Here is a 72,089-nt window from a genome sequence, read left to right as displayed (position 1 = left end):
CACCATCCTACTCCCGACTACTGCAGGGGAAAACGACGTTAGCTACCTACTGAGCCGTGGTAAAAATTGCTTTTTCGAAGTGCGCGCCACACCGCGTAGTGTGAAGCAGTCGCCCTCCGTTTCTGGCGGTGGCGCCGCTGTGGCAGTCGCAGCTTTGGGGTGTTCCTCTGGTGGGAGAGGGGAAAGGTTGCCCGTTCACGTGCATTTAAGGGGCGCTAAGATCTCACCGGTCGGGCGCTCCCAACGCCTTCTCCAATTCCATCTTGACCAGTCACCGCTTGGTGCAACCAATGGTTGCTCAAGGTCAATCCCTCCAAAACCCAGGCGATCATTGTAGGCAAAACCACCCCTTCCTTCCGCCTCCTTGATTTCTATCTAACCATCTATGGCCATCCTATCGCCCACCCTTGGCGTCACCCTCGACCGTCGCCTCTCCTGGACTCCCCATCTCTGGACAATCCAAGCCAAGGCACGCTCCTGACTCCGTCTCCTCAAGCTCGTTTCCGGCCGTACGTGGGGTCTGGACCCCTCCACCATCCTCCACACCTATAAATCCTTCATCCGCCCTATCCTTTGTTATGCCCATCCAGCCTGGATCTCTGCCCCCCCTACCTTTTATAAACCCTCCAAATCTTTGAACACCATGCTCTCCGCCTCGCCTATCGCATCCGACTCCCCTCCCCCATGCGGATCCTGTACAATCTCATCCCCTTCCCCCACCTCCTCCTTTTCCTTGAAAGGATGCGGATCCTGTACACCTCCCGCAAACTCGATCCCCCTCACCTGCTTGTCTCACCCATCCTCTCCCACCCCCGCCCACTGCCGCGCCTGTATTCCCACGTCCCACCCGGTCTCCATCTCTCCACCCTCCTTACCCTCTCCCAAGGTGGCTTCCGCCAGCTCCCCCTTCCTGATGATGTCCGCCTCCCCTCCATCTACCCCTCCTATCAACTTTGATCCTCCCCCCCACTTCCTGTGTCCTTTCCTTTAGGCACCCTCCCTCCCTTCTCTTTCCTTTTCCCCCATCCCCCTTCCTCCGCCCCTCTTCCCCCGGGCTTCCCCTTCCCCTCCCCCTTCCTCCCTCCCCCTCTCTCCCCTGCCCATGGCATCTCTGCTCTTCCCTCTCCCTCTCCCACTCCCCTTCCTCCTCCTCCTCCTCCTCCTCCTCCTCCTCTCTTGGCAGGTCCCCGGACTCACACACGCTCAGTGAACATTCACGCGCTGGAGCTCATCGCCATCAGTGTCTCGTGTGTGTGCCTTCGTTTGTGTTTAGTGTTCTTTCGCCGTCACGCCACCAGTGTTCACGTGTGCCGTCGCCGTCATTCATGTCAACAGGTTTTAGTGTTTTTTCTTGTCCAGCGTGAATGGCTTCATGTATCTTGTTTTTGTGTCTACAGTTTTTACCCGCCATTGTTTGTATTATCTGTCACTCCTTTATGTCATTTATTGTACCACTCGCGTCTGAAGAGCAGCGTACTATGCTGCTGACAGCCCAACTTTGTACAAGGCGTTTAAAATAACAATAAAGGAAAAAAAACTCACCAGTCGGTCAGTCGGAGTCAGTCTGGGTCAGTCTCTCGTTCCCAGCTTGCTAGTCTGTCTGTCGTTCGGAGTGTTAGTATGTCTGTCGTTCGGACCAACCTTTAAAGTCGGCAAAATGACAGTCTTTCCACTCCGCCAGTAAGAGGACTCAGCGAGTGGTTGCTCTGTCGGGGCTTAGTTACTGCTTCGGAGTCTGCGCGTTACTCCGCCAGTCTGCTCGAGTTTGCTCAGACAATGGTAATTGGCGGTTGGATCGATCGGTTGGTCGGTCGCGCACTGATACACAAGATGACTTGTCCGTCTTTAGCGTCGGCGCATGTGAGGTCGCCACGTGAGTCCAGTGGGCCGCGGCGTATAGCGAGGGGTAGTGACTTTGCGGTCGACACGAGAGCAACAGGAGTCAACCTACGACATCAGTCTGGCCGGTGCGAGCTGCGGCGCCGTGGTGTAACTGGTTCTCCGAGCGCGTCTGGGACCCTTCAGTTACCATCTTGTGGAGCTTGGCTTGTTCCTTTCCGGGTGTATGGATGTCGGTTTGCCAGTGGACGTGTTTCCTCTGCATGGTTGGGTCCGAGCCAGTATTTCCGCCGTCGTGTGTCTGGAAGTGAGTGGGCGACGCACCATCCGTGCAGACGCGACGGAGCAGCAGTCGCGGACTGAACAGCGGTCAGTCGGTCGGTTGGTGCGGACCAGGAAAGACGGGAGATGGGCGCGCTTTCCTGCGTCCGTTGAAGCGGCAGGCAGCGGACGGTTCGGGAGAGCGATTTGGGGGTGCTGCGCCAGGTCTTCTCGAGAAATCGCAGTTTATTAGAAGTTAAGTGATTGGTGATATGATGTGTGATTTACTCTTGTTAAATCTTACTTGTTTTCTTGGTCAGTCTCTCGTCCCCAGCTTGCTCGTCTGTCTCTCGTCCGCATTTGTTAGGAAGTTTGTCTGTCGTTCGGAGCTGCCTATGGCATGTTAGTCGGATTTGGTGTGTTAACGAATTTATTGCTTGGAGTGTAACGGCCTCATTCCTGAAATATGTTTGATCTTGCCTATCATCTTGAAAGGCGGTATCTGTGTACTGTAGAGCATGTTAATTTGTTTGTCCAACCTTATATAATTTTACATAAGATTGCATTTCATGGGCTTTTATTTAAATGGTCATTTTAGTATATAAAGTTGCCACTCTTCCACCGTAAGACTTTTCTTAGAAGCTAAAATCAAGTTGCACCTTCGGTGGCAAGGTTAATATTTTAATTGTTAGTGTTTTGTGCCATTTCCATCCCTCCTACAGGGTGCATAGTTTGTGTGCTTGTGTGAATTGTTAAAACTTTTAGTTTAAAGTAATCTGGTGAGTTGCAGATTTGCACCAGTGTAGTCTTTCAGATGTTGTTGTGAGCGCTTGTAACTACGGCCGTGTCAAAAGGGAGCAGCAACGTTCTCAGCCCGAAAGCTCATACAGTCAGAGATTTGTTTCTTTCTGCCTCTGAATAAATTGTAACTTGATATTTAGAAGGTGCTTTCTTATTATAATTTTAAATCTGTTTCTTTTTAAAAAATGCTTTAGGCACCATTAATGTGAATAAATTACCATTTGTTAAAAAAGGAATTTGCTTATGATTTCATCAACTACTTCCACGCTGACATAGTGTGATTAAATGTGGTAATGTTCTTGATGAATCGCTAGTAAGTAGAATAAATTGTTAAGAATTTTTTTGAAACTAAATCAAGGGTTCACCTATTATAACTATTCTGGATGTAAGAGGTGTTAAAATTCAGTAAATGGCTCTCGGTTCTGCCACCAGACAACGTTTCGTGTGTCGGTAACATTTCCTCGAGACCAATGATCGACATCGCCAGGTAGTGACTAGCGGTTATTCCTCCACTGCGGAGTAAGGGTCACCCTTCTGGAAACACCCTCCTCTACATACTGTAAAGTAAGGGTGCAGAGGAGGCATGACTGCTGTACGCCCCTATGTACCCTCCACTTACCCTGTCCTCCGAAGTACCTTCCGCCACACACCGTTAGGTGATTAGCAAACCTGAGATGAAGGTCTTTCCCATCAGACGCGTAAGGAAGCCGTTGGGAACCGCCGAGTCCACAGACCCCGTGGCGGTCGGCGTCGAATGCAGGCTGCGCCATCGATCGGCGTCGTCCCCCTACAGTGCGACTGCCGGCAGAAAGGAGGCTGCCGAGAAAGCCGGGGGATGGCTCCGGATGGGGTTTCAAAATAAAACGGGTGCCGGAGCGCCGACACAGGGGGGACGCGCAGCAAATATTCCGAGGACCGCCGGAGCGCGGCGGGGAGGGGTGAGGAGGGGTGGGGGTGAGGAGCGAGGGGACACTCAGCGGAATGGACGAGCCAGCAGCCAGCGGCTGCAGCGCCCAGCCTCCTAGCGCGCATTCCCAGCACTACCAATTGAATTCCTACCCACACCTTGCACGTGCTTCGCCACCCTCTGCGCAGCAGCCCCTTCGTTTCTATAATTTGTGAATGGAGCAGGGAAGGAAGGGGACAGAAGAGTGTAAATGTTTGTTGTTATGGAAGTATGGGTGAGCGGTCCTCTGCAGGGGGGAGGGAGGGGGGGGGGGTGGATGTGTAGACGATGTAGCCAATCTGTTGCACAGACCCTTTCTCAACAATCATACACGAACGTAGCAGCAGTGCAGGCAGATAGTAGGTGGTGGACAGCAACGAGTCAGATGGTAGCCACACCTAGGCATGTGAGCCTAGCAGAACTACCCACATGATGAATACTGAACTGTAGGCTGTAGAGCGGTGGCAGGCAATGGCTGTTGCTGGGCTGTCTAGAACTTGTGGCTTTGCCTGGTCCGTGGAGGCAGTAAATGAGCATATGGCATTGATGGCTGGGAGGCCCCAGTCGGGGGAGTTCGGTCACCGTATTGCAAGTCCTCTTTAGTTGATGCCACATCCGCTACTTGCGAGTCAATGACGATGAAAATGATGATGGACACACAACACCCAGTCCCCTACCGAGAATCGAACCCGGGCCCCATGCGTGGTAGGCGGTAACGCTACCGCTACGCTGTAGAAGCGGACCATGGAGGCAGTGACAGGTGCTGATGGACCTGGACTCAGGCAGTCAAACGGTGATCGCTGCTTCATGGCCCACAGATAGTCAGCGTAGCGATGACTGGCATGGGCTGTACATCATATAGCCTCATCTGAGCCGATGACGAAGGGCTGGACCTGGGCGTTTAACTACTGTGGCCCAGTGCTGCGTGTGTGGGAGAGTTATGTTCCTGCATTGCCTGGAAACTTCTGGAGTGGAAGCCAATGTCCAGGGTCTGGCTTTTGTTAAAATGGTAGTTAGTCAAACTACCAAAGTATGCAAAGGCTGTTTCAATCCCACGTTGTTGGCAGAGTAGCACTGAAGTTACGGGAAGTGTCGGCAGTTCCTGAACTACAGTATCAGCAGGGACATTGTTTGGTAGGCTGAGTGTGGCTGCCACTTGGCAGCAATTCTGGGCTCCTTTCCATGCTGATACAACTACATGTCATTACAGGTGTAATGGTAGTGACGTTTACTGAAGTACACTTAACTATGAACTTATGGCATGGGTGGCTAGGAGGGCTTATAGTGACATCCAACCGCCGGCTAGGGTGGCCGAGCGGTTCTAGGAGCTACAGTCTGGAACCGCGCGACCCTACAGTCGCAGGTTCGATTCTTGCCTCGGGCATGGATGTGTGTGATGTCCTTAGGTTAGTTAGATTTAATTAGTTCTAAGTTCTAGGGGACTGATGACCTCAGAAGTTAAGTCCCATAGTGCTCAGACCCATTTGAACCGTCCTCTGGCACGCATCATAGGGTAAGTGTACTCTCCCCAGTATCCGAGTCTGATAATGCAGTGCCACTCCAACTAGAAGGTAGCCCAGTTCGAATTATGATGGTGGATGAAATTTTCACTGCCAGTATTTGGCAGCCAAGACAGGGCAATGATGGTGCCCTTAAGTCCATTATCACCAGTTTTTGAGACATTGCCCTGTATTAAATTCCAAACCACACTGCAGTGTCTCGCTGATAGTGATCCATCCACTGGATATGGACCTTCAGCTTGGTGGCCACCTTGGTACCATTCAGGAGTAGACTATTTGCCAGCACTGGTTTTCACCCTCTCCCTTCTCTCCTCATCGTCACCATAGGCCACAAACATCAATTATACACACAGCCATTGCATTGCATTGTCTTGTGTTTTAGAAATGCACATACGACCCAACTCTCGCATAAACGTAAGGAATGGGGCCAATGTGCATAGACGAAGAAGACCGCTTCTGACAGCCACTTTAAATCCGCGTGTGGAACATCCCAACAGAGAACGCCATATGACAAAATGAAATTTTCACTCTGAAGCAGAGAGTGCTCTGATATAAAGAGTGCAAATTTCATTCTGCAGACGTACCCCAGGCTGTGGCTAAACCATGTCTTCACAATATCTTTCCTTCCAGGGGTGTTTGCAAATTTCGCAGGAGAGGTTCTGTGAAGTTTGGAAGGTGGGAGAGGAGATACTGGCCAAAGTAAGGCTATGAGAGCGGGTCGTGAGCTGTGCATGGGTGCTCAGTGAGTAGAACATTTTACCACAAAAGGCCAAGGGTCCGAGTTCGAGTCTCGGTCCGACGATTTTAATCTGCCAGGAAGTTTCGACCCCAAATGACGTTTACATTTACATAAGCGATGAAAGTTAGCCCCCCTACCACGCACTATGAGGTAAGAATGGGGAAGCAGACGGACAGTAACACCCACCGAAGTAGGCTCCACCTGACAACGTAAGGTAAACGTAGGAAGGAGGAAGGATAGTGATGGAACCCAGAAGTGCAGACCATAAAGTACTTACGGGGAGGAGGAATCAGGTACAGAGATCTCCCGCGTTCCGTCCCTTCTCCCGAAATTCTATCCGCCAAGCATCTTCAGAGAAGGGCAGGGAGATAGCATGGTTACGGTAACAAAGCCCCCTCCCCCCTCCTCCATCCGTGCTAACCCTTGTCACGCACTGTAAGGGAAGGATTGGGAAGAAAAAATGATGATACCCATATAGAACCTTCTGCCTCGCATTGTAAGACAAGGGTCCACGGTAGGAATTATAATAAAATCACATGATCTACGATCTGCCATACCCTGTAAGGTAAGGCTAGAGAAGAGGGAATGATAGTGATATAGAGCCTTCCCTCCCCCCCACTTCCTGAAGCACCATCCGCCACACATTATAAGTTACGGACGGGGTGGAGGTTGTGATATCCCCTCCATAGTACCCTCCACATGCACTGTAACGTAAGGGTGGAGAGTAGTAATAACAGTGGTACTATAACACGAAACACCCTCACATCTTAAGGTAACGAAGACGAAGAGGAGGAGGAGGAGGAGGAGGAATGGTACTGATGCCTTTCCTTCCTCCTCTCTCCCGACGTACACTCTGCCACGGCGCAGCACTACGTATTGGATTCCTACCCACTGCCAACACTTTGGAAACGAGTGTCGAGAAGAGGGAAATAATCTGTGAAATGTCTAGGCTCTGGCCTAAACTTTTGGCTGCAACGAAGTCACTATTTCATGTGCAGGAATGGAGTGGAATTCTCTTGAAGTCAAGCCTGCGTTGTAGGACGAATGTTCAAAGACTTCCCAATTCTTGAATTTGCCGAGCAATCTAGGGCCCACTAAAGGCGTGATACCGGTTACAACTGTGTCGGTATTCATTCTCCAGCTATTGGACTTCATTTCAGTGGCACAATTTCATTCACAACGTTCATATAAGATTAATGCACATACATGACACTGGAGAGCTCTAAACTACATATAATATAATAATTTCTGTTTACTACACTCATGATATTGCTGTCCATCAATTAGCTGATTACTTGTTCCAAAATACAAGGTGGCTATAATGAAACTTCGCGACTTGAAAGGGTGCGCACGAAAAACAAGTAATCGTAGGACACTGAAATTTTTGTGGAAACATTCGTAAGGATAAGCGGAAGAGAAATATTGAATAAACCGTTGAAAGAAACACATTTTATTTTCCACTTTAGACAGTTCTGTGAATTATCTACCATGTTTAAGTTCCAGGTTGCAAAAGAGTTTGATGATCATCTGCATCCACGACAGCGCGGAGCTGCACTAGAGATACCATTTCACAAATCTTCACAGCAGTTTTCGAGAGACGACCATTGAATGTTCAACTGTCGCGACACAGCTTGAAGATCGCATATTGCGTCCAGCCTAACAGCAAGTCATGACACAAACATTACTGAGAAAGTAAATTCTGCACCGCACAGTCTGAACACCATTTCTATAAAGTTGGGTAATCATGCGGTAAATAATTTTTCGTCTACACCGACTCAGACTGCGAAAGTTTATTTAAAACCACTCTCCATTACATATTTCAACTCACTCAAGCTACAAGGTATATTTTGACTAATGAATTATGATTGTTCTTTGTCTTGAGAGTAGAGCGAGTAGGTGTTTCTGTAGGATTAGGAATATGACTATGACTATTCTTTATTAACAACGCATGTAGGTACTGAGAATGGGAGTTGTTTTTCCTTAACTATTATCAAATTCAAGGATTGTAAATATCAAGATCTGGCAGCAAGCGCTGTGCTCTGCCATTGGCTGACGTTGTGACGTCACCATGGAAGTGTCCGTCCTGATAGCTGAGTGGTGAGCGTGACGGATTGCCGTCCTATGGGCCCGGGTTCGATTCCCGCCTGGGTCGGGGATTTTCTCCGCTCAGGGTCTGGATATTGTGCTGTCGTTATCATCATTTCAACCCCATCCGGCGCGCAAGTCGCCCAATGTGGCGTCGAATGTGATAAGACCTGCACCAAGGCGACTGGACCTGCCCCGCATGGGGCCTCCCGGCTAATAACGCCAAACACTCATTTCCATTTACCATGGAAGTAGTCTCTCACAAGCAGATGACACGGCATGTGACTTTAAGTCGTTTTGGCGAAACATTTTGTTTATACCGGAATACCAGAATTTAGATGTCTAAGCTGCTTTTCTGCTGCTAAAATGTGTACACTTAAAACTGATAAGTTATGTTCTATCCTATTTATGCCTTCTCACTTAAGAATCGGTAAAATACTAGATCACACCACACTGACACAGACTTCAAATGCGAAACGTTGACTCAAATAAATCAGAAAGTATTAATTTAATAACATCAGAATAAATTTACGTAAGAGCATAACTGGTGTAAATTACAATTTTATGAATAAAAAAACATGTTTACTTACCATTTTCCTCTTCCGCGATGCTGCCAGGCAGTGTTGTAAATACGCAAAAGTATTCGTAATATCAATCTTGTGTAACGCCGTGACAAAATTCGGTAGATGTTTACAAAAACAAAATCACTACGCTCTGTATACAATGGTTCTGTCAAAAATATACGATCTACAAATATAGCTTTTATTTACAACACAGTTAGTCTATGTACTGAAATCATTATTGTGATGACATACGCTGTTTTCCCCCTTTTTCAAATGGTTCAAATGGCTCTGAGCACTATGGGACTCAACTTCTGAGGTCATTAGTCCCCTAGAACTTAGAACTAGTTAAACCTAACTAACCTAAGGACATCACACACATCCATGCCCGAGGCAGGATTCGAACCTGCGACCGTAGCGGTCTCGCGGTTCCAGACTGCAGCGCCTAGAACCGCACGGCCACTTCGGCCGGCTCCCCCTTTTTGTCGATTACTTGTCTCAGGTATTCTTGTTCTGTCTTTTAATGAAAGCCAGTACAAAAGGATAAAATTGCGAGTTCTAGCGTAAATTATAATTATCTCTTCGTGTATGTCGAGGAAACGCTCACCAAGTGTTGCACGCAACTTACTAGTGATGCCCCCTTCCTCTAGACAAATTGTCACTGCCATAAAATTGAGCAAAAGTCAGCTCGAATTGGTTTATTGTCTCAAGTCATATTTTTGAAGGCACAAGTAAACTTCCCCCAGAAATCAGACACAACCAGCTAATAGGTTCTTCTCCTGGTGTTGACAGTAACACTTCGGTAGGTGTGGCTAATGTTCTGCCGTACTGCCAGCAGCGATGAGCTATATATCGGGCAAAGTACTGAAATCCCTCCACGCTACAGTCCGAATCCATGGATTCGGAGGAATTCCCATAATTTGCTGCAGTCAGTTCTGCCCCTCAATTTCTGTCTGTCCTTCTGTCATTGACAGTGCGTCAGACATATCGGGAAGAATGCTTTTGAACACAGTTCCAGCCACAAATGCTCAAAAATGGTTCAAATGGCTCTGAGCACTATGGGACTTAACATCTGTGGTAATCAGTCCCCTAGAACTTAGAACTACTTAAACCTAACTAACCTAAGGACATCACACACATCCATGCCCGAGGCAGGATTCGAACCTGCGACCGTAGCGGTCACGCGGTTCCAGACTGAAGCGCCTAGAACCGCACGGCCACACCGGCCGGCTCACAAATGTTCCTTCTTCCCCAAGATCAACAAAAGAAGCGTCAGATGCAGGAATATCGAAGGCATTGGCATTTAACATAATAGCCTAATTATATTTTTTACATCTACTAGAGTTGCATGTTCACAAAAATGCCCCAGCCCCTTAAAAGAGAAAAAAAGTACTAATTCAGCCTGGTAATAAGTATATATTTGACACTGTATTTTCTTAAACCACTAAATAGACCTGAAAGTGACTGAATAGGTTTCATACATCCTTTCCGAAAAAAGTAACAAATGTCTTGACGCTCCAACGCGCATGCTCCCACAGCATTTGCAGAACTTGCGCAGGACAGCTAGACGGGCAGCTGTTAGCCACTCCATCAGTTGTCGATCATCAGCCGATCTTCCAGGATTTTGCTGTACTTTTCTGACGTTTCAGCTTCGATGTTGGCGACAGTCGCATGGAACCTCCAACGCGAAATTTCATTCGTTTGTAGTTGTTTAGGTTCTCATATTGCCTGTTTCTATGGTTGTCTCTGTCATAGTCATTACCACGGAGAGGTGATCTTTCCCTGTAATTATAACGCTGCCAGTGGTTGTCATATGGGTGGCGTCTGTTTTGGTCACGATTTGCGTTGTAAGAATAGCCTTGTCGTGTCCAGTTATTATTTCTCTCATCGCGGAATTGTGACGGATGTGACCTGTAATTGTTGTGTTCCTGTTTTCGCGTCCCGCAATTGTCAGTGTCAATTTCCAATTCTTGTAACAGTCCCTGAAAAGCTTCAATGTCGTCTTTGCAACGTCCTGCCAAAATAATATGTCGTAAATGTACAGGCAATTTGATTAAGCAAATGCGGATGAGTTCTGAGGGGCTGTATGGGTTTGACAGGTACTCGCGTCGGCGAGTCGGATATCGGTCATTCTTACGTCGTGTCGGCGGTTCCATCTCAAAATTCGGTGCACCTTGCCAAAATATTTGACAACACTGGAAAATTCAGATTGTTCAAAGTGTTTCATCATCATGATGCTATGTTTTACGCTGTTTTACGCGATCTTGAGTAGCTTGAGACCAATATGCTGAGAGTAAGGCATGATAAAATTCTCCTTGATTGTGACAGTCGTGAATGACAGATTGCATTCCTACAGCTGGTTCATTCTTTAAGTAGCCACAGATAAATTCTAATCTATGCTTCAATGAGCAGTTGGAAGGAAAACAATGAGAGAATTGATGAAGCCACGCTTGTGGGTGAATGTCGTTGCCAGAGTTCTTAAATGTTTTGAATTTACGTGTAGTAATGAACAGCTTATAGTCAAAGTCATCGTGTCGGCGAGTCACATATCGGTCATTATTACGTCGTGTCGGCGGTTCCATCTCAAAATTCGGTGCACCTTGCCAATTTCTTTCATAATTTCCGAAATGCCCTGTGTTATTATTTTGTGGCTTTTCCGTATTTCTAAGTCCCTCTTCCCGTTTTGGAGCGCGAGTCTCCTCTGAAATATGTAATTCTTGTATTACTTGTGCCAACTGATCTTGTACTTCTCGGGTTTCTCTTTTGTGTTGCGTATAAATTTGATTCTGGTTTTGTCTGAATTTCCCAATTTGACGTACTCTTCTGTGTCATTAAAGACTACCGGTCTTGTGTCATTCAGATTATCATCTACCTTCGTAGACAAATTATTTAGCTGATCCGAAAGTTCGACTACTTTCTCTGATAATGAACTTATTTCCTCCATGCGTCTTTCTGAACCAGAGTATCTACTGTGTCCTTTAAGTTTTCCTGAGTTTTTGCAAGTTGCTTAACCGAATCGGTAGATGCAACTGAGTCAGTTTTAGACCGCAAGGTCTCGTGATTTTCATGAACAATAGTTTGCAGTTTTTTTATGGCTGCTTCGTGATTCTGTAATACATTTTCATGCCGCGAAAAAATAGGTTGAAAATGCTCACAAATTTGTGTTTTTACGTCATTACAGACTTTTTGACATTTCGATTCGATGTTATGTGACTCAGTAGTTAAATCTTCACGTGTTTGTTCAAGTGCTTCTTTAATTTGTTTCTGATTTTGTTCCATTTGTTGCTGTGACTGTTTTTAATTTTGTTCCATTGCGTCTAACTGTTGCTGTGTTTGTGTCTGATTTTGTTTCATTTGTTGCATTAATTGCAATAATAATGTATTAGTGTGTTGAATCTGTTCCTTCATGCTTTTCGGTAGTGCATTTGCAAAGGCAACATTCGCATTTTGAAAATCAGAAAATGTGTCTTGACTTGATTGAGAAAAATGTGAGGATGTAAAACCTGAATCTACGGTATTCGCAAGATTCTGTCCTGTCATTTCGAGTTCCTGGGGCGAGCTATTGCCGACCGATCGATCGACAATACTACCCTGTTAACTAGCTGTTTCACTATCTACACGATTATTTATTGCCTGGTCCATTCCCCTATGGACAATTACCAAATTACTATGTTGAACATTAGTTAATTCATTACACGGTGGCGCTAACACACTACTTTAGTCTTCACTGTCCTTTCTCAGTTTACTTTGGAGCCTAGTATTACGTTTTTCACATGCCATAATTGTCACAATACTTCACACGATAACACAGAAAAGCACAATTTGAAGAGCAAAAAGATAACACACATTAAAATAGCACTGAAAATAATTGGAAACGCGGCTGCGAAATACTTGGTGCAAATCTACATGCATCTCACAAATGTTTTACACTACAACAATGAAAAACTACAACTACAAAGAAAATTCTCTCTGCAATTACTCGCTAGCAATAAACAATAACTACATTAATTACTCAAACTACAAGAAAAAAATCAGAAGATTCCAGTCAGGTATCCTCGGCTAAGGGTCGACATATGAAACATCCCCTTCGAAAAATTGATGCACTACTGTGCTGATAAACCTCTTACGTTATTTGATTTTCAAACAGCTGAGCAGAACTGAACGTACTCCGACATTTCTCTCTCTACTTATTTTGATCAACACTAAACTGACACAAAATATTTTTAGCGCAACGCAATCTGACTTTCAATAATCCCTACAAAAGAAAGGAACTGGCTAGCAATAACCTATACCTTGCATGAATCACTTACCTCACAAAAATCTTCGTTACTCAAACTACTGCAATACAGCGAGCGCCAATACTGCCAGCTAAATAAAGGATTCTAACTACTGAAGGCACTAACTACTGATAGGCATAGTTAGCAAATGAAAGATTTTGATGGAGAACAAACAATGTATTTACCTCAATAATGTTCAGAAGTGATCATATATATATATCAGTTCATGATATCCAATATTACAAATATACTCTTTCTGATGGTCACACGTCCAGATCGTCCGCTCTCAAAATTCTGCCATCTCTCTTCCCACATCCACCACTGCTGGCGGCTCACCTCCAACTGCGCAACGCTACACGCTGTTCACATCCAACTGCTTAACACTACAATAGAGAATATTCCAACAATGCAAACAAGCCACCCACTGCACACAGCACAGCCAGTGATTTTCATACAGAGCGCTACGTGGCGTTACCAACATAGAAACTTAAACAGCCTACTTAGAGGAGGAAGTGGTATTACGGTGTTTCTTGAGGTTGGGATGTAGTCGCCACATTGTGGCTAAGAAAATGCAATATGCGGAAGGATATGAACACATTTTATTGCATCGTGTACTGCGTAAAGAAGAGGAGCAGTTCGGATGTGATGATGGTTTGCTTCAGCGTTTCAGCGCACCCGGTTAAAATAAAAGAAAAAAAAATAAAAGATTTGTGAGGAAATGGTTTGTGCACAATGACAGTCCTGAATTAGGCACTGGGCCTAATGGAAGACCTCTGGGATGAGTTAGAAGTCGACCTCACTCCCAACGTCCACCATCATTACCTTCTCTGGTTTCGGCTCTTGAGAAAGAATGGGCTGCTATTCCTCGTCATTCAAGCAAGCCGGCCGGAATGGCCGTGCGGTTCTAGGCGTTACAGTTTGGAACCGCGAGACCGCTACGGTCGCAGGTTCGAATCCTGCCTCGGGCATGGATGTGTGTGATGTCCTTAGGTTAGTTAGGTTTAAGTAGTGCTAAGTTCTAGGGGCTGATGACCTCAGAAGTTGAGTCCCATAGTGCTCAGAGCCATTTGAACCATTTGCACCATTAAAGCACCTCACTGAAACTCTCCCCAGCACAGTTCATTTCATATTAATTTCCTCTAAAACGCGTACTAATAGTTTTGATCATACAGTGTGTGTATAACAGAAAACGAAAAACGATAAATGGAAGTAGAAAAGATCTCAGTCGGTAAGAGCGTTTGCGGTGATTGAAGGAAAAGTTTCTGACTTCGCGAGTACCACCTGTCACACCGTACCAAAACAGCGCATACATTGCCATTTCGCCTCCTAGTGGGAGGTCCATTCAGAAATTCAGGATTTCCTTACTTGCACCGGTCTCGTGTTAGTGTTTCATGAGGACAGCATTTTTTTACGTACTAAACCTTTTCCTGTCAAAAATAAGGCTGGTAAGGATCGGATGTTGCAAAAGAATACGCCCTCCTCTGCTAGGGGTGGGGCCCCCGACTCTTCCCCCTCCCTCCCTCCAGCAGCCGTTTTAACGCTGCAGTACGGGGAGGCTTTGACGACCGGCCAGCCCCTAAGGGCTGTTGAGCAGCCAATTCAGAAGGTTTTTACGGGGAGCCAGGGGCCTCTTCGATACGTGCAGGTCTAACAGGAAGTCTGGTCCAGGGAATGAGACTTGTGGCTTAACCACTGCAACACAAGGCGAGGCGCGCTCATCAGTGGACCTCGTAATCTCGTTTTGGATAGCTCTGAGTGGAGCGACTGCTACTCTAAAAACAATGTTATTTGAATCCATCTTAGAGTCGTTTTTGTGACCAGTTTCGTGCACATACTCATCTTGAGGTCAACTCTTAAAAAAGTAAAAAACTAATCTCTCTCTCCCTCTCTCCCTCTCTCCCTCCCTCCCTCTCTCCCTCCCTCCCTCTCTCCCTCCCTCCCTCTCTCCCTCCCTCCCTCTCATTGTCCGCGACCGCTACGGTCACCGGTTTGAATCCTGCCTCGGGCGTGGATGTGTATGATGTCCTTAGGTTAGTAAAGTTTAAGTAGTTCTAAGTTCTAGGGGACTGATGACCTCAGATGTTAAGTCCCATAGTGCTCAGAGCCATTTGAACCATTTTTGAACCAAATACTCCGACCCCGCGTAGACACCGCCAGCGGCCTTGGCCGAAGTACGCGCCGCGGAGATTTCCTCGCTGCTCCACGGCAACTGACCAACTCTCAGGCCAGGAAACGGAGAAAGGACCAAATATACGTCGGCCGATAAGATGACCAACCAACGGTCGTCCCGCTGCAGTCTCCCTCCGTCGGGCAGTTCGTGTGTGTCGCCAGCGGTCGGCGAGCACTGACTGTCGGCGCCTCACCTGCGCTCCGTCCCCGACTTCACTGCTGATCCGACCCGAACTGACGACCCAGGAATACCATCGGTCGCTCCAGAGATGGTACGACAGGGCACTTATCGGTACATGCTGCTGCTGCTGATGCCGCTCAAAGGCGAGTAAGGCAGGAAGTTAGTGACGCCAGTAAATGGAATAAGAAACCGAGGCTGCAGTACAGTAACAGAAGATGACAAACAATAAATGAGATAAGCGCTAGTCGTGCACGGCTCACAGGAATAACGGGTTCACATCGAAACACTCACTCCCGCCTTCGCTTTCAAACATTCCGTAGTCACGCATTGTGTTCTCTGCTTGGCATTTCCTGCGTAGGCCAGCAGCCGCTGCCCGGAGCTTTGTAGAGCTGTTGTGTGGCCACAGCAGAGGCGGCTGCTGGCCGTTAGCGGCCCCACAACGGCGGAAATGAGGCACCGTCGCGCGCCTCTCGCTGGGCCGGCCCGCCGCTAACGTGGTTTGCAGCCGGCCGGCAGTTTTCGCTGGCAGCGCGCCCCCTGGAAGCGCAGCGCCGCACCGGAGAGCGCGCTTTAATGAAATTCCCTGGCGCCCGCTCTCCGGCACCACCTGCTCCCTCCTCACGTTGTGCGTGGCACGGAGGGCGGCTGCCCCCTCAGCCCACTAAATCGCGGGGCAGCGCGCAGCAGGTATTACGCGGCCTCCACTCTGGTGGGTCAAAAAACTGTTGTCGCGGCCCGGTATCTACGACAACGACGCAGTCCTTTACGCTTCAGCAATCTTCATTGTTTACGAGAGCGAGGAAATGAAATTTCAGCGTACTGTTCACCATCGCCGACAGTTTCTTTACCCACTAGGTTTATCCATACGAGTATTTCAGATCGCCTCCTATTCTTTTTTTTTCGTCAATTTTCGGCTGAATTGATGTTCCCACTCTCTCTCTCTCTCTCTCTCTCTCTCTCTCTCTCTAATATCTCACACCTCCTCTTCTTGCAGTGTTTAATTTTGTGGTCTTCTGTAACGTTTTCACTTCTCTTTCCTCGTCAGATACCCTTCACTATTAAGTAGGCGCTCCCTGTAGGGCGGCGGGTGAATTTTATATGAAATCTATCGCCGTTTACGTGCACCTGAAAAATATTTTTGCAGTCAGTGTAATGTAATAAAATAACAATTTTATTATTTTTTGGTCACTATTTGTGTAATGTAATAAAATAAAATATGAGCCGTGACTTATACAAAAAACAAACACACATTAATGCAATGGCTCAGCATAAAAGAGAAATAACTAATGTAGGAATATTATTAACAGTGTAATACGTTGTTTAATTTAGCCCGACGTGTATGAGCACTCAGTAAACTAGCTCAGTTCTCAGGGTAGTTACGTAATCGTCGATACATCGTGGTTTCGTCTCGATTCCCCCAGTATAATATAACAAGAGTAGCATCTACAAATGAAATCCTATCATGGAACTGGAATCCTGTGACCAGACCTTTTCTGCCTGGGATATTATCTCGTGATATAAAGAAAATCTGTAAGTAAAAGGATCTGAAACAAAGTTAATTGTCCTAACCGACAGCACGTCTCGTAGATGAGCTAAAAAGAAAATGTTAAGGATTTTTATAAGATGGCGCCTAACAACGAAAATTCTTTGTTAAGGCCCGTATCTACTTAAAACAATAAAGGTATCAGATTTACAATAGATTGACCATATACACAAATTCTTTTGACAATAACCATTATATTTTCCGGGTTTTAAGTACAACTTACATTATCAGCTGGTACAGCAAGATGAGCTTTACACAAGAACGTCCTCTTAGGTCTGAATCCAAGCAGATAAGATAAGCGAATGGCAAAGGAAAGATAGCTCATGCATAGAAGCGGAAGAGTCCATGGAATAACATGTCCATTGTAGTTCTATCTCTTCTTCTTCTTTGGCGTACTTGTCGATTATTTATAAAACCTATCGTAATATTTAGTTTACATTTTTTTAAACCAAAGTCCACCCAGGAGAAACAGTACATCAGCCAGAAAGCGATGGAGAACATACTGACGATAATTTCCACCCTGGAAGTCCACATTATTCTTGTGCTCAGTGAAAGGAAATGTTCCTGTTTGCTATTTACTCACCGTAATCAGGAACTATGACCATAAAAAAAGTTTTCAGTTCTAACTGATTAACACATTCAGTAAAAGTACACATGCACAAACATAATAATATATATGATAATAATAGTAATGTCCCTACCGAAACAGTACAACTAGCAGTTCAGAGTCAACCTCTACGATAAGTTCCATGTAAAACGGTCTATCGCATTGACTACTAGTCACAAAAGTTAATTTCTGACCACGAAAGTGGAAAATAATCTCACCACTCGCCACGCGGTTTTGTCAACATTACAGTTACTTTCGTGTAATCTAAGCGATCCAGGACGGTGTACAGTCCTCGCGAGTTCACTTCCTACTTTCACCGGCAACATGCGTATGGTAGATGTCTAGCTCTGACGTCATCTGAGGCACGGTTTATGCCGGCCTTTGACTGACGCGGACAGGTTGGTACTCGGTGCCAAGTGTCTCCTCTACTGCCCCTTCTAGCCGTATTTATATATGGGTGCAGCGGACATATCAACCGCTGTAGGCACAGGTAGTAGCATCAAAATGACCGCTTTTTGGACACGTATTATTTAATAGCTCTGTTGTGTAACAGTTTACAATCATCATAATTTTTATACAACTAAAGTTAAGTTTGCTTTAGTTACTGAAAACGTTATAGCTCGATTGGATTTAAACTCTGATGGCTAGAACTTTTTAGAACGGTGCTGACAGTAGAGCATGACCTCTGAACTAGATCTACATCTACATGACATTTAAGTGCCTGGCAGAGGGTTCGTCGAACGACCTTCACAATTCTCTATTATTCCAATCTCGTACAGCGCGATTCCGTCGCAACGTAAAACGCCTTTCTTTTAATGATGTCCAACCCAAATACTGTATCATTTCTGCGACACTCTCTCCCATATTTCGCGATAATACAAAACGTGCTGCCTTTCTTTAAACTTTTTCGATGTACTACGTCACTCCTATCTGGTAAGGATCCCACACCTCGTAGCAGTATTCTAAAAGAGGACGGACAAGCGTAGTGTAGGCAGTTTCCTTAGTAGATCTGTTACATTTTCTAAGTGCCCTACTAGTAAAGCGCAGTCTTTGGTTAGCCTTCCCCACAACATTTTCTATGTGTTCCTTCCAAATTAAGTTGTTCGTTATTGTAATACCTAGGTATTTAGTTCAATTTATGGCTTTTAGATCAGATTGATTTATCGTGTAGCCGAAGTTTAACGAGTTCCTTTCAGCACTCATGTGGATGACCTCACACTTTTGCCGGCCTCGGTGGCCGAGCGGTTCTAGGCGCTTCAGTCTGGAACCGCGCGACAACTACGGTCGCAGGTTCGATTCCTGCCTCGGGCATGGATGTGTGTGATGTCCTTAGGTTAGTTAGGCTTAAGTAGTTCTAATTTCTAGGGGACTGATGACCTCAGAAGTTAAGTCCCATAGTGCTCAGAGCCTTTTGAACCATCTGAACCTCACACTTTTTGTTATTTAGGGCCAACTGCCACTTTTCGCACAGTTCCGATATTTTTTCTAAATCGTTTTTCGGTTTCTTTTGGTCTTCTAATGACTTTATTAGTCGATAAACGACAGCGTCATCTGCAAACAACCGAAGACGGCTGCTCAGATTGTCTCCCAAACCGTTTATATAGATAAGGAACAGCAAAGGGCCTATAACACTACCTTGGGGAATGCCAGAAATCACTTCTGTTTTACTCCATGACTTTCTGTCAATTAAAAATGGTTCAAATGGCTCTGAGCACAATGGGACTTAACAGCTGTGGTCATCAGTCCCCTAGAACTTAGAACTACTTAAACCTAACTAACCTAAGGACATCACACACATCCATGCCCGAGGCAGAATTCGAACCTCCGACCGTAGCGATCACGTGGTTCCAGACTGAAGAGCCTAGAACCGCACGGCCACACCGGCCGGCTCCGTCAATTACTACGAACTGTGTCCTCTCTGACAGGAAATCGGAAATCCAGTCACGTAACTGAGACGATATTCTATAAGTACGCAATTTCACTATCAGCCGCTTGTGTGGTACAGTGTCAAAATCCTTCTGGAAATCCAGAAATACGGGATCGATCTGAAGTCCCTTGTCAATAGCACTCAACACTTTATGTGAATAAAGAGCTAGTGGTGTTTTACAGGAATGATGTTTTCTAAACCCATGTTGACTGTGTGTCAATAGACCGTTTTCTTCGAGGTAATTCATAATGTTCGAACACAATATATGTTCTAAAATCCTGCTGCATGTCGACGTTAACGATATGGGATAACATCTTTAAGAGACTTGTGTTGATGGCTATTTACACTAAAATCCTGGAAGTTGGTACAGTTTTATTATTTAATGAATGTAATCAAGTGATGTAATTAGAACTTACTATCATAAAAACGAATCATACTTAATCTATTATGAATAGGGACGATTTTCTTCCAAATTTAGTTTATGGTAACTAACTTGAAAACTAATAGAGGTAGCTTAATGGAGTCACACAGTTAATGTCTTTATATTATACAGAGACTACATACGTATTTTCATGTTTCTCAGTATAATATTTAGCGCTTTAAATTTTTCGTAAAAACGTAATTTTGAGCAAAATACTGCACCGATCAAGTTGAGACTTTCCACATTCTGAACAATTTTTGGTTTTCTGGCTTTATTATTTAAGCCGCTTATTTAGCAAAACTTATTCATCTGATCATTCTGAGAATTAACGATTTTAACATTAATGTATTGAAGCATAGGCTACATTGATTAAATCTGGAAAAGCTATTTCAATTTTTAATTTCACTCTTAGATTTTAGCGCAATGCTTTGTAAGCTACGGGCAAGTGCGTTGTGACCACGTAGCACCAGGAGCAGTGAACTGGGGTAAGTCCTGGCACACTCGCATGCCTCAGTATCTTTCACAATGATACTGAGCTTGTTTCGTCACATCCCTTGAGCGATTTTATCCCTGATTCCATCTCATTTTCAATTGTCTTATAAGAAATGAAAGAAGCAGAGGCACAGGTATATTTTCTTCGATGATAAGTATTGAACTGAGCGATGTCAGCCGGTTCGAATCCTGATGGTGTATGAAAGTTTCACTGCCAGTATTTGGACATCAGCGAAAGGAAAGGTGGCGGCTCAAGGTTCCTGATCAACAGACTTTGCGTCAATGTTCTGGATTAAACTGGAAACGTCTCCTCAGTATCTCATGCATTGAGGGAATACGACACTGTTTATGGTGATCCGTACATCGAATGGGGTCGTTAAGCTAAGCGGTCTCTTTTATGTTATTCTGGAGGATTAGACTGCGTACTGGGACCAGGCTTCATTTTCTGCTTTCTCTCATCATCATCCGGGTTCGATTCCCGGCCGGATTGGGGATTTTCTCTGCCCAGGGACGGGGTGTCTCTGTTATCTTCATCATATCACCATCACTATCATCACCATCATCATTCGTGATAGTGGCTAGATCGGACTGCGCAAAAAATTGGAATATGAAAAAATTGGAACTTTTTACGGGCGCTGATGACCGCGCAGTTCAGCACCCCGCAAACCAAACATCATCATCTCATAATCATCGTCGTCGTCGTCGTTCTCTAACACAAGCAGAACACCACACTGAACGAACATCCATTACATTATATTTACTAAGATGGTATATGTTCTTTCGGACATGTCCGAAAGAACAGATACCATCGGTGACCAAGCACCTCGTTAGAATGAAATTACGATGAAATGAACACCCTTAGCTGCTTACAGGCGTTGACTTACGTGAACGTGGACTCGAACCCGGGATCTCCTGCTTACATGGCAGACGCTCTATCCATCTGAGCCATCGACGACACAGCGGATAGCGCGACTGCCGGTATTTATCTCGTCTCCCGCGAAATCCACATTCTCAACGTATTGTCCCGCACTACATTCGTAGTGCCCCCGCCCATTATACTCACTACTCGCGGCGCGTTGCCGATTCCCGTAAGAGTTCGGGCACTGTTCGTGCATTCGCACAGAAGAAGAAGATGATCAAGTGGCCGGTGAGCCTTAACTACGTATTTACTAAGATGGTATCTGTTCTTTCGGACATGTCCGAAAGAACAGGTACCATCTTAGTAAATACACTCCTGGAAATTGAAATAAGAACACCGTGAATTCATTGTCCCAGGAAGGGGAAACTTTATTGACACATTCCTGGGGTCAGGTACATCACATGATCACACTGACAGAACCACAGGCACATAGACACAGGCAACAGACCATGCACAATGTCGGCACTAGTACAGTGTATATCCACCTTTCGCAGCAATCCAGGCTGCTATTCTCCCATGGAGACGATCGTAGAGATGCTGGATGTAGTCCTGTGGAACGGCTTGCCATGCCATTTCCACCTGGCGCCTCAGTTGGACCAGCGTTCGTGCTGGACGTGCAGACCGCGTGAGACGACGCTTCATCCAGTCCCAAACATGCTCAATGGGGGACAGATCCGGAGATCTTGCTGGCCAGGGTAGTTGACTTACACCTTCTAGAGCACATTGGGTGGCACGGGATACATGCGGACGTGCATTGTCCTGTTGGAACAGCAAGTTCCCTTGCCGGTCTAGGAATGGTAGAACGATGGGTTCGATGACGGTTTGGATGTACCATGCACTGTTCAGTGTCCCCTCGACGATCACCAGTGGTGTACGGCCAGTGTAGGAGATCGCTCCCCACACCATGATGCCGGGTGTTGGCCCTGTCTGCTTCGGTCGTATGCAGTCCTGATTGTGGCGCTCACCTGCACGGCGCCAAACACGCATACGACCATCATTGGCACCAAGGCAGAAGCGACTCTCATCGCTGAAGACGACACGTCTCCATTCGTCCCTCCATCCACGCCTGTCGCGACACCACTGGAGGCGGGCTGCACGATGTTGGGGCGTGAGCGGAAGACGGCCTAACGGTGTGCGGGACCGTAGCCCAGCTTCAAGTGGCGGTGCGGTCCCCTACGGCACTGCGTAGGATCCTACGGTCTTGGCGTGCATCCGTGCGTCGCTGCGGTCCGGTCCCAGGTCGACGGGCACGTGCACCTTCCGCCGACCACTGGCGACAACATCGATGTACTGTGGAGACCTCACGCCCCACGTGTTGAGCAATTCGGCGGTACGTCCACCCGGCCTCCCGCATGCCCACTATACGTCCTCGCTCAAAGTCCGTCAACTGCACATACGGTTCACGTCCACGCTGTCGTGGCATGCTACCAGTGTTAAAGACTGCGATGGAGCTCCGTATGCCACGGCAAACTGGCTGACACTGACGGCGGCGGTGCACAAATGCTGCGCAGCTAGCGCCATTCGACGGCCAACACCGCGGTTCCTGGTGTGTCCGCTGTGCCGTGCGTGTGATCATTGCTTGTACAGCCCTCTCGCAGTGTCCGGAGCAAGTATGGTGGGTCTGACACACCGGTGCCAATGTGTTCTTTTTTCCATTTCCAGGAGTGTATATAGTTAAGGACATGTCCGAAAGAACAGATACCATCTTAGTAAATATATAGTTAAGGACATGTCCGAAAGAACAGATACCATCTTAGTAAATATACAGTTAAGGCTCACCGGCCACTTGACCATCTCCTTCTTCTGTGCGAATGCACAAACAGTGCCCGAACTCTTACGGGAATCGGCAACGCGCCGCGAGTAATGACTATAATGGGCGGGGGCACTACGAGTGTAGTGCGGGACAATACGTTGAGAATGTGGGTTTCGCGGGAAGCGTGCCAGAGATAAATCCCTGCAGGTGCGCTATCCTCTGTGTCCTCGGTGGCTCAGATTGATCCTTTCTACCTACCTTTATGCAATCGCACTCGAGCCTCACTCCTAGGGGGCCTTAACCACCGCCTATCTGGCATCACGCTGCGGGACGTCACCTTTCGCTATAGGACATACGCCGACGACCTGCTACTGCTGGTTCGTGCCAATGACGAAGTTCAAAGCGTACTAACCTGGATTGAGCGATACGGACAGGCTGCAGGCAGTCTTCTGAACATCAACAAGTCGGCGGCGTTGGATATCGGGCGTGGTCTCGGACCGGAAGCCCTCGCTCCCCTCCCACCAGTTTCTGATCTGCGATATTTGGGAATCACGTTCAAGAACGATGTACGTAAAACAGCTGCAGCAAACTACCGACGGTTATTACAGATCATACGCGCAATGGTGCGACAGAACCTGCTCCGGGACTTGAATCAGCTACAACGTGTTGAATACCTGAACCTCTGCGTGGCATCAAAACTCAACCACGTGGCACAGGTCCTCCCACTACCGCTGCAGATAGGTCGCCGGCTTCAGGCGGCCTTCAGTTACCTCGTTTCCACAGGTCATATCTTTAAAGTACGATACGACACTCTTACCCTCCCAGTGCACAAAGGAGGGCTGGGATTGGTCAACGTCAGGGCGAGAGCAGCTGCCCTTTACATGAGCAACATGAGGAAACGATGGAAAAGTCAATATGCCTCTCTCACGGGTCGTTTACTACAGGTTGTGATGCCAGTCTCTCACGTCCCGCCAGTGTCGGTGGCGCACGGCGCACCACAGCTCTCCCATGGTTCAAATGGCTCCGAGCACTATGGGACTTAACATCTATGGTCATCAGTCCCCTCGAACTCAGAACTACTTAAACCTAACTAACCTAAGGACAGCACACAACACCCAGTCATCACGAGGCAGAGAAAATCCTTGACCCCGCCGGGAATCGAACCCGGGAACCCGGGCGTGGGAAGCGAGAACGCTACCGCACGACCACGAGCTGCGGACAGCTCTCCCATGTGTCGACCTTCATTCTTGATTACAGCTATGTCAGTTCGAACCTCTCCGCCACACGTCCACCAAAGGCGAAAGATTTTTATACCAACCTTCTGCGGGCTGTTCCCCATAACGTGGTGGAAAAGAAGTACCCTACGGTTCACTGGCCAAGAGTGTGGAAAACTTTTTGTCATCCACGGTGCGTTTGAAGTGGTACCAGATCGCCAACAAAAAATATGCCACACGACAGCGACTTCACACTATTGGACTGGCAGACTCACCTTGTTGCCTAGATTGTCACCCCTTGGATACCGACGAACGTCGTTTTACTTGCGCATCATCGTTCGGAGTTTGGCGACTAACACAGAAGATATTGGCTTGCTACCTCCGGGTCACACCTGATATGATTGACTCTCAGACCCTACTCTGTCCAGATGAAACTTACTTTCCGGCCGCAAAATATCATGCGCTTACATGGTTCAAAGGACTTACCGTCGCCTATATCTTTAGCGACGGTGAGAAAGAGCAGATTGATTACTGGCGGTTCCTACAAAATGCTCACAATGCCCTCGAACGCACTCCGAAATACCGTACGCTCTTCGCAAATTATTTACGCAGCGTTTTCGTTAACCCCCCACTCAGCTGGGGAGTGCGAAGCTGCGGTTAATGTTCTGTGCCGCTTCACACTAACGGCTGAACGCTCTGCCTTGTCAGCCATGAGCGACGGAAGAGACAGGCTGCTGCAAGGCTGCTGTTTTCCTTGAGGCACTAGCGAAGCAGAATGCCTCCGTCGCAGATGCCCTTCAAAGGCGCTGTTGGAGATATCAGATAACGATGGCGAAGCACCAAGTGGAACCAGTTACATTTATTGAAGAACCTTTTAGTTGAAATTGTATCAGTGATTTACATTTTTATTTTTTTGATTATTCTTTTATGCCACCTTTGTTGTTGTAACACTTACTTCCTTCCTAGAATTCTCATTTGTACACGTTTCCTAAATGTAATCATGTAAAAAAAATAAATAAATACATTAAAAAAATGGATATAACGTCTGCCATGTAAGCAGGAAATCCCGGGTTCGAGTCCCGGTCGGGGCACACATTTTCATCTGTCTCCGTTGACGTATGTCAACGCCTGTAAGCAGCCAAAGATGTTCATTTCATTGTATTTTCATTCATTACATTCACCTACATTCTACCAATGCACACTCACATACCTGCAAGGAAAAGGAGGAACGTGCAAAGGACGGAGGAATATCCCTGTGTGATATCGCAGCCGACAGTCTATACGAATTTTTTTTTTTTTTTTTTGTTTTGTTTTCGAGAGAGAGAGAGAGAGAGAGAGAGAGAGAGAGAGAGAGAGAGAGAGAGAGCGATCAGTATCCAGAAAGTGAAGTGTTAAGTTTCCGCCTGCCGAGCTGGCCGATAGGTTCTGGGCGCTACAGTCTCGAACCGCGCGCCCGCTACGGTCGCAGGTTCGAATCCTGGCTCGGGCATGGATGTGTGTGATGTCCTTTGGTTAGTTAGGCTTAAGTAGTTCTAGGGGACTGATGGCCTCAGAAGTTAAGTCCCATAGTGCTCAGAGCCATTTGAGCCATTTTTTGTTAAGTTTCCTATACACTCACACAGAGTTCGTCAGTAAATGCGCCTGAGCGAATCAGAGGAATTAGTTTTTGCGAAATGAATAATCGTCCGTTTCTAATAAAAATACCGATTGAAAAACTTTTAATATGCGCTGAAGAGTCCAGCGCAAGGTTCTATATTGGCACCAGAGTTCATTAATTTTTTTCCAGACTTATCGTTGTAGCGCTCGCGTCGATAAATAAGGGTCATACGGTGTGTTAAGGAAAGCTTTATTAAAGCGCGTACGGCGTTCTACGAAACTCATTACGGCGAGGTAAAACCCATTCTATGAAATATTATTTTCAAAATGCGAAAGGTGTCGAAAAACAGCACACGCATGAGATAAGTAATCTACGTAATATCTTCAACATCCCGATTGAAGTGCACCATTAAATTAATCTTCTTCTTCGCCTCGTCCGTCTCTACGGGTCGGCATTTTGTTTCGACTTCGACAATATTTCATCTTAGATGACATCACCACTTTCCCCCACCGCCCGAGAGGGAATTTTCTATTTCCCATCTCTCTGTGTATAGAGTAATTCCGCGTTCAAATATAAGAACGTTTTCTAAATACGAGGAACGTCCAATAAGTAATGCAACACATTTTCTCTGAAAGCATGTTGGCTTTCTTTAGGATTAAAGAGTTCCGAACAGCACGTAGCAAGGTATGTCAGACATGCTCAATAATGTTCATGTTTGGGGAGTTTGGTGGCCAGCGGAAATGTTTAAACTCCGGGGAGTGTTCCTGGAGCCACTCTGTAGCAATTCTGGACGTATGGGGTGTCGCATTGTCCTGCAGGAATTGCAAAGTCCGTCGTAATGCACAATGTACATGGATGGATGCAGGTGATCACACAGGATACCTAAGTACTTGTCACCTGGCAGAGTCGTATCTAGACATATCAGGGGTCTAATATCACTCCAATTACACATGCCCCACACCACTACAGAGCCTCCACCAGCTTGAAAAGTTCCCTGCTGACATGCAGGGTCCATGGATTCTTGAGGTTGTCTCCATACCACTCGATATAATTTGAAACGAGACCCGTTCGACCAGGCAAAATGTTTCCAATCATCAACCGTCCAATGTGAATAAACGCGGTACCCACCTCGCACACAGCTTCTTTAAAAAAATGGCTCTGAGCACTATGGGACTTAACTTCTGAGGTCATAAGTCCCCTAGAACTAAGAACTACCTAAACCTAACTAACCTAAGGACATCACACACATCCATGCCCGAGGCAGGATTCGAACCTCCGACCGTAGCGGTCGCGTAGTTCCAGACTGAAGCGCCTAGAACCGCTGGGTCACAACGGCCGGCTGAGGAGCACATTTAGACCTGTTGTTGTTGTTCTTGTTGTGGTCTTCAGTCCTGAGACTGGTTTGATTCAGCTCTCCATGATACTCTACGCTGTGCAAGCTTCTTCATATTTTACCCAAGAGGACGAAAAAATGGTTCAAATGGCTCTGAGCACTATGGGACTCAACATCTTAGGTCGTAAGTCCCCTAGAACTTAGAACTACTTAAACCTAACTAACCTAAGGACATCACACACATCCATGACCGAGGCAGGATTCGAACCTGCGAACGTAGCAGCCTCGCGGTTACGGACTGCAGCGTCAGAACCGCACGGCCACCGCGGCCGGCCCAAGAGGACGCCATCATCATTTAATCATACAGTAAAGCTGCATGCCCTCGGGAAAAATTACGGCCGTAGTTTCACCTTGCTTTCAGCCGTTCGCAGTACCAGCACAGCAAGGCCGTTTTGGTTATTGTTACAAGGCCAGATCAGGCAATCATCCAGACTGTTGCCCTTGCAACTACTGAAAAGGCTGCTGCCCCTCTTCAGAAACCACACGTTTGTCTGGCCTTTCAGCAGATAACCCTCCGTTGTGGTTGTACCTACGGTACGGCTATCTGTATCGCTGAGGCACGCAAGCCTCCCCACCAACTGCAAGGTCCATGGTTCATGGGGGGCCTATGGAAACATAAATTCCCTTCAGACGTTAACGTACGGTAGTGGCCATCCAGGACCCAAAATCGAACACCTTCACGACTGAATACCACTCGTTACCATAGGCAAGTCTGTGTCCTTCCAGAACTAGCGTAAAAGTGGCCTGGATCGATCCCCTGAGCACTTCACTCGTAGAAGTTCCAGACTTCAGTTGACTCCCATAGTGTTCCGTTACTGTTTATTTTTCCAATCGCTGAAGGCCGTCCCCGTCAAAAATACATGTTCTTAAGTTTTACAGACAAGATTTATCTGGTGTCCCGGACTAAACTAATACATTCTAACAATATTTAAATGAAGAAATGTTATGAACAATCAGTCACAACCTAGACTATTCACAATAAATATAAATATTGGTTTCTCCATAAATAAATAAAACAGTATCCTTGAGCATGTGTGCTCTCAATAACTGGCAACATACAGCCGTTAACTACTGTTTAAACACAATGTTACAAACTTCCAGCCAACCGGTGCAAACAGAATTTAAATTTATTTAACTAGTTTAGGGGCGCCTTTTCCAGAAGAAACTGTTACCTTGCCTAACAATATAAGAGGAAGGTACATTAATAGCAGGTAGGCATAGAACAAATACTTAATTTTTTTAGAAGTTAAATTGCATAAAAATACTCACATGTGAATAAAAGGAAATACGAGCGACATCGCTATAGTCAACACGTTAATACAACTAAAACATTTTCCACCTGGATTCATAACAGATATAGTCAAAATTTTAAAACAATGTGTAAACATGCCTCTAAGGCCACTAAACAATTACTTGAGCCTGCACGTTAGAAGCGCCTTTGGCACTCTTTCAAAGGTGGAGTCAGCTAACACATGCGACTGACCGCTTCTTAAATCAACATGATTTTGTGTTATCACTTGTAATTCATATTTAAATAAAGTTACTGGCAATATAGTAAACTGACCATTAATTAAATACAGGATTGTGGCAAAATACAAGGTATTCTTGCTGTTTCATTTTGTTGTGTAATTGTGGAGGATACGATGTTACGACAAACATTTGGTAAAAAAAAAGATAACAAGACATCATAATCAAATAAATAAACAATTACAGACAAGTGTTTTTCTGGGCTGATAGCTGTCATAAAATGCTATCATCTGAGATATCGTTTGTTGAAATAGTATGAAGTGTTTGAAGGTCTTCAGAATTAAATTTTGGCTCTGCAGAGGAGTGTGCGCTGAGATGAAACTTCCTGGCAGATTAAAACTGTGTGCCGGACCGAGACTCAAACCCGGGACCTTTGCCTTCCGCGGTCAGATACACTACCCACTATTTTTTTCTTTTCTTGATCGTTGTGTTTGGTCGTTGCGGACGTCACATGACATCCGGTCAAGTTCGTTCGTTGATCCATCCACTCAGTTTTTTTTATTACAGAGGCCAACCAGCTCTCTGACTGAACACGCTAAGCTACTGTGCCGGCAACTGAGCTACCCACGTAAGACTCGGGACCTCTTCTCACAGTTTTACTCCTGCCAGTACATCTACATCTACATCTACATCTATACTCCGCGAGCCACCTTACGGTGTGTGGCGGAGGGTACTTATTGTACCACTATCTGATCCCCCCTTCCCTGTTCCATTCACGAATTGTGCGTGGGAAGAACGACTGCTTGTAAGTCTCCGTATTTGCTCTAATTTCTCGGATCTTTTCGTTGTGATCATTACGCGAGATATATGTGGGCGGTAGTAATATGTTGCCCATCTCTTCCCGGAATGTGCTCTCTCGTAATTTCGATAATAAACCTCTCCGTATTGCGTAACGCCTTTCTTGAAGTGTCCGCCACTGGAGCTTGTTCAGCATCTCCGTAACGCTCTCGCGCTGACTAAATGTCCCCATGACGAATCGCGCTGCTTTTCGCTGGATCATGTCTATCTCTTCTATTAATCCAACCTGGTAAGGGTCCCATACTGATGAGCAATACTCAAGAATCGGACGAACAAGCGTTTTGTAAGCTACTTCTTTCGTCGATGAGTCACATTTTCTTAGAATTCTTCCTATGAATCTCAACCTGGCGCCTGCTTTTCCCACTATTTGTTTTATGTGATCATTCCACTTCAGATCGCTCCGGATAGTAACTCCTAAGTATTTTACGGTCGTTACCGCTTCCAATGATTTACCACCTATGGCATAATCGTACTGGAATGGATTTCTGCCCCTATGTATGCGCATTATATTACATTTATCTACGTTTAGGGAAAGCTGCCAGCTGTCGCACCATGCATTAATCCTCTGCAGGTCCTCCTGGAGTACGTACGAGTCTTCTGATGTTGCTACTTTCTTGTAGACAACCGTGTCATCTGCAAATAGCCTCACGGAGCTACCGATGTTGTCAACTAAGTCATTTATGTATATTGTAAACAATAAAGGTCCTATCACGCTTCCCTGCGGTACTCCCGAAATTACCTCTACATCTGCAGATTTTGAACCGTTAAGAATGACATGTTGTGTTCTTTCTTCTAGGAAATCCTGAATCCAGTCACAAACCTGGTCCGATATTCCGTAAGCTCGTATTTTTTTCACTAAACGTAAGTGCGGAACCGTATCAAATGCCTTCCTGAAGTCCAGGAATACGGCATCAATCTGCTCGCCAGTGTCTACGGCACTGTGAATTTCTTGGGCAAATAGGGCGAGCTGAGTTTCACATGATCTCGTCTCCTACCTTCCAAAATTCACAGAAGCTCTCCTACGAAACTTGCAGAACTAACACTCCTGGAAGAAAGGATATTGCAGAGACATGGCTTTGGCAAAGCCTGAGGGATGTTTCCAGAATGAAATTTTCGCTCTGCAGCGGAATGTGCCCACATATGAAACTTCCTGGCAGATTAAAACTGTGTGCCAGACCGAAACTCGAACTTGGGACCTTTCAGGGGAAAGTGCTCTACTAACTGAAATACCCAAGCAACGAGCGATAATTTCAGTCTGGAGACATCCCCCAGGCTGTACCAACCCCATGTCTACGCAATGCCCTTTCTTCCAGGGGTGCTAGTTCTTCAAGTTTCCCAAAACGGCTTCTACTGGTAGAAGTAAAGCTGTGATGAAGGATCGAGGGTCCTGTTTGGGTAGCTCAGTTGGTATGCCGGCACGGTAGCTCAGCGTGTTCGGTCAGAGCGCTGGCTGGTCTCTGTAATAAAAAAACTGAGTCAAGGGATTAACAACGAACTTCAACGTACGTCATGTGCCGTCCGCTGTGACCAAATTCAACGAACAATGACGGACAAAATGAAAAAAAGAAAAAAGTTCGTAGAGCACATTTCCGAGAAAGGCAAAGGTCCCGAATTCGAGTCCCAGTCTGGCACACAGTTTCAATTTGCCAGAAATGTTTAAAAGTTGTTAATTCAGAAGTTCATTACGAAAATGTTTATTCACTGTGAAATAATGACTTCTTTAGTTTTAAAGATATCGTCAATATTGTTGTGTCGCTGGATGCACCTCCTTTGTATGAGCTCGCAAATATATTCAGTTTTACTGCAGATTATTATAGCTTCTTATAGAGCTGTAACAAGCCATCTTTCAGCCTTTCTGACACACTGCCATCTTTGGTGCATCTCCTGCACAAAAGCCATTCTAGCCACAGCCGTCCAAATTCCCATCTCTGGAATTCACCAGTTTCTGGTTGCGCTGTTCGCCTCTGCGCCTAGCTGACCGCCACCGGTCACCTAGCTAGCTAGGCTGGCCGCAATGCGCCCTGGGCCTTGGCTCCTCTAGCGTTCAGCTGTGCAATAAATTCGTCTCACCTCCTGCCAGTTCTGGGCGACCGAATCACTCGCCTATGTACGCATAACGTTACATACTCCACCAGAGAATGGCGAACTGGAGAATAGCGAATCTGAAAAAAAATTATAGAATTGTCCGATCTCTTTAAAGAACTTGACATTGCAGTAAGGATGAAAGCTAGAAGGATCAAGGGAGCCTGGCAAGTAATGAGATCACAGTTCATCAACGTTGTCGTAGAAGAATCCCCAGAAGGAAGACAGTCAGGACGACAGAGAATAGGATTTTTAAATAATGTGAGAAAGGGTTCGTTTTGTCATACTTACTGATTGGAGATGCTGTTGTAAAAGCAGACGAACTTGCAAACCAGTTTTAAGAAAGAGCTTACATAGTTATAATTACTTTCTAATAATAGTATTGGATGCAAACCCAATGGGATACGTCCTTTAACAGTAGGAGAATGGAGATCGCACATATGACAAGCAGTTTGAACATGGGGAAGGATTTTTTTTACCATTACATACTTGATATAGCCCCCAGGCACTAAGACAGCACTGAATAGTTTATGATGGTAATGATGATGTTTGATTTGTGGGGCGCTCAGCTGCGCGGCCATCAGCGTCCGCACAAAGTTCCAATCTTCACACAGTCCAGTCTAGCCATTTTTACGAATGATAATGAAATGATGACCACAACAAAAACTCCCAGTGCCTGGACTGAGAAAATCTCTGTCCCTGGATAGTTTACACCATTGGTTCAGCTTCCTATTCTTCTTCTTGTCCTTTTCCCGTTTGAAGTTATTTATCGCCTTTTATAATGTCCTTTGTTTGGTCGTTATGGTCCCTTTTTTTTATTTCTATGATTTTATCCGATAATCTTTCGAGGTCCATTTTTGGCAGATGTTCAGTCACCTTTTTTTCTCTCCTTTTCTTTCATCCTGCATGCGTTAAGTTCATTTTTGACACCAACGTTCCTGATTCTCTTTGTGCTCTTATAGCCCTAGAGACTTCGTAGCAACCTCATCTCCATTATCTATATATGGACTTTTTGCTTCTCGTTTATCGCCCATAATTCACCTCCACAGAATAGTGTTGCTCTAGCAACAGTGCTATAAAACTATTTCATTGTTTTATTTTTCAGATATATGGTGACTGTGCCATAAATATTACTAAACTTACTCAGTTTATTTCGTATTTTTTATGACAACCATACCTTATATCACCGTCAAGAATATTTGACTTGTTATATTAGCCGCTGTTAATGATAATTTTGATCCGAATCGAGTGCTTACCTACAAAATCCATGGTTTTAATTTTCTGAATCAACTCGGACAACTGGTCGTTAACAATAAGATAACTGAAGATGCCCCATTGTGGAGGTTTGCCACGAAACATGGCCTAAATTCATCATCTTTCATTGTTTCCTCCTTTAAACATCATGCGCTTCTTCTCCATATTGCTCACCGCGTGAACGCCGTCAGCGAGCCTGTTGGCAGAAGAGGATTAATCTGAATTCTAACGACAATAGGAGTAGAAGAACCAAAAACCACTGCCTCTAAAAACAAAGTTTTGACTAAAAGGCTATAGGAGAATGAACTCATACATAATCCAGGATCTCTATGTTGGGGACTGAGCAGATGACCCATAAGTAGCTCATAAAATACTGAAGCTTTCTGTTCCCAGATTTGTAAACAACGTTTTTCTAAGCATTTAGTTATTTTTCAGCAAAGAGCGTTTTACCTTTGTAACTTAGTTAACCCAATCGTTTCCTACAAAACATATTCCCTCCGGTTATCGGAAAACAAAGCTCCCGAGACCTGAAACTAAGGATCCGTCTGAAATTCAGACTCGTGAGCATTTATCTGCGGACCCATACCTGACGTCCATGAATATAAGCGGACAGACTACGCTTTGTGAAGTTTTTCTCTACCTCTGTGGATACGTGCGATAGCAGAAGAAACTCTTTCCTGCAACACGCCAGGTTATCCTCTGGACAGAGTTTCGACAGAGCTCAGCAGGTAATTTGGGCACGAAGGGGGAAGCAAAAAGCTCTGACAGTACCGACGCTGAGGCAGAAATTCGTTAGACTGAGCAGAAACCCGTCCAGGCACTGCCAAAAAGCGAAACGACCGTCAGGCAAGAACATGCCTCTCTCAGCAGGACCGGATCCGAAATTCCAGGAATAATTCTTTGTGCGTGTCAGAGATTCGTTACGATGAAAACAGAAACGATGCAACTGAGTAATTAATGTTCAATTTCAAAAGACAAATTTGAAACAACCCCTTAGGAAATTTATAAATGACAGTGCTGGAAAACCTCTACGTTATTTGATTTTCAAACAGCTGAGCAAAACTGAACGTACTTAGACATTCCTCTCTTTACTTATTCTGATCAACACTAAACTGACACACAATATTTTTAGCGCAACGCAATCTACTTTCAATAATCCCTACAAAAGAATGGCCCTGACTAACAATAACCTATACCTTTCATGAATCACTTACCTCACAAAACTCTTCGTTACTCAAACTACTGCAATACAGCGAGCGCCTACTGCCAGCTAAATAAAAGATTCTAACTACTGAAGGCACTAACTACTGATAGGCAGAGTTAGCAACTGAAAGATTTTGATGGAGAACAAACAATGTATTTACCTCTATAGTGTTCAAAAGTCATTATATATATATATATATATATATATATATATATATATATATATACACTCCTGGAAATTGAAATAAGAACACATTGACACCGGTGTGTCAGACCCACCATACTTGCTCCGGACACTGCGAGAGGGCTGTACAAGCAATGATCACACGCACGGCACAGCGGACACACCAGGAACCGCGGTGTTGGCCGTCGAATGGCGCTAGCTGCGCAGCATTTGTGCACCGCCGCTGTCAGTGTCAGCCAGTTTGCCGTGGCATACGGAGCTCCATCGCAGTCTCTAACACTGGTAGCATGCCGCGACAGCGTGGACGTGAACCGTATGTGCAGTTGACGGACTTTGAGCGAGGGCGTATAGTGGGCATGCGGGAGGCCGGGTGGACGTACCGCCGAATTACTCAACACGTGGGGCGTAAGGTCTCCACAGTACATCGATGTTGTCGCCAGTGGTCGGCGGAAGGTGCACGTGCCCGTCGACCTGGGACCGGACCGCAGCGACGCACGGATGCACGCCAAGACCGTAGGACCCTACGCAGTGCCGTAGGGGACCGCACCGCCACTTCCCAGCAAATTAGGGACACTGTTGCTCCTGGGGTATCGGCGAGGACCATTCGCAACCGTCTCCATGAAGCTAGGCTACGGTCCCGCACACCGTTAGGCCGTCTTCCGCTCACGCCCCAACATCGTGCAGCCCGCCTCCAGTGGTGTCGCGACAGGCGTGAATGGAGGGACGAATGGAGACGTGTCGTCTTCAGCGATGAGAGTCGCTTCTGCCTTGGTGCCAATGATGGTCGTATGCGTGTTTGGCGCCGTGCAGGTGAGCGCCACAATCAGGACTGCATACGACCGAGGCACACAGGGCCAACACCCGGCATCATGGTGTGGGGAGCGATCTCCTACACTGGCCGTACACCACTGGTGATCGTCGAGGGGACACTGAATAGTGCACGGTACGTCCAAACCGTCATCGAACCCATCGTTCTACCATTCCTGGACCGGCAAGGGAACTTGCTGTTCCAACAGGACAATGCACGTCCGCATGTATCCCGTGCCGCCTAACGTGCTCTAGAAGGTGTAAGTCAACTACCCTGGCCAGCAAGATCTCCGGATCTGTCCCCCATTGAGCATGTTTGGGACTGGATGAAGCGTCGTCTCACGCGGTCTGCATGTCCAGCACGAACGCTGGTCCAACTGAGGCGCCAGGTGGAATTGGCATGGCAAGCCGTTCCACAGGACTACATCCAGCATCTCTACGATCGTCTCCATGGGAGAATAGCAGCCTGCATTGCTGCGAAAGGTGGATATACACTGTACTAGTGCCGACATTGTGCATGCTCTGTTGCCTGTGTCTATGTGCCTGTGGTTCTGTCAGTGTGATCATGTGATGTATCTGACCCCAGGAATGTGTCAATAAAGTTTCCCCTTCCTGGGACAATGAATTCACGGTGTTCTTATTTCAATTTCCAGGAGTGTATATATATTTACAGGGTTATTACAAATGATTGAAGCGATTTCACAGCTCTGGAATAACTTTATTATTTGAGATATTTTCACAATGCTTTGCACACACATACAAAAACTCAAAAAGTTTTTTTAGGCATTCACAAATGTTCGATATGTGCCCCTTTAGTGATTCGGCAGACATCAAGCCGATAATCAAGTTCCTCCCACACTCGGCGCAGCATGTCCCCATCAATGAGTTCGAAAGCATCGTTGATGCGAGCTCGCAGTTCTGGCACGTTTCTTGGTAGAGGAGGTTTAAACACTGAATCTTTCACATAACCCCACAGAAAGAAATCGCATGGGGTTAAGTCGGGAGAGCGTGGAGGCCATGACATGAATTGCTGATCATGATCTGCACCACGACCGATCCATCGGTTTTCCAATCTCCTGTTTAAGAAATGCCGAACATCATGATGGAAGTGCGGTGGAGCACCATCCCGTTGAAAGATGAAGTCGGCGCTGCCGGTCTCCAGTTGTGGCATGAGCCAATTTTCCAGCATGTCCAGATACACGAGTCCTGGTACGTTTTTTTCGCAGAAGAAAAAGGGGCCGTAAACTTTAAACCGTGAGATTGCACAAAACACGTTAACTTTTGGTGAATTGCGAATTTGCTGGACGAATGCGTGAGGATTCTCTACCGCCCAGATTCGCACATTGTGTCTGTTCACTTCAGCATTAAGAAAAAAATGTTGCTTCATCACTGAAAACAAGTTTCGCACTGAACGCATCCTCTTCCATGAGCTGTTGCAACCGCGCCGAAAATTCAAAGCGTTTGTCTTTTTCATCGGGTGTCAGGGCTTGTAGCAATTGTAATCGGTAAGGCTTCTGCTTTAGCCTTTTCCGTAAGATTTTCCAAACCGTCGGCTGTGGTACGTTTAACTCCCTGCTTGCTTTATTCGTCGACTTCCGCGGGCTACGCGTGAAACTTGCCCGCACGCGTTCAACCGTTTCTTCGCTCGCTGCAGGCCGACCCGTTGATTTCCCCTTACAGAGGCATCCAGAAGCTTTAAACTGCGCATACCTACGCCGAATGGAGTTAGCAGTTGGTGCATCTTTGTTGAACTTCGTCCTGAAGTGTCGTTGCACTGTTATGACTGACTGATGTGAGTGCATTTCAAGCACGACATACGCTTTCTCGGCTCCTGTCGCGATTTTGTCTCACTGCGCTCTCGAGCGCTCTGGTGGCAGAAACCTGAAGTGCGTCTTCAGCCGAACAAAACTTTATGAGTTTTTCTACGTATCTGTAGTGTGTCGTGACCATATGTCAATGAATGGAGCTACAGTGAATTTATGAAATCGCTTCAATCATTTGTAATAGCCCTGTATATCAGTTCATGACACCCAGTCTTACAAATTTCGTTTTTCTGACGGACACACGTCCAGATCGTCCGCTCTCAAAACTCTGCCACCTCTCTCCCCACATCTACCACCGCTGGCTGCTCACCTCCAACTGCCTAGCACTACAATAGCAAATATTCCAACAGTGCAAACCAGCCACAGACTGCACACAGCACAGCCAGTGATTTTCGTACAGAGCGCTATGTGGCGTAACCAACATAAAAACCTAAACAGCCTACTTAGAAATTTTCTTACGCTCGACTCCGTTCATAACACATTCACACACATATAACATATACACGAATTACACATACACAATACTTTGATTTTTGGCTGGGACAAAGTCGTCGACGAAGAACGATGTCCCAGGAATAAATTAATATGGTTCCATTTCCCCGGTTCCGACTAAGATTTTCAGGAGGTTTCCCATGGTTGCCAGCCTCTGTCTTTTTTTTATCATTCCAAACTAGTGAGATGAAGGAGTCGTGTTGTAAGACCTCTACTGTTACAGCGAAATATCCCACCAAGTTGGGAGTGTGGCAGAGAGGGTCCAAATCGAAAAATCTTTGGGAGGACTACCTGGTATGGCAATCACTTGGTGGCAAAGGGAAATCCTCCGAAAACCTTGATCGTGGAGGGGGATGGAAACTACAATGGGCAGTCAAAAAGTTTCGGTTTCAGGGTGTTGCTGCATCGTGTATGCAACGTAGCGTGACCCCGATGCGGGTATGTAAGCACCGACTTGTAACCAAGCGGTTAGTGTGGCATTCGTGTCTTTCTGGCGTGCGTGAGTTAAATGCGGAACTTGAATTGTGGCGACGTTATTATCAGATGTGCCCAAACAGGGCCGACGCGGTTTTATTCTTTTCTTCGCTGCCGAAAGATAAATGGAGGTAGGCATCCATAGGAGAACGAAGACTGCATATGGGCAGCATGTCTGTCAAAAATCACTGTTATAGAATCCTGCTGGATTGATCTTGCTGTACAGTATCAAATGCGGTAGCAGAAATCCCTGTTACCTTTGTCTAATGGTACAACACTAAACAGTATGGCTTGTGTTATTAAATATTATTTAGATTGATCCATGATGAAGATTTACATATACGGAGGCAACAACCTCTAGAAAGAAGTCATCACAAATCTCGGGAACTGTGTGCCTCGACTTCCAAAAAGCCACACCTGCACCTTATACACAAATCTGTTCTGTAGCAGATATATGAGGGGTATCGAAATTCAAACGAGGCAAATGGAAAAAAATAAGTAAACTGTTTGTTATTTCAAAGGTAGTCATCAACAGTGTTAATAAATTTATCCCGGTGCGAAACAGGACAGTCAATGCCTTCATGGAAAAATGTTTGCGGTTACCTACGACAATGTGACTGCCGGCCGCTGTGGCCGAGTGGTCCTAGGCGCTTCAGTCCCGAACCGCGCTGCTGCTACGGTCTCAGGTTCGAATCCTTCCTCGGGCATGGATCTGTGTGATCTCCTTAGGTTAGTTAGCTTTAAGTAGTTCTAAGTCTAGGGGAGTGATGACCTCAGATGTTAAGTCCCATAGTGCTCAGAGCCATTTGAACCATTTGGAAACGTTGTACAAAACTGAAGAAAGCAGGGCATATGCCCCTTGTGCACAAAACGTCTAAACTGCACGCAGATTCACTGTGAATCTCTGGCGACATTTGAATCAAATGTAATGTCGCGCCCCGTAATAGTGAAACGGAGCCCAACAATCTAATCGAGACCGAACACACGTGGGCGATGCTGCTCCGGAGGTCAAGATCTTGCACAATGTGATTTCCATCGACAAGACGAACCTGGGGCAAAAGATATTTTCCAACGATGAGGTCGTTCACACAGCGGCCTCGTATAATTCTGTCACCAAGGAAGGGACTTCTGTCTTCGAGGTACAGAACGTCCCGACCTTTGTAGCTGTTGAATAATATTTTCCTGTATAAAGTGTAGTGCAACATTCAATTAAAATCACTTGACCTGCCGTCATTTATTTATTTATTTATTTAAATGTCAAGTTCCGTAGGACCAAATTGAGGAGCAAATCTCCAAGGTCTTGGAACGTGTCAGTACATGAACTTACAACATAAAAAGTAATAACGGATAAAAATAAATGTTCATGAACTGAAAGAAAATCAGTCCATAAGTTTAAGCAAACGCTATCAGCAATACAATGAGAATCATCTTAATTTTTCAAGGAACTCCTCGACAGAATAGAAGGAGTGACCCATGAGGAAACTCTTCAGTTTCGATTTGAAAGCGCATGGATTACTGCTAAGATTTTTGAATTCGAGTGGCAGCTTATTGAAAATGGATGCGGCAGTATACTGCACACCTTTTTGCGCAAGAGTTAAGGAAGTCCGATCCAAATGGAGGTTTGATTTCTGCCGAGTATTAACCGAGTGAAAGCTGCTTATTCTTGGAAACAAACTAATATTGCTAACTGGAAACGGCAATAAGGAATATGCATATTGAGAGGCCAATGTCAAAATACCCAGACTCGTGAAAAGAGATCGACAAGAGGTTCGTGAACTCACACCACTTATTGCCCGAACCGCCCGTTTCTGAGCCAAAAATATCCTTCTAGAATGGGAAGAGTTACCCCAAAACATAATACCATACGACATAAGTGAATGAAAATAAGCAAAGTGTCGAAATATCACTCACTTTCGATGCCGTTCGAATAGTGAAAATGGCAGTATTAAGTCTTTGAACAAGATCCTGAACGTGGGCTTTCCACGACAGCTTACTATCTATCTGAACACCTAGGAATTTGAACTGTTCATTTTCACTAATCATATGCCCGTTCTGTGAGATTAAAACGTCAGGTTTTGTTGAATCGTATGTTAGGAACTGTAAAAACTGAGTCTTACCGTGATTTAACGTTAGTTTATTTTCTACAAGCCATGAACTGAGGTCATGTACTGCTCTACTTGAAACCGAGTCAATGTTGCACACAACATCCTTTACTACCAAGCTAGTGTCATCAGCAAACAGAAATATTTTAGAGTTACCCATAATACTACAGGGCATATCATTTATACAAATAAGGAACAGGAGCGGCCCCAACACTGATCCCTGGGGCACCCCCCACTTGACAGTACCCCACTCAGATCCCACATCACAGCCGTTATCAGCATTGTGAATAATGACCTTTTGCTGCCTGTTGTTAAAGTAAGAGGTGAACCAATTGTGAGCTACTCCCCTTATTCCGTAATGGTCCAACTTCTGGAGCAATATTGTGTGATCAACACAGTCAACTGCCTTTGTTAAATCAAAAAATACGCCAAGCGGTCGAAACTTTTTGTTTAGCCCATCCAGTACCTCACAGAGAAAAGAGAATATAGCATTTTCAGTTGTCAAACGACTTCTAAAGCCGAACTGTACATTTGATAGCAAATCGTATGATATAAAATGATCAATTAACCTTACATATACAGCCTTTTCGATAAGTTTTGCAAACACTGATGGCATAGAAATAAGTCTAAAATTATCTACATTATCCCTTTCTCCCTTTTTATAAAGCGGCTTTACTACTGAGTACTTTAATCGCTCAGGAAACTTACCCTTCCTAAAGGAAAAATTACAAATATGGCTAAATACAGGGCTAACATGTGCAGCACAGTACTTTAATAATCTACTAGACACTCCATCATAACCATGAGAGTCCTTAGTCTTCAGTGATAATAACGTGTAGCTTACGTTTTGGAGTCCCACCGTTGAACGTTAGTAAAGTTAAAAAAGCACATTCTTTACTATTATACGAATCCTCTCTGACTTCGTCTAGGGAAAACCTGTCTGCCAATATATGCTGTGTACATTAATGTGATCATGTTTCAAAAAGCTGGATAACTACCTCTTACAGCGCCGACTCCTTCGAAAGGGGCAGGACGAGAGTCAGTGGCGTTCCGGTAGGCGCCGACATTAATGTGGAGCCATGCCGACTCCATTGCCCTGGCCAGCTGCTCTATGTTTCTCGGTTAAGAATTATAGATGGGTCGTTCGCGAAATAACGGGCCCAAACGAACGGTTCATCAAGATGAACGCAACGAACGATGAACGAATTCTGAGGAACGGTCTTTCATAGTTCACTTCGGTTGCAGCTTTCCACTTATAGTTCCGTGGAACGGGAAACGGTCGGTCTCGTTTCCGCAACGGCAAGTCGGCCGGTCTCGTTCCAGCCTCGCTGCCGTTCCCGTCTGTCTCGGTCGCGGTCTCGCTCTCGCTCTCGTCCTCCTTCGCGTGGCCACTCGTCGCAGTTCCAATGCCGACTGCTCATAGTTAGTTCAGTATAGAGATGTTCGCTTCGTTCGCTGACCATTCTAGATCTGTTTAAAACCTTTTTTGAACTCTGAACTTCTGGTTTTTCTCGTATTCTATCAGCGTCCACGACCGATATTTAAAATGTATTTTATAATTACGTAAATTACGTGGTACCTAATACATACATCTTATCAGGTAACAAAACGGCATATTAGCTTACTTCGCTATTTCGATAAACAGCAGAAGAAAAACTTGTAAAAATGCAAGTTTTTTTTTTTGTTATTACAAATGCAAAGGAAGTCGGCACGGCACATACGAGTGACGGTTTTCTGTTTTTTATTGATCCAGGGTAAAAGAGTACGTTCATTTTTATGGAAGGCAGACCGACTTACAACCAAATGAAGTCCGTGTTCCATAATTGAGTGTCTGGTGTCGCCGGCCGGGGTGGCCGCGTGGTTCTAGGCGCTACAGTCTGGAACCGTGCGACCGCTACGGTCGCAGGTTCGAATCCTGCCTCGGGAATGGGTGTGTGTGATGTCCTTAGGTTAGTTAGGTTTAAGTAGTTCTAAGTTCTAGGGGACTGATGACGTCAGAAGTTAAGTACCATAGTGCTCAAAGTCAATTGAACCATTTGACTGGTGTCACATTTTGCAAAGAGAATATGATTACTTCTACAATATTATTTCAGTGAGACAGGGTGGCGTACGAAAAATCTGCCATCATCACTAGACTGTACTAGACTGCTTATTGTAGCCTACCACTCTTCATCCATTGTTTCGAAGTTGTTGTCTGCATTAGCTTATTTGTTATTTCTTCACTCCCAAATTATTACGTGTTTATCTATTCTGCTCGTAGCTGTCAACAAATCCTGCGTAATTGGCGAGCAGTCTGTACTCGGGTGCGGTTTCTCGTACGCCACCTTATATTAGTTCACTGCGATCAGGCACATAACGCTACAGTTGGCTAAACGAGAGGTTTTGCAGAATCACGAAAATTACAAGTGAGTGAGAATTCTGTTATGAATAAAAACTCTGTACTCCATGGCGGAGGCAAGTGCCCGCTCTTGCCGCCTTCCGTCTTCAGTCACCTATGCTACTAATTTTCAGTTTTACATGAGAATCGTACACCAAGCACAAATGAACGGTGAACGAGTAAAAGTGAACATTTCCCAAAAAAGAGCGATCACCAGTGAACTTCCCAGGGATGAACGAGTCTGCCCATCTCTATTAAGAATTTATAGCGCGAAAGCCAAGCAGATTCTCGATTGGGATTAAATCTGGGAAGTTTGGTGGCCAGGAAAGTACGGTAAACTCACCCTGGTGCTCGCCAAAACACACACGTGCATTGCGAGCTGAGTGACATGTTGCATTGTCGTTCTGGTAGACGCCACCATGCAGAGGAGAAACAAAGAGCATGTAGGGGTGGACATAGTCCCCAGTGATAGGTGTAAACTTGTGCTGATCCAGTGTGCGTTCCAGAATCACGAGATCAGGTAAGTCTCTCCGACCTAGACCCTTCAGACGATTGTTACAGAATGTTTGACTGCAGACGCGCGAAAGACCATCTGTACAATGGATTATAGAACGTGATTCGTATGAAAACACCACCTGTCGCCACTCAGTACATGTGTGGTTGCCGATGAACCGCAATCATTATGGGTGCATGGAACTGGCGTCTGCTGCGGAGGCTCATATGCAGGAAAGTTCGCAGAACAGTCGTTGAGGAAACACTTTTGGTAGCCCATTGGTTCATCTGGCCTCTCAGCTGCTCAACAGCTGCACGTCCGTTCGCTCTTACACTTCTCCGTAACCGTAGTTCACCCCTGTCCTCTATGACCCGTGGTGCACCTCAGTTGCCTCGGCGCTGGTTTTGGGTTCTGCCAATTACGCCATGCACGATATGTTTTAGCCATGGCAGCACGCGAACGGCTTACAAACGTAGCCGTTTCGAAAATGCTTCCACCCTTAGCTCGAAAGCCAACGATCATGCCCCTTTGGACGTCAGATAAATCGCTCAGTTTCCGCATTACTATAACGACTACCCTTCTTCCGGTCCCCCCCCCCCCCCCGACACTTGTTATATACCCTCCACTGCCAGTGCTGCCACCTGCAGATGTGCGTGGTTGTTGCACGTTGTTGTTTAACAAAGACGCTGGTCGCATTAGTGTGACTAGATCGTGTAACCATTATGTCTTCCTTTGTATCTGAGTCCACCTGGGTTCAATTCGCGGTACTTGCAGAGATGTTTCCTTGGTGTGAGAACAGGAACGTGGTGCAGACAGCCTCGTGGTCCCAAATGAGGAGCTATTTTAGCGAGAAGAGCGGCTCCAAGGTCTGGAAAGCTGGCAAAGGCTGGGAGAGCGGTACGCAGACTCCACGTCCCGTCATACGCTGTAACGGCTCCATGTGATCGGTTACATGGCTTGTTACAAGAGTCACATGCTCAAAACACACCTGGGTGCCTTCCGACACTCAGGGATTTTAATCCAGAATTATGTTATATTATCACTCTTAGTATAGTCTAAAAATGTGAATGAATGCTGGTCTTCTGCTGACGTATGCGTGGGCTGTCTGCTGTGAGTTCTCTGAATGTGGAGATGCAGTTTAGCCAACCGTTGTACCAAGTAGAATGCGACTGCACTGGACCAGAGAGACATAAGTCCCCGCGCGTTAGCAGGCCCCGTTAGGTTGGCAAATAGCCGCTGTGCTAACTGCCTGAGTCCTTCCGGCCACCGTGTGTGGACCCCTGACGAGGGGAGACGGTGAGGCATTCTCTGCTGAGACTCTGGTGAGTAAGGACGCTCTGCGTGATGGCTCCTATAGTCATCTTAGTTAAAACATACAGTCAGGTTGCATAAAATTGCTATTTTTTTTGTATCACTGATGACGGACCAACATTTCATATAACCGTACCATTAAGTAAAGTGAGTGATTAAGGAGTTATTTTCATGATTTTATTAAATTAAATGTTGTTAAGTTTCCATTAATTTACGTCTATGGTCACAAACTTTTAGTTAACAGATTACCGATTTCGGTCTATAATGAACATCATCAGATCTGTTTTATAAAAAACAGATCTGATGGTGGTCATTGTAGACCGAAACCGGTAATCTGTTAACAAAAAGTTTGTGGCCATAGACGTAAATTAAAGGATACTTATTGTATATACGGGTCACTATTTTATTCGCAACAATGTCGCAACTTGTAAAATGTTGTTGTTATATAAAATTCTTTGTCTCACAGCGACGTCTTATTTTCGTTACCATTCCAGTTAAGTTATTCAAACTTTCAACTTACAGTTAACCAATAACCAGAAATTTTGTAGTAATATTTGCTCATGCAAACGGTCGTAGGCGTCTTTCACAAATACATGTGCCATTTTCAAATTGAGGATGCCTGCCAACGCTTTGCGCAAAGCAAATTGTGGTGTCACCGCCAGACACCACACTTGCTAGGTGGTAGCTTTTAACTCGGCCGCGGTCCATTAGTATACGACGGACCCGCGTGTCGCCACTATCAGTGATAGCAGACCGAGCGCCGCCACACGGCAGGTCTAGAGAGACTTACTAACACTCGCCCCAGTTGTACAGCCGACTCTGCTAGGAAAGGTTCTCCGAGAATTACGCTCTCATTTGCCGAGACGATAGTTAGCAGAGCCTTCAGCTAAGTCAATTGCTACGACCTAGCAAGGCGCCATTTATCCTTTGCTATGTATCTAATGAAGTATGTACAGTAACAAGACCAATGTTCACCAATTGTGGATTAAAGTTAAGTATTCCAGCAGCTACGTACTTTTCTTTATAGCATTCATTGCGAATGCTGTTTCAGACCTCACGCCAGCCTGCGTGAGTTTAAGCGCGTGCCTTTCGGTTACCCGTCACTGTGGATTGGCTGTCTTGCCAGTCCACAACACAAATATCATGGAACGTCTGACGATCATATCATTTACCCCAGTTAATATAACGGCGACTGCTTAGTACTGAAGTGCAGGGAAAACGGATTTGGTGCTGACAACATTTGTTATACATCAATTGTTGGTTGAGTGCCTGTTTACCGTCGGTAATGCTGTCTGTTAAACAATTTTAACATGTCATAAATGTTTCTGTCATGGTAGGCTCCATTAATCAATACAGAATATATTTTCTGACACCATTAATATATATAATATGACATAATATTTTCTAATGAGAGTTATTTTTCACCCGTTGCGTTATTTCCATTTACAGTAAAGTTGCATCCAAAAGTATGAAACTAAACTGCATCGATCTCTTCCCAAGCATCAATTTTGTTTCTGCACCTAACAGCTTTCTTTACAAACACTCAACTTCTTCCCTTTAGGTAGCTGCAACATACGCAACCGGCTACACAGGGTATTTTCCACTAGAAAAAGCGAACTAAAATAGCCTCATATCTCTACTAACACATCAATTTTTCATCGGACATAATTGTCTCATGGTGCGAAAAATCGTCAGTGTCAACTACTGGTTTTCTCTACCACACTCTACCCTCCGCAGAGCCTAGGTTACAGATAGCCTTTAGAAGGTGGTCTACACCTTATAAAATTATTCTCTGGCATTAAATGTAACTATAGATTGCTGTGTCAAGTCACCCTTTATTATTTTATGCATTAACTGGTTTCGAAACTTTCCTGCATCCGCAAGAGAAAAACTTAAGCCTCGATTTCGTCTGCAGAGAAAGACATGCAGCGCGTTATAATCCGCGAAGGAAACGAATAAACTTTTTCAATTCAAATATCATTTTAGTTTACGTGAACAGAAAAAGGACTGCTGAAGTATTCCTAATAACCTCGGAGAAAGAAAAAAGCTGTTACTATCACTTCACGTAGCAGTCGCATATAAACACAGAAGATTTGTCGGATTCACCACGGAGTAGAAAAAAAAATCTGCAAGCTACCAGAATATTTCGGTTTTCTTACAATCTTTCAAGTGTTCCTCACTAAATGAAACTAGTTTATGCCTCATACCTGCCGACTATATGAATATATTGAAATAAACTACGTGTAACGAAGATTTGATTCAAGAATTAACTGACATCCATACAAGCTGCAAATTCTGAGGCGTGAACACCCTTACCGTAGTTTAAAAGCCCTATGCAAAGAATCGTAAACGGTTAGCAGGCGTTAAAAACTTCAGAATTCGAAAACACGAGTATTTTCTTTGATTTCATTGAAGTGCTGATTTCTTCCACTTTCTCTCTCTCTCTCTCTCTCTCTCTCTCTCTCTCTCTCTCTCTCTCTAACTCTAACTGGTCTGTGTGTGTGTGTGTGTGTGTGTGTGTGTGTGTGTGTGCGTGTGTGTAATTCCAACAGCGACTGTTTTAGAATGAATTTGGTCGTTCATTTTTATGGTATTGCAGTGCAAAATATTAGTGAAATTGTGATTGCTACATTGGACACAGGATCAGACGTCCGTCTCATTTCTCACCATTTCACATCTACAGTCTAAAAGTAACCCTGTCTCATTCAAAGCTCCCAAAGGGGTGCCTCAGCAATTAACTATTATTTAGAGCGAGTAGGAGTTTGACTCCCTGCTGGACTATTTTTATTTCGATTTCGTCTTTTTTTTTCCTACATCGCTTTAGATTAACATTAGTATTGTTCCTAGTACAAGAGACGACACGAACCTTCCCGACCACCTTACAACCGATGTGGCAATCTAATGAATCTCAAATGAGCCTCACATCGACAAGAACAAAGACTAATCTTCACCTCTTTTGTTAACCTACAGCAAACACTTGACAGGTCAGCTCAGGGCCAAACTATGACGTGCAGCTCTTGTGGCTACCGACATCGGAGAACAGAATGAAACAAGTAATGAACGTACTAATGGGACATTTCAGCACTGTGCGGCACTTACTACGTAACCAATAATTACACTGCAGGGCAGCCCATATTGGCTTCCCGCGCATACTGCTGGTGAACCGGCGTGACGTCATTAGGAATACGGAAAGCGAGTAACGGGAAGCTAGAACGCTACACGTACATTGTTAACGCAAGGAAATTCCCAAATCCCTCTGTTGAAATAAATAGGGTATAGTTGCTTTTTAGCTATTCTCGTCGCTGGCCGTTTAGTAGTACTATGAGCAAAAGTAGAAATCATTCTCGAATTGCTGAATGCAAAAATGCTTCATATAGGAATGCGGATGTCGTTTATCAACGCTTTCCGAAAGACAGAGTAAAGCCCAAATGGGTGCCCCCTGTAAAACAACAGATCACGTTAATGTAAATAACGCAGGGATTTGTTCAAATCACTTCCTCCCCGAAGTTTACAAAGTGATATTAAAAACTGAACTTCAGAGTCTACCTTCCAGAAGAAATTGTAGGGTGACGTTGTGCCATCACAAAAAATTCCAAATTGGCATGGATTTGCACTCGAGGTTTTCACAATCACCAGCAAGCGTAATTTGCAAGTAATTGCAGATATCCACTCTAGAAACACGTTTCTATGAATTATCGGTTTTGGAATTATTTACGCATTGTTTTCACAGCGATTGCAAACGTTTCAATTCTACAGAAACAGCAATCATAACAATAACAACACAAAGTAACGCTATTCTAAAACTTATTTGCTTTATTCAAAAATGGTTCAAATGGCTCTGAGCACTATGGGACTTAACATCTGTGGTCATCAGTCCCCTAGAACTTAGAACTACTTAAACCTAACTAACGTAAGGACATCCCACAACACCCAGTCATCACGAGGCAGAGAAAATCCCTGACCCCGCCGGGAATCGAACCTGGGAACCCGGGCGTGGGAAGCGAGAACGCTAACGCACGACCACGGGCTGCGGACATTTGCTTTATTAATAGGTAACATCAGCCAAGAGATCACCTATGTGAAGAGACATGATTAGGAATGAGAGCACCGTCTAATTTAGGAGCTATATCTCCAAAGAAAATTAAATTTGATCAGACGAAAAGCACAGAGGTACTTCTTGACCTAGACGTTACCGTTAAAGAGGAAATAGATTAAAGTAAATCTGCCGAGGAAAAAAACTACGCTTTGAAAATAAGTATCAAGGTCCTAAAAGCCAAGTGTTTGAAGTACGTTGTAGATGTGCTTCTTCTGCAACAAAACAATAAATTAGAGGTAATGTGAACAGAATCTTGTCTCAGTGTTTCACACCAGATCAGATTCGATCTTTACTTAGTAATAAAAAGAGAGTTAAATGGGGCTCTGACGAGATTGCTAATGACCTCATCTTAACAGTTCTCTCACCCAGAGCTTACACTTACTTGCGGGAAGAGGACTAACCTTTCCCTTGCGGATCAACACTTCACGCATGGGCGAAACAGTTAAAGTAAAGCCCTGCAATTCCGAAAGTAGTGCTGGATCTTATTAAAACAAAGTCTGAAACACTTAAACCTCTACAGAAAACACAAGTTCTATGATTTGAAGACATGAATATGGATGGTCATGTATGCTATGACTCATCAGATGATGTACGTTTAGGACCAAAGAAAACAGTATTCCCGTACCGAGTGAGGTGGAGCAGTGGTTTGTGCACTGGACTGGCATTCGGGAGGACGACGGTTCGACCCCGCTTCCGGCCACCCTGATTTAGGCTTTCCGTGATTTTCCTAAATCGTTTCAAGCAAATGCCGGGATGGTTCCCTTGAAAGGGCACAGCAGATTTCCTCCCAAAGCCCTCTGTAGTCCGAGTTTGGGCTCCGTTTCTAATGAGCTAGTTGTCGACGGGACGTTAATTGCTAATGTCCTCCTCCTTCTCCTCCCTACTCCCGATGACGTGATACTTTTTAATCAATAGCAGCAACTGTCCTGAACTACACTGGTGTTTAAGCAAGGGAAAACGTAAATTTCTTACACTGACTGCTGTCGTTCTCTCCAGCAATCAATACGAAAACAAGTGGTTCATCAAGCACAATGTAAGTCACGGAACTAGCAAAAGCTTGTTCAGGAATCGAACGGCCAAACCCGGCGGTTACTGGGGTTAGTTGTTCGCACTGTTCAGCTCCTTATTACCTTCCAGCTGTCTATCTTCCTCACATTAATACTTGAGAGTTGCTCAACAACTCTTGCTGCACCGACGCACAGGACTGGAGACAGCCGGCCGCTGTGGCCGAGTGGCTCTAGGCGCTTCAGTCTGGAACCACGCGACCGCTACGGTCATAGGTTCGAATCCTGCCTCGGGCATCGGTGTGTGTACTGTCCTTAGGTTAGTTATGTTTAAGTAGTTCTAAGCTCTAGGGGATTGATGACCTCAGGTACTAAGTCCCATAGTGCTCAGAGCCATTTGAACCATCTGAATTTTGACTGGAGACACCCGTTTGCTAAAACACAGTGTCCTGCTGCGCGAAGAAGTGCGTATCTGCCGTACGCAGCTCGTGGTCTAGTGGCTAGCGTTGCTGCCTCTGGAGCACAGGGACCCGGGTTCGATTGCCGGCCGGGGTGGGGATTTTCTCTGCTCGGGGACTGGGTTTTTATGTTTATGTGTTTATGTCTCATCACATTTCATCATCATTCGTAAAAGTGGCTAGATTGCAGTGTGTAAAGATCGGGACTTTGTACGGGCGCTGATGACGACGCGGTTGACCGTATCTGCCTGCTACACATCCTCGTCTGACAGGAACTGTCGATCCTTGAAAGCGTTTTTTAAGGGACTGAAGACGTGATAATCGCTTGGAGAGCGATCAGTACTACAGGGCCTTTGCTCGAGTGTCTCCCATTGAGTTGCCATAAATTTTGAGTTACGATGTTAGCGATGTGGAAATTGATGGTAAGGTTTTATGAGACTAAACTGCTGAGGTCATCGGTCCCTAAGCCTAAATACTACTTAATCTAAAACTTACGCTAAGAACATCACACACACACACACACACACACACACACCCATGCCCGAGGGAGGACTCGAACCTCCGATGGGGGGAGCCGAACAGACCGTGACAAGGCGCCCTAGACCGCGTGGCTACACTGCTCGGCTTAGCGATGTGGAGACGTGCGTTATCATGAAGCAGTGGTAACCCTTGGCGCACCATACCATACCGACAAACACGCCCCACACACATTCTTCATTCTCCGATGGATTTTTAGCGGAGTTTATCGCTCGGCAGCTAAGAAAAGAATAACAGCACGTTAAATGGATGCAACTGGTAAATACGTCGCCATAGTTTACGTTTCTGCATCTACCGTATACACGTTGGAAAGATACGAATGCGACACTAATCCCTTGCCTACGTGTCGATGCTTAATACACGCATCAGAATCGCCCTACGTCGCATATGCGGTAAGTCAACGTCCTCAAACGATAATTTTTTCATCGCCCCTGGTACGTAACACTGACATTTTTTAAGGTATATGATACACAGTTATTTATAAATATTTCTCCTCATACCAATAAAGACAATCGATCGATTGTAGCTCTTGGTGTTGTTCCTATTTCAGTTCACCGGAACCACAAAGTATACACCAATACCGCTCTTCAAATTTTGATGTTTCCTTACAACTTTCAGATATCTAACCATTCGCTTTTCTTTAAGTAGAACTTAAGCATTATTCACTCACTTCCTGATAATTCCCCTCCGTGCAGAAGATCTGAGATCGAAATGTGCAGCTAAGGACTTTTTTATATAAAAAGAACGTGTACCGCCTATTATGTCTATTACGCCATAATTTTCTTTCATCTGTATGCTGTTGACTATAATTGAATGGACGGATTTCCTAGAGCACAAAAGTGTAGAGCCTCACATCTGTCCACTTTCGATAACAGAGTTACCATAATGAAGGTAAATCATCTGTGGACGCCAAAAAAATTATGAAATTAATGTACGGTTTGACCAGTTGCTTGAATATAGCCAAAGAACTTTGTCAATCTTTAAATATGCTAACTACATCGATAAAGAGCTGTTATGGCGTTATTAACAAAGCGTAAAATGTAACGATAAAAGACAATGGTTGCAGCACCGGAAGCTTCAAGTTCATGCGTGAGGGAGAAATTTCGCAGAATCACTGTAATGCCGTTTACTTTAGTTGCGAACTCTCTCGTCTTTGTCTCGAAGAAAATCGGGTTAACGTAACTCTGCACCATAAACAAGATTACCGCCAAACGGCCGAAGAGGCCGAGCAAGATTGACGCCGGAACTCTCACGGGAAGAATACTGGCGAAAAAGGGCAGGAGGGAACTGTTGTACTCAGTGCTGAAGCTTCGGCTCCCAAAGACAAGGAGCAAATAAAATGTTGCTCCACGTTTGCTGCTTTCTTCGAGCAGTCGGCTTTTCCTTTTACGCTTCGTTTTCTTGCCGCTGGAGTGTTAGCCGGCCAACGGCAAGATTGCCACTCTTCCCTAGATTCTTTTTAATAAATGTCTGATGCTTCGTCAATAGTGATTTACTGAAAGTGGAGCCCATCTTTTACAAGAGGGATTGAATTATGCAGTCTTACAGCATTTCTAGTGAAGACACATTAATCTTCTTCAATTTCACGTGCTTCAAGTTGTAGTAAATAGTTAGGAAACGAGATAGAGCTGGAAAAATGCACGACCCGTTTCAGAGAGGAAATTATAAAATTATGTTTTTTTCTTGGCTAATTTGTTCATACTTACTGACGTTAACGAAATAAGTCGTCTGCACGAGGTAACAACACAAAATGGACTTAAATAGTTTAACAATGAAAAGACAAATTCTAATGGCATACCAATAAGATCCAATACAGATTACGTGGAAGAACTAGCTCTTCTCCTGGCAACATTTTATGTATGTTGCTAGATCAGTGAATCATTCCGAGTGACCCGGAAACGAGTAGTTAATTTCTGTTTTTCAAGAACGATCGTCAGAGAAATGCACAGTCAGGGTGTCAATAGATATACAAAACACCAAAAACACAACACATTACCATGCCCAATATGGTTCAGCAAACCCGTTGATATTCAAGACAGCTTCCAACTGTCTCGGAATGGATAGGTACAGGGTGCAGTGCTTAAAACCGGACAAATGAAACTTTTTTCTAAAAGTAAATTTATTAAAACAAAATACGAATGAAAATGAAATGATAGTTAAAGCGACACCTTGGGCACAGACGATAGTGCTCCTGCAGGGACTTATCCCTTGTACGCTCCCCGTGAGTCTCGGTCGGGGCACACATTTTCAACCTGTCCCCAATGATGTATATCAACGCCTGTTTGCAACTAGGGTGTCGATTTAATTATCGTTTCATTCTAGAGAAGCTGCACGGTCATTAATGGTATCTGTTCTTTCGGGAATAGATACTATCTTCATATATATAAGTGAAAATCCTAGCCGGCCAAAGTGGCCGTGTGGTTAAAGGCGCTGCAGTCTGGAACCGCAAGACCGCTACGGTCGCAGGTTCGAATTCTGCCTCGGGCATGGATGTTTGTGATGTCCTTAGGTTAGTTAGGTTTAACTAGTTCTAAGTTCTAGGGGACTAATGACCTCAGCAGTTGAGTCCCATAGTGCTCAGAGCCATTTGAACCATTTTGAAAATCCTATTTGCAGACAAGTAACATCACTCGACGTAGCCCCCTTCAGCCTCAATGACAGCCTCAAGTCTTGTCCTGAAGCGATCGCACGCACTCTTTAAAACAGCGTTGTCCATATTGGCGAATGCTGCTTCGACAGCGCTGCATAGAGATTCGACATTAGGGTGCCTCGTTTTAGTTATTGGTAACTCTCCAGACTACCTTCGAACACAGTAGTCGAGGCGGTTCAAATTCGAGCTATTCAGGGCCCAGAACTCCTTTGAGCAGTACATGCCAGCGTTATCCTAGAGCCAGTTTTGGACTAAACGGTTCGTATGCAGTCGTCCTCTGCAATCAGAGACATTGTTCGTTTGCTGACATTCAATATAGACGCTAGTTTCCTCAGCCGTTGGCCCAGGTCCTCCGAAAACAGCGCCTGAGCCTTTTCGATGACTGCTGCAGTTCGTGACATGCGTTTCCTCAAATGAGGTTAGCGGAAATATCCCCAGACTTCTCCGAGGCATTATATTTGGCCACAATATCATAAGCAGTTGATTTCGGATACCCAAAGAATCGGTCTATTTCAGTGGGCGAACGCCCAGCTCGAAGACTTTCGATAATAAGTTGTTGTAGTTGGGATTCACAGTCATAAAATTTTTTTTGAAGGACATCATATTTCCGCCAGTGATTGTTATAAGTTTTTATTACATTATTGCAGTTTCGGCCTTAGGCCATAATATCAGCACTTGATAATTGTCTAAGGCCAACATTGCAATAGTTTAATAAGAACTTATAACAGTCACTGGCGGAAAGATGATGTCCTTCAAAAAACTTCCGATAATCGCGGCTCTTCGGCTGTACTCTGCACTTGTCCGTAATGTCTAGTACGTCTTGAGGTTTTACAGTTTACTAGATGCTTATGGCTTTCAAGACTACCAATAGCGACCTCCGGCGGAGCTACGATATGGCGGGCAATTCAAAGTGAAGTTTGACCGGATTTCAGCGCCACACCTTGTACAGATGCTGCATGGGTTTCAAGGCAATCTCATGTCTTCCACCTGCAAAATAGTGGCAAGTTCAAGTTACATTGATGGCCGTCTATAGCGATCAAGCACTCATCTCTCCAAAGCAGACCACAAAGGTTAAATAATATTGAGATCTAGCGACTGTGGTGATCAGGGGAGACCCAACAAAAGACGTGCTCACAAAACAGGTCCAGGACGATGCGAGCTGTGTTAACGGGGGCTTTGACATCTTGGAACACAGCACTGCCATTAGGAATAAACATTGTACCATATGATAGACCTGATCAGCCGAAATTATCACGTAAGCGTTAGCTATAAAAAGGCCTTGCAGATAACGATGGGGCTCACGGAATTCCACGACATGGCCGCGCAAATCATCTCTGAAGCACTGCCATGTCTCATTCTTGGGAAGTAAACTCGGTCAGAAGTTGGAAACAGTGTGAAACAAGAATCGTTTCATCAAATGACATTATTCCATTGCTCCATAGTCCACGTTTTGTGGCTTAGACACCACGCTTTCCTGTTACGGGCACTTGCAACATTGATGATTGCCTCTGAAATTCCAACTCTCCTTGCAGTTGCCTGCTTCTGAAGATCCCTTCGTGCTATTCTTGCGCTCACAGGTTCGCGACTGTGGCATTCAGTTCTGCAGTGACTTTCCCAGATTTTTTTTCGTCACAATCCTTGTCAATGACCGTCTGTCACGATAACTGAACACACACTTTCGTCTTTGTTGTGACCTAGTAGATGATACTTTCGGGCTTTTCTTGTATGCGGTATAAATCTTCGCTACGGTGTCTCTTGAAACACCAAACACTCCGGCTTTTTTTTCAAGGAAGCACCCACGATACGATCATCAAGAATTTGAACTTCGGATTCGATTTCGCTTTGCTCCAACATAGTGCAGTCACAGCTACACAGAACACGGTTATGACCACAGCCGATACTTGCAACGTATTGAGGACATTACATGGGTGCCGTTCGTGATCAAGAACAACAGCACAAACTGCAAGCTTCGCTATCATCTGTATTTATGTTCAAACTTGTATTTCACGCTGTGTTTCCATGTTTTCGTCCAACCCCAGCCACTACGGCTGATTTCACTATACTGTGGTATCGCTGAACACCTTCTATTCTCTTGTTTAGTCAACTTTTTGGAGACCGAAATTACCCTCTGTTGGAATCAACGCATATTCCCCAACTGTCAGAGCGGTACACTCAGCTCACTCTGTTTATTTCGACACAGCGGGAGTTCATTTCTTTATAAAAACATACTGAGTTTTTTTGCAGTTTTCTCATCGTATCTTTAGCAAGAACTCGGTAAGGCAAAAAATATACGACTCCTTCATGACAGTAAGAGTGAGACGGCAGAGATGAAGAGCAAATCACTAGCCGCAATATTAAACAAATTCTTCCTAACAGTAGCTGAAAATAGCGACAAAAATACAGTAGCTGCTGTTAGGACTACTTCGCTGAATATATTAGCCAGTGACACAAATTTACTATCACTGTCACTGTCAACAGAGAGTTGAATATTATGTGCCTTCCAAGTTTGCTAGTTTCATATCTAACAACGCTCGGATTTGCCTTTGTTTTTCTTGGAATTTGGAAATGTTTGTGTATAGTACATGGGTTTTTCCATTTTGATAACACCGTGAGGAACATTACAACACTGCTTGTAGTGCGTCTTAGAGTTAACTGTCTGCTTTAAACATAGCCCTCTCTTTCCGGCGCTAGATACTTTGACGCCATATGTTGGCCTTCATTTCTCTCCGCTGTGATAGTAATTGTTCTCAGCACTTCGTTAAGAAACGCTAGACTCGTAGAGAGGTAAGATATTTTAGGAAAGGAATTTCTCATCTACTATGTGTCCTTGTAACTTCTTTCTAATGTTCAACCTATAGATTCTCTGTGAACAGTGTAACTGATTCAGCATTTATGAAGCTGTGAAATTTTATGTTTCCTTCTTAGGCTGATAACGATTGGTGCCGTTTAAACCTCAATGTCAAATGCATTTCATGGTGCTAACGTTTTTGAAATAAATGGCAATTACCATTACAACATGTCAATTTGTTGTTGTTTGGAATGTTATTGTGGGGATCACAGCAAAGCTGGCAATCGGTAAACCAAAGCGCTCTCAATCAGAAGCATCCGAGATGATATCAGGATTGAAGTCTTCACATACAATGCTTTCTATTTAGTTCTTTAATCTTATTATGTTGATGTTCCTTTTAACTCTTACAGGAAAATCTAATACCATATCGGACTAATTTGGGACCGTTCTATCGAATGGACACGTAAAATTCTACTTTAAAAATCATTTTGTTTTCTTCCTCTCTCTCTCTCTCTCTCTCTCTCTCTCTCTCTCTCTCTCTCTCTCTCTCTCTCTCTCTCTCCGTCCGAACAGGCCTTGGAAGGCCCAACGGTACCGACCGGCCGCCGTGTCATCCTCAGCTCACAGGCGTCACTGGATGCGGATATGGAGGGGCATGTGGTCAGCACACCATTCTCCCGGCCGTATGTCAGTTTACGAGACCGGAGCCGCTACTTCTCAATCAAGAAGCTTCTCAATTTTCCTCACAAGGGCTGAGTGCACCCCGCTTGCCAACAGCGCTCGACAGCGCCTAACTTCGGTGATCTAACGAGAACCGGTGTTACCAATGCAGCCAGGCCGTTGACAAAAGTCAGTAAACAAACTGACGCTCTTCAACGACTCCGGAAGTCGCATGAAAGATTTGATGAGTAGACTTGTCTGGGCTGACTCGAGCTGCACATTCCAAAAACGAAATTGCATATATCCACCAAAGCACCAGAGAAAATGCGCCTGACTACTCTTAGGGACGCACACACACACACACACACACACACACACACACACACACACAACCGTGTGTGTGTGTGGGGGGGGGTGTTTCACATTTCCTCCTAAGCCACCGGATCCATTTTAACCAGATCTAGTACTACACTACTTATTCTCTGGAAAGTAGTACTGTGGGGGTAAGGACTACTTAGCTGCCACAGGGGTGGGAATGCGACTGAGAAAGGGTGTTAATAACTGACTTCCTGGCTGCCCTTCACGACTGATGTGCAGGTATGAAGAAATAAGCAGTGTTGATTCCAGTTTAAAATTTTTTGTTATTTCCCAGTGGCGTGATTCACCTTTATTTAGGCGTCTTCGGACTAGCTGATATTTGGTAGCGATGGGTACATGAGCCTCCGCGCATAAAATTTCCCATCAGGTAAATGCCCCTTGTCAAAGGAATGTGTTTAAGCAGAATATGCACTACCTCTCCGACATGTTTCTGATGTAAAGCTTTACTTTAGGGCTACGGTCGCAGGTTCGAATCCTGCCTCGGGTATGGATGTGTGTGATGTCCTTAGGTTAGTTTGGTTTAAGTAGTTCTAAGTTCTAGGCGACTGATGACCTCAGATAAGTCGCATAGTGCTCAAAGCCATTTGAACCATTTTTTACTTTAGGTCTCATCCCGTTTGGTTTGCATTGGGCTGCGCCACATGCCGTAAGAAAGAAACCGCGAAGCTTTTTTAAAGCTTTGACAAGGTGCATTTTCCTGCTGGGATATTTTATGCGGAGTATCCCATGTACCCATCGCTACCAGATTTCAGCCAAACCGAAGATGCCTACATAAAGTTGAAACGCGTTATTGGGAAATAATTGAGAAACTTTAACACCGCAACTAAGACTGCTTGTTTCTTCGTATCGTATGTGCTCGTTGCTGTATCAGTCCCTTTATGTGCTGGAGAAAGTGTTGTGCAAGTCTTATTGGAATTCATTCGAGGGGGTATACGTGAGGAAGGGTATTGCCGAACAGAGCATAGCGCAGATAGATAGAGGGAGTACGGGACGGACAGAGAGAGAAAGGGAGATGGGCAGAGAGAGGTGGACAGCTATAGGTAGGAGGATGAGACGGACGGAGAGAGAGGGTGGAAGAGATGAATAGAGAAAGGAGGAGGAGAGAAAAGGAGACGCGCAGAGATAAGTTTAATGTGCAGATGAATAGAGAGGCGGAGGAGTTCATCTTTCTTTTTTAACATAATTCTTCTAGACAGCCAGGAGGGGAGAAAGAGGAGGACAACAGAGAGAAATGGGAGTAGGAGATATGTGCAATATATATGCCAGGGCGAAGAAATAGGTAAAAGGCTGTAATAAAGTTTGAACAATTTGTGTCGATGGCGGAGGGGCGAGGAGGAATAAAAGTTGTCGTTTTGTGTTTACAAGCCAGTCTCTGTAGTACCGAGTTCAAAGGACTCTTCAGTGCAGTACTGATGTAGATCTCTAGCCTTTGCCTGTATTTCACTTTTGGAATATACAGTGAGACCCATTTTCCTCGTGTTACAACTGCCATAATGTATAATTACTTGAATCAGTTCTATTTCTATGACTTTCAAATACTTTTTTGTTATGAACGGCATGACTATAGAGATACCTTCAGAGTTATCAACTTCTTATAATGACGTGAACCTTTCTTTAACAGTGTTCTTCTGTTTTGAAGGAAAAGTTCAGATATGTTATGACTGTTCCAAATCGGGCTGTCCAGGTCACCATTTGTTTTGTTTCTGCACTATTTGTTGTAACTGTGTCGATGCTTATTCGTCAGATCTGTCATTCGGAAAATTTACTTCGAAAGGGTATTCAAAATTTTGTAAATTGCAGAGAATGTACAGTAGGTGCTCTGGTTAAACTGAATGCAAAAAATGGTTCAAATGGCTCTGAGCACTATGGAACTTAAACTTCTGAGGTGATCAGTCCCCTAGAACAGAACTACGTAAATCTCACTAACCTCAGGACATCACACACATCCATGCCCGAGGCAGGATTCGAAACTGAGACCGTAGTGGTCGCGCGGTTCCAGACTGAAGCGCCTAGAATCGCTCGGCCACTCCGGCCGGCAACTGAATGTAAAAAAGAATGAAGATCAGAGTGTAATATGCCGTGGATGACTAGGTCATTAGTGACGGACGAAAAGTTCGGATTAAGGGAGGATGGGGGAGGCCATGCTCTTTCAAAGGAACTATCCCGAAATTTTCCTCATGCGATTTAGCAACTTCACGGGAAACGTAAATCTGGATGGCCGGATGGGTATCTGAGCCGTCGTCTTCCCAAATTCTAGTCCAGTTTGGCAACTACGGTATGATACATCCATTAGCATATTTGATACCGACATCAAAGGTCGATGCTACCTTTATTAAGCACTATACACAAAAGTCATGGGACACCGATATACACATACACAGATGGCAGGAGTATTGCGAACACAAGATATCAAAGGGCATGGCATTTGTATTCGAGTGATCCATGTCAAAGGGTTTTTCGACGTGTATAAGGCCGCACGACGGGGATTGACAGACCTTGAACATGGAATGGTATTTGGATCTACAAGCATGGTACATTCCACTACGGAAATCGTTAGGGAATTTAGTATTCCGAGATCCACAGTGTCAAGAGTATGCCGCGAATACCAAATCTCAGTCATCATCTCTCATCACGGACAGTGCAGTGGTCGACGGCCTCCACATGACGACTGAGAGCAGCGGCGTTTGCGTACAGTTGTCAGTGCTGACAGGCAAAGGTACAATAAATAATCACATAAATCATTTTGGGACGTACGATGAAAGTATCCGTTAGTATAGTGTGGCGAAATCTGCCGTTGATGGACTATGGAAGCAGACGACCGGCGTGAGTGCCTTTGCTAACAGCACGACATCGGCTGCAGCGCCTCTGCTGGGCTCGTGGCCATATCGGTTGGACCCTAGACTACTATAAAGCTGTGGCCTGCTCAGAGGAGTCCCGATTTCAGGTGGTAAGAGCTGGTGGTAGGATCCGAGTGTGGCGCAGCCCCCACCAAGCCAAGTACCCAAGTTGTCAACAAGGCGCTGTGCAAGCTGGCGGTGGCTCCATAATGGTGTGGGCCGTGTGTGCATTGAATGGATTGAGTCCTCTGGTCCAAGTAAACCGATCACTGACTGGGAATGCTTGCGTTCAACAACTTGCAGATCATTTGCAATCATTCATGGACTTCATGTTCACAAACAACGACGTCATTTCACAGGACAGCAATTGTTCGCGGTTAATTTGAAGAACATTCTGAACAATTCGAGCAAATGATTTGACCACCCACATCACTCATCTACATCTACATACATACTCCGCAATCCACCATACGGTGCGTGGCGGAGGGTACCTCGTACCACAACTAGCATCTTCTCTCCCTGTTCCACTCCCAAACAGAACGAGGGAAAAATGACTGCCTAAATGCCTCTGTAAGAGCCCTACTCTCTCTTGTCTTATCTTTGTGGTCTTTCCGCGAAATGTAAGTTGGCGGCAGTAAAACTGTACTGCCGTCAGCCTCAAATGCTGGTTCTCTAAATTTCCTCAGTAGCGATTCACGAAAAGAACGCCTCCTTTCCTATAGAGACTCCCACCTGAGTTCCTGGAGCATTTCCGTAACACTCGCGTGATGATCAAATCTACCAGTAACAAATCTAAAGCCCGCCTCTGAATTGCTTCTATGTCCTCCCTCAATCTGACTTGAAAGGGATCCCAAACGCTCGAGCAGTACTCAAGAATAGGTCGTATTAGTGTTTTATAAGCGGTCTCCTTTACAGATGAACCACATCTTCCCAAAAATCTACCAATGAACCGAAGACGACTATCCTCCTTCCCCACAACTGCCATTACATGCTTGTCCCACTGCATATCGCTCAGCAATGTTACGCCCAAATAGTTAATCGACGTGACTGTGTCAAGCGCTACACTACTAAAGGAGTGTTCAAACATTACAGGATTATTTTTCCTATTCATCTGTATTAATTTACAAAAAAAAAAAAAGGTTCAAATGGCTCTGAGCACTATGGGACTTAACATCTTAGGTCATCAGTCCCCTAGAACTTAGAACTACTTAATCCTAACTAACCTAAGGACAGCACACAATACCCAGTCATCACGAGGCAGAGAAAATCCCTGACCCCGCCGGGAATCGAACCCGGGAACCCGGGCGTGGGAAGCGAGAACGCTACCGCACGACCACGAGCTGCGGACTTAATTTACATTTATCTATATTTAGAGTTAGCTGCCATTCTTTACACCAATCACAAATCCTGTCGAAGTCATCTTGTATCCTCCTACAGTCACTCAACGACGACACCTTAGCGTACACCACAGCATCATCAGCAAACAGCCGCACATTGCTACCCACCGTATCCAAAAGTTCATTTATGTAGATAGAAAACAACAGCGGACCTTCCACACTTCTCTGGGGCACTCCAGATGATACCCTCACCTCCGATGAACACGCACCATCGAGGACAATCTCGTCGAACATTTATCGGACATAAGCGAGAGGTCAGTTCTTGCCCAAAATCCTGCACCGGCAACACGTTCGTAATTATGGACTGCTATAGAGGCAGTGTGGCTCAGTATTTCTGCAGGGCATTTCCAATGACTTATTGAGTCCATGCCACGACGCCGGGAAAAAGGAGACACGATACTCGGATATATTGCATGACTTTTGTCAAATCAGTGTACAACGAATGTCTGGAGGTCAGCAAGAACTGTTTAATAAAGCCAATGAACATCCATTTAACGGTGCACAGATCGGAAGAAGTAGCTCGCTATACTGATTAGAGTTTTTGTGCCCTCGCCCAGCACGGGCTACCGTTGAACAAAGGAACAAGGGAGGGCAAGAAAACGGGCGCCCGGTGTTCGGCGCATTCGCTAAACAAATGGGAGCGTGCAGCCCGCCAGGGAAGCGCGTAATTAATTACTGCGAGCCATGTTCTGCATGACATAATTACGGAACAGCCTGGCGTGGCATTAGTAGCGCTATTGGCTAACGCACACCGAGCGGAGCTTCTGACGCACAAAGAACGACCTATGTTACTCTCCATTACCTTCGGAGAGTTCCAGACAGCCATAAGCAACTATGAATTTACAGCATACTATTCAATTGTGTATCCATAGGCATCCCTCTTCTACAGCCCAATTACAAATGAAGCAATATTGGCCCCTTTTTCATCATGAAACGATCCTTTGTCATATTTAGGTCTTTGTATCATGAAGTAGTAAAGGTATCGTATTACAAAGACCGAAGGCGAATAGAGCCTTCGAGAAGAATCTGGCCAGTGCAGTGAAGGCCATAAAGGAAAGCTTTCAGCTCTTTCAGTAACAGCAGAATGGGTGGCTACACAAAAAGGCAACTTTTACCTTAATATATCCATCATTTCTCTGTAATGAAAGAGAAATTAATAGCCCTTAAGACAGGGTAACAAGCTTTTGTCGTTTTTACTTTATTCGTCAGTATGTCGTTTTTCTGCCAGTTTGGTTCTACCACACATAGAAATATCGTGTATACGACACGCTTCGGAATCTGATGGTCGTAAGTACACTTCGCAACACAATTAAAGGACCACATTTTCGAAACTCTGTAATCGTCTCCCATTATGACGCAGAATTTTGAAATTCGACGCAAAGATGTCTGTAGCTTTCCTCTGTAACGGATCAAAATCGTGTTGCTGTGGGACGTAACCCAGCGCCAAGGTGAACGTGTCATACGATGGGAAAGTCGGCACACTCCTACTTAACAACATTTCAGCCCTTCTCTGTGGTGGAGGTCAGAACCATGACGCATAGCGTTGAACTCATGGAGTTTTCCTGTGGGTAACAGAAGAACACATTTCGAACACACCGCAGCTCAGAATTGACACGAGAATACCTCAGGGTGTGGTATAAAGGGCGTCGATGAAACCACCCATTCCCTTGGGGCGTTTATTCCCATGCATTTCGCAGTTAAAGAAGACTGTTCGTAGAGCGATGAACTATAGGACTACGTTCTTGACAACCTTGGACGCTGCTGACATTTCCGGACGTTCCAATCTTTCTCTAAGGACACTGCGGGGCTGCATCTCCATTGAAGTTGATCGCACCCCTTTGGAGTGCGGCACCACCGCAATGTTTGCTCTCAAGTACTAGTTGGAACCACTGGAGTCTGTTCAAAAGCATTCGACGAAATATGAACTCGATCCACAGCAGCAAAGTATGCATATGCATTTTCAGCCCTCCTATTTCGCGTCCTCCGGCATCTACATCTACATCTACAGCTACATCTACATGGATACTCTGCAAATCACATTTAAGTGCCTGGCAGAGGGTTCATCGAACCACTTTCACAATTCTCTATTACTCAAATCTCGTATACCGCACGAAAAGAATGAACATCTGTATCTTTCCGTACGAGCTCTGATTTCCCTTATTTTATCGTAGTGATCGTTCCTCCCTATGTAAGTCGGTGTCAACAAAAAGTTTTCGCATTCGGAGGAGACAGTTGGAGATTGGAATTTCGTGAGAAGATTCCGTCGCAACGAAAAACGCCTTTCTTTTAATGATTTCCAGTCTAAATCCTATATAATTTCTGTGAAACTCACTCCCATATTTCGCGACAATACAAAACGAGCTGCCTTTCTTTGAACTTTCTCGATGTACTCCGTCAGTCCTACCTGGTTAGAATCCCACACCGCGCAGCAGTATTCCAAAAGAGAATGGACAAACGTAGTGTAGGCAGTCTCCTTAGTAGGTCTGTTACATTTTCTAAGTGTCCTGCCAATAAAACGCAGTCTTAGGTTAGCCTTCCCCACAACATTTTCTATGTGTTCTTTCCAATTTCAGTTGTTCGTAATTGTAATACCTAGGTATTTAGTTGAGTTTACGGCTTTTAGATTAGACTGATTTATCGTTTAACCGAAGTTTAACGAGGTCCTTTTAGCACTCATGTGGAAGACCTCACACTTTTCGTTATTTAGGGTCAACTGCCACTTTTGGCACCATTCAGATATTTTTTTAATTGTCTTGCAGTATGTTTTGATCTTCTGATGACTTTATTAGTCGCTGAACGACAGCGTCATCTGCAAACACCGAAGACGGCTGCTCAAATTGGCTCCCAAATCGTTTATAGAGATACGGTGCAGCAAAGGGCCTATAACACTACCTTGTGGAACACCTGAAATCACTTCTGTTTTACTCTATGAATTTCCGTCATTACCTCTCTGACAGGAAATCATAAATCCACTCACATAACTGAGACGATATTACACAAGCACGCAATTCCACTACTAGCCGATTGTGTAGTACAATGTCAAAAGCCTTCCGGAAATCCAGGAATACGGAATCGATCTGAAATTCCTTGTCAATAGCACTCAGCACTTTATGTGAATAAAGAGCTAGTTGTGTTTCACAGGAACGATGTTTTCTAAACCCATGTTGACCGTGTGTCAATAGATCGTTTTCTTGGAGGTAATTCATAATGTTCGAACACAATATATGTTCTAAAATCCTGCTGCATATCGACGTTAACGATATGGGCCTGTAATTTAGTGGATTACTCCTACTACCTTTTTTGAATATTGGTGTGACCTGTGCAACTTTCCAGTCTTCGGGTACGGATCTTTCGTCGAGCGAACGGTTGTATATGATTGTTAAGTATGGAGCTAATGCATCAGCATACTCCGAAAGGAACCTAATTGGTATACAGTCTGGACCAGAAGACTTGCTTTTATTAAGTGATTGCTTCACTACTTCGAGGATATTTACTTCTAAGTTACCCATGTTGGCAGCTGTTCTCGATTCGAATTCTGGAATATTCACTTCGTCTTCTTTTGAGAAGGCATTTCGGAAGGCTGTGTTTAGTAACTCTGCTTTGTCAGCACAGTCTTCGATAGTATCTCCATTGTCATCGCGCAGAGAAGGCATTGATTGTTTCTTGCCGCTAACATACTTCACATACGACCACAATCTCTTTGGATTTTCTGCCATGTTTCGAGACAAAGTTTCGTTGTGGAAACCGTTATAGTCGTCTCGCATTGAACCCCGAGCTTAATTTCGAGCTTCTGTAAAGGATCGCCACTCTTGAGGATTTTTAGCCTGTATAAATTTGGCGTGATTGTTTCGTTGTTTCTGCAACAGTGTTCTAACCCGTTTTGTGTACCAAGGAGGATCAGCTCCGTCGTTTGTTAGTTTATTTGGCATAAATCTCTCAATTGCTGCCGATACTATTTATTTGAATTTAAACCACATCTGGTCTACACTTATATTATTAATTTGAAATGAGTGGAGATTGTCTCTCAGGAAGGCGTCAAGTGAATTTTTATCTGCTTTTTTGAATAGGTATATTTTTCGATTATTTTTCGAGGATTTGGGGATTACAATATTCAATCTAGATAGTGTGATGATGAGAGGGTGCGACAATGACACATGCCTGAATAAAATGGAAAAGACTCCTTCTAAGACTCCCCAGTTCGGCACCACTCTATGCGGTACCTGCTCACTGAGGATTTCAAAAATGCCTTCACAGAGACAACCTCCAAAGTATTCCTAGGCGCCTGCGGATGGGTGTCTGGACTCAGAAGTGTGTCAAGAAATTACCTGTATGGAGGCGCTTAGGATAATTCTGAAGTTGTCTCTGTACAAATAAAATGGTTCAAATGCCTCTGAGCATTATGGGACTTAACGTCTGAGGTCATAAGTCGCCTAGAACTTAGAACTAATTAAACCTAACTAACCTAAGGACATCACACACACACCCATGCCCGAGGCAGGATTCGAACCTGCGACCGTAACGGTCGCGCGGTTCCAGACTGAAGCGCCTAGAACCGCTCGAACACTCCGGCCGGCTACTAAGGACACAGTCTACACTACGCTTGTCCGTCCTCTTTTAGAATGCTGCTGCGTGGTGTGGGATCCTTACCAGATAGAATTGACGGGATACAGGGAAAAAGTTCAAAGAAGGGCAGCACAGTTTTGTATTATCACGAAAAATGGGAGAGAGTGACAATGAAATGATACAGGATTTTGGCTGGACATCATTACAAGAAAGGCGTTTTTCGTTGCCACGGGACCTTCTCACGAAATTCTAATCACCGACTTACTCCTCCAAATGCGAAAATATTTTGTTGACACCGACCTACAAAGGGAGAAACGACCACCACAGTAAAATAAGGGAAATAAAAGCTCGTACGGAAAGATATAAGTGTTCGTTCTTTCCGCGCGTTGTATAAGACTGGAATAATAGAGAATTGTGAAGGTGGTTCGATGAACCCTCTGCCAGGCACTTAAATGTGATTTGCAGAGTATTCATGTAGATTTAGATGTACAATGAATGGCAGTTTGCTTTGAGTGTGAATAAATGTTAGTTAACGTGAATATGTAGGAGCTGAGCGGTAAACTTGTTGTCAGCAGCCGAGCGCGTAGTATAAAAGCATACAGTCGTTGGTTGGAATCTCAGTGATAGTGGTAAAGTGCCACACCACGGACCTAAGTGTCTCGGATTCGATTCCTATTCGATGCTAAAATTTGTATCTGTTGCATTTTTTTACATTTTTCTTCTTTTACAGTGGTCAAAGTTTGTTGACGTGAAAAAATGCTGAGTTGCACCATAGCTAGAAGTTTAATTTAAGCTTTAAGTCCCCCTAAAACTTGCGGAGTAGGTCACTTCAGAGATCGGAGGAAGGCATGGGCATTTCGCCTTCAACAGGACCATGCGTAATAAAGACTTCTGGGACACGAAGAGGCGAGCCAGCCGCGAATCGACTGTTTCTAATTTCAGTACTTGACTTACTGTATTAACACTTCAGCTTAAGAGTAGATTATAACAACATTTTAAATTTTTAAATTCGGCCAATGATAAATGACCTGAAAAATCATTTTATTCTGTCTGCTGGAAGCCGTTAGAAAGGCAGTATGCAGGCACCATTGGTTGGCCGATTGACAGTGTTAGCCGTTTTAGCCGGCCTGCTCTTGGACGAAAGAAGACGATCTTTACTCCAAATAGTGCTGAAGGAGATTGTAAGAGTAGTGTTTGCGACAGACTATACATCGATTCATTGCCACCCACGTTCATCACACATAAGTACACTATGGACGAAATACGAGGGTGACTTTATAAGACTGGTGAAAAAGCAAGAAAAAATGTTTGTTTCGTAAACAAATCACTTTACTTCTCAACAGATTCTCTTTTGAGGGTCATACATACTTGGTCCAGATCCTCCAGCTTTTTCAAATCATCGGAAACGTTTGTCCGTCGAACTATGAAAAATGCTTGTTCACTGCAGGTACCACTTTACCATTTGATGAAAATTTCTTCCCAGCAAGCCTAAAAAAAAAATGGCTCTGAGCACTACGGGACTTAACATCTGTGGTCATCAGTCCCCTAGAACTTAGAACTACTTAAACCTAACTAACCTAAGGACATCACACACATCCATGCCCGAGGCAGGATTCGAACCTGCGACCGTAGCAGTCGCGCGGTTCCGGACTGAGCGCCTAGAACCGCTAGACCACCGCGGCCGGCCCAGCAAGCCTAAATTTCAAGTTAAGGAAACCGAAATCACGTAGAGCTAAGTTTGGTGAACAGGGTGGATGAGCAAGCAGTTCAGTGCCCATTTCATACACTTTCGCCATAGTTATCCCTGATGTGTGGAATGGCGCATGTTTCTGGCGAAAGGCCACGATTTTGCTTGCCATCATGCCTGTTTTCAGCCAACGCAAGTTTCAGATGATCCAACAATAACGCATAATATGATCCAGTTACTATTCTGCCTCTTTCTAAGTAATCTCTGAGGATTATTCCCTGGGAATGCCAAGGAACAGTAGCCATCAGCTTACCAACTGACGAAATGGCCTTCGCTTCCTTCGGCACACATTCAGCTGCCTTTGCTATCGTATTGACTGCCGTTATCGCTCTGGTGTGTAATGAAGGATAGAGATTTCATCAACAGTCACAAATCGGTGCAAAATGTCTTGCGGACTGTGATTAAACATGGCCAGACATAGTGTCGAAATGTTGTGCTGGATGCGCTTTCGGTCGACTGTGAATAAACACGGCACCCACCTCGCACGCAGCTTCTTCAAAGCCAATTCTCCGTGCAGGATATTATTCGCTCGCTCAGTTGAAATGCCTGCAGTCTCAGAAATCTCACGAATTTTTATTCGGCGGTCTTGCATTATCATACCACACATCTTGTCAATGGTTTCCTTCTTGGTGGTCTCAATTGGACGACCAGAGTGGGCTTCGTCTTCGGTGCTTGTCCGTCCACGCTACAATTCATTAATCCAAAAACAAATGATTTCCGATGACGGTGCAGAGTCCGCGTGAATTTCATTCAGCTTTGTTTTGAATTGCACGGCAGTCCAACCCTTCAAATGAAAATATTTAATAACAGCAAGAAAGTCGGTTTTCTCCATTTTCAATCACAATCAGTACACTGACAAACTCAGGCGGTTGTCAACGACGAATTGTACACTGTACATTGTTCAATTTCTTTATACGATTCTCCAAATAATCAGATCTGCCAACCATGAAGATACAACAAAAGTGTTTTATTCTTTCATGGAAATTTATCATACTCACCACACCACGCTCGTAAGAGAGATTACGCTTCGTACAGAGAGATATAGGGAGTTTTAGCTCGCTTCATTTGCGACTAGAGCAGCAAAGGGAATAATTAAGCATGCTTAAAATTAGTCCCAACGTGTACATTTCGCTGACGTAGTATGGATTTAAATTTAGAAATCGTATCCCACTCTGAATCGGTTCGCATGTGAAAACTTGCTTTATCAACATGTTCCAAATCGCCGCGCCTAGAAACGGGATTTTTTGGGGCTCTTACCTCTGGTTCTATTGATGATTGAACGGTAGAGTCAATTGTTTTAAACATTCCTTGGGCTAGGGATCATTTGTATACCGAATAGAAGGATCACCTTACAGTAGTACAGCATAGGGTCCATTTTTGAATGTTACGCACTTCCTCTTGCTTACGCAAATGGAGAAAATCGGTTGATGCTTTTTGCGTAAGATGTGATCTACGTTGTGTCTGAAAGAGTTTATGGAGGAACCATTTATTTCGTGGGTAGCTCCTGAAAAGGACCAAAAAAAGCGTTTTTACAATTTTTTCGGCGTCAGCAGCAGATATCTAAATAACTACCCTCAGCAAATTGCTCAAACTTTAACGATGTAATCTCTAGGCGTTTAAAAGTGGTATCGTCGCGTTTCAAAAATATTTATACGTTATCGAGAAACACCTCAAAAACATGATTTTGTGTGCTAAAACTAGCAGCGGATTCCAAGATGGCTATGCACAGCAAGTGGCTGACATTTTCACGATATATGCCCAAGACCTCTACAACCCTGGAAATTTTCTGGATATTTTTATCCGTTTCCAAGTTACAGGGAATCAAAGTTACCCTACTTTTACAAGTGATATACGCTCGCAGAATCCAGTGTGAGACGGAAACATACCTTATGAATTAAAGCAGCACGAATAAATATGTTGAATGAAGTGTCTCTTCTATCATCAGAAGGTTCTGGCAACTCCATGTTGTAGTAATGAAGCACTTGGAAAATTTTTGTGCACATGAAATCCGTTCTGAGATGTAAAATTAGTTCTTCGTTATTTCAGCTTCATATCAGTAAATTATCAAAATTTTACTGATCTGTATAGGTCTTACCATACGAGTGAGGTGACATGCTGTAGCAAGGAAAAGAAGGGAACCAGCAGAAAAATGGTCTTATCGGAGCACGAAAAAGGGGAATGTGTTTCTGTTTAATGACACTGACTCAATCTTCCTTTTCACCGGTTTTAAAAAATTTTCCCAAAAATTTTGGCATAGCAAGATATTCGTGCTTTTTATGCTGAGACAGAAACAGACTGTGGCAGTGAGAAATAATGGAAGGTATTAGACCATGGTTGTGGTATAGAAAGGGCGAAGAAGACAATGGCAGTGTGAGGGAAAGGGAGGGACACAGTGTCAGTGGATCATAGTTCACAGAATACTGCTAGGAAAAGAGTGAATGAGGCACTGCCAGTGAGGTAGGAATAAAGAGAAGGAGAAAGCTGATGTGGTTTTTTTTTTTTTTTGGGTCATCTGTTTACTGACTGGTTTGATGCGGCCCGCCACGAATTCCTTTCCTGTGCTAACCTCTTCATCTCAGAGTAGCACTTGCAACCTACGCCCTCAATTATTTGCTTGACGTATTCCAATCTCTGTCTTCCTCTACAGTTTTTGCCCTCTACAGCTCCCTCTAGTACCATGAAAGTCATTCCCTCATGTCTTAGCAGATGTCCTATCATCCTGTCCCTTCTCCTTATCAGTGTTTTCCACATATGCCTTTCCTCTCCGATTCTGCGTAGAACCTCCTCATTCCTTACCTTATCAGTCCACCTAATTTTCAACATTCGTCTATAGCAACACATCTCAAATGCTTCGATTCTCTTCTGTTCCGGTTTTCCCACAGTCCATGTTTCACTACCATACAATGCTGTACTCCAGACGTACATCCTCAGAAATTTCTTCCTCAAATTAAGGCCGGTATTTGATATTAGTAGATTTCTCTTGGCCAGAAATGCCTTTTTTGCCATAGCGAGTCTGCTTTTGATGTCCTCCTTGCTCCGTCCGTCATTGGTTATTTTACTGCCTAGGTAGCCTTGGGAGAGCCAGTCCTGACAAAACTCTACCATCTGGTGAGCAACATGTATGAGACAGGTGAAATACCCTCAGACTTCAAGAAGAATATAATAGTTCCAATCCCAAAGAAAGCAGGTGTTGACAGATGTGAAAATTACCGAACTATCAGTTTAATAAGTCACAGCTGCAAAATACTAACGCGAATTCTCTACAGACGAATGGAAAAACTGGTAGAAGCGGACCTCTGGGAAGATCAGTTTGGATTCCGTAGAAATGTTGGAACACGTGAGGCAATACTAACCTTACGACTTATCTTAGAAGAAAGATTAAGAAAAGGCAAACCTACGTTTCTAGAATTTGTAGACTTAGAGAAAGCTTTTGACAATGTTGACTGGAATACTCTCTTTCACATTCTAAAAATGGCAGGGGTAAAATACAGGGAGCGAAAGGCTATTTACAATTTGTACAGAAACCAGATGGCAGTTATAAGAGTCGAGGGGCATGAAAGGGAAGCAGTGGTTGGGAAAGGAGTGAGACAGGTTGTAGCCTCTCCCCGATGTTATTCAATCTGTATATTGAGCAAGCAGTAAAGGAAACAAAAGAAAAATTCGGAGTAGGTATTAAAATTCATGGAGAAGAAGTAAATACTTTGAGGTTCGCCGATGACATTGTAATTCTGTCAGAGACAGCAAAGGACTTGGAAGAGCAGTTGAACGGAATGGACAGTGTCTTGAAAGGAGGATATAAGATGAACATCAACAAAAGCAAAACGAGGATAATGGAATGTAGTCAAATTAAATCGGGTGATGCTGAGGGAATTATATTAGGAAATGAGACACTTAAAGTAGTAAAGGAGTTTTGCTATTTAGGGAGTAAAATAACTGATGATGGTCGAAGTAGAGAGGATATAAAATGTAGACTGGCAATGGCAAGGAAATCGTTTCTGAAGAAGAGAAATTTGTTAACATCGAGTATAGATTTAAGTCTCAGGAAGTCGTTTCTGAAAGTATTTGTATGGAGTGTAGCCATGTATGGAAGTGAAACATGGACGATAACTAGTATGGACAAGAAGAGAATAGAAGCTTTCGAAATGTGGTGCTACAGAAGAATGCTGAAGATAAGGTGGGTAGATCACATAACTAATGAGGAGGTATTGAATAGGATTGGGGAGAAGTGGAATTTGTGGCACAACTTGACTAGAAGAAGGGATCGGTTGGTAGGACATGTTTTGAGGCATCAAGGGATCACAAATTTAGCATTGGAGGGCAGCGTGGAGGGTAAAAATCGTAGAGGGAGACCGAGAGATGAATACACTAAGCAGATTCAGAAGGATGTAGGCTGCATTAGGTACTGGGAGATGAAGAAGCTTGCACAGGATAGAGTAGCATGGAGAGCTGCATCAAACCAGTCTCAGGACTGAAGACCACAACAACAACAACAGGTAGCAGAATTCCTTAACTTCATTGACTTCGTGACCATCAATCCTGATGTTAAGTTTCTCGCTTTTCTCATTTCTACTACTTCTCATTACCTTCGTCTTTCTCCGATTTACTCTCAAACCATACTGTGTACTCATTAGACTGTTCAGCAGATCATTTAATTCTTCTTCACTTTCACTCAGGATAGCAATGTCATCAGCGAATCGTATTATTGATATCCCTTCACCTTGAATTTTAATTCCACTCCTGAACCTTTCTTTTATTTCCATCATTGCTTCCTCGATGTACAGATTGAAGAGTAGGGGCAAAAGG

Source organism: Schistocerca americana, chromosome 6 (assembly GCF_021461395.2).
Source record: "Schistocerca americana isolate TAMUIC-IGC-003095 chromosome 6, iqSchAmer2.1, whole genome shotgun sequence".
NCBI lineage: Eukaryota > Metazoa > Arthropoda > Insecta > Orthoptera > Acrididae > Schistocerca > Schistocerca americana.
Note: the sequence above shows the minus strand (reverse complement) of the source record.